Source organism: Phocoena sinus, chromosome 10 (assembly GCF_008692025.1).
Source record: "Phocoena sinus isolate mPhoSin1 chromosome 10, mPhoSin1.pri, whole genome shotgun sequence".
Classification (NCBI taxonomy): Eukaryota; Metazoa; Chordata; class Mammalia; order Artiodactyla; family Phocoenidae; genus Phocoena; species Phocoena sinus.
The window spans coordinates 64590791-64659066 of NC_045772.1; the positions used below are offsets into that span (position 1 = coordinate 64590791).

Sequence of the window (68276 nt, forward strand, 5' to 3'; positions counted from 1 at the left end):
GTTTCATTCTCTGCTCAGAATTTTCCAGTGATTGCCTATCTCACTCAAAGGAAAAGGCAAAATCTTTATTTTGCCTACAAGGCTCTATATAATCTGACCTTGCTCCTTCCTTGTCCTCTAACTTCATTGCCTACCACTCTCTCCCCTGGGGGTTCCTCCCTCCAGCCACACCGGCCTCCTTGCTAATTCCTTGAACGTACCAAGTAAGTTTCTGTCCCAAGATCTTTGCACCTGCTTTTCTGTCTTCTGGAATGCCCTTCCTCAGCTATCTCCATTAATTTGTTGCTTCCCTTTTCCTCCCCCTTTATAAAATGTTAATTCCACTACCTATCTCCTTTACCCTGCTTTATTTTTCTTTGTATCACTTTTGACCATGGATAACTTTAAAGGCTTAAAGTAGAAAATTAGTAGCAAGCCACCGCCCCCCTTGAAATAGAAATGAGAGAGATATGTCAGAGGGGAGAGAGGCTTTACCTAGATGGGGTCTGGGGAGGAAGCAGGGGGCCAGGGCTGAGAGTTATTGGCAGAGGAGCCTACCTTCCTTTGAAGCACCAGCAGGTGGCACTATCTCCTTGGGCTGGGAAGGCATCAGTCTCTGGTAGAGAAGGGGGCAAAGTTCTGTCGAGGGTAATCTCACAGATATGTTGGGTGTGGGGGGGGGGGTGGTTCTCGGGAGTCCAGCGTAGTCGGGCTGCGGAACCTCTGGTGCCTCCGGGTGGTGGCCTACGGTGCTACAGCAGAAGGCGTGAGAGGCGGAGGGTGGGCAGCGCAGCTGAGCTCACCGCCGCCGCGGGCGCATCCATCCCTCCAGGGCCTATAATTTGGGTTCCCCGGGCCTGGCCGCCCCTATCAGCGGCTCAGCAATAGATGAGTCACCCGGGACCCTGGGCCAAGGCAAACACGGGGTGGGGGGAGGAGGGGGAGGAAGAGGAGGAGGCTTTCGAGACTGTACTCAGCTTTAGCCGACGCCTCAGTCGCTCGATCCCCCAATCTCTCTTTTCTTTGACCCCCGCCCTATAGGGCCCCAGTGTTCTTCTCAGATTGCTCTCGATGCGTCCATCCCCATGATGGGAAGGCAGCCCCCTACCCTTCCCATTGAGGGGAAGGGGGACCAACTTGCTCCCATTTCCCTCCCTGAAGCAATGACAGTCCCTCACTTTCCCCCTGCTGTCATGGCCCCAACCCTTGTCAAGGTCCCTCTGGTTCCCGCCCCTCTCCTTTCCTGGAGCTGGCCGCGTGCTTGGGGTATTAGGCAATGGGTGTGTACCCGCAGCCCTCTCCAGGCCCCGCCTGCCACACCACCCTCCAGCCGCCTGCGGGTCAGTGCTCAGGCCAGCCGGTCGGGCCAAGGGCACTGGGGGCCAGCTCAGGCCACCCAGTCTGCCTGCCTGTGGCCTCATGTCCCAGAGCTGCGCTTCTGCAGGGAGAGGGAACAGGAGTATGGGTCCTTGGACTTGGGATAGGCCAGCTTGGGGAGCCCTGGGGTCACTAAGAAGTTGGAATCTGTGGCAGTAGTTCTGACCCTGGCCCTTCCTTGGCACCTGGCTATACTGCAGCCCAACAAGGGTAGAATAAGAAGGAACAGTCTGAAACCTGAGGGAGATCTGGAGACACATGGAGAAATACGAGTGTCCAAGAGGTCCCCCTGTGGGAGAAGAGGGGCATAGGAAACCTCGTCCCCTGCTCCAGGGCCCTAGGTAAACTTCCAGGCTGACATCCAGGGAGAAGGACAAGGACACTGGTGAGGATCACCGAATCCAGGTGTAAGGACAAAAGCTACTGAGTCAGGGTGCAGATTCTGGTGGCCTCAAAAGCCACACACGGTTTGGTTCTTGGCCCCTAAACAGGAAGGAGGGGCACGAGCTCTAGGGCTCCTTCTCCTATACTCCCCTCTCCCCCCGAAGGTAGGACAGCAGAGAGAAGCAAGCAACCCTCTGTGGTCACAGCTGTCCAGTGTCAGGACCATGGCGCTTTCACCTCCCTAGCCTGCCTGAGGCCTGGCACATAAAGGTGATTAGTACATTTCCCAACAGATGAAAGTCATTAATCTCCCTCAGACAGCTTCGCCCCCTGCAGCACGGGGCAGGACCTGCAGCCACACAGACTGGAGGCTGGCTGCCCAGCAGAGCTCCATGGCCAGTACCAAGGAAGCGATGACTGGGGCTGTGGGTTTCAGCCCCGTGGCTCTGCTTCCCCGGGGGGCCTGTCTCTGAGTCAACGTGCCAGCCTTGGGCGCGCGGGGCCAGCGGTGCCTTGGGCTGCGGTCTGGCAGGGGCGGGGGGCGGCTGGGAAGCCTGGGGCCCCTCTCTGGCAAAAATAGCCCACAGTGGTTAGAGCTGGGAGGGTGAGTCAGGCAGGAGCGCAGCGGCGCCTAACCCCTTCGCTGCCACTGGGGCTCCCTAAGGTGGTTTGCCTCCGTATGTGCAACCCAGGATCAGGCTCTTTCCCTGGCTGTCCTTGGGCCAGGCTCAGCTTGGGATCCCGAGGCCCTCCTCCTCCCACGTGAAGCAAGTCTGAGAGTCTGGAGCAGGAATATGGGCCACGCGGAGTGCAGACCCGGGATCCTAGGAAGGGCAGGAGACCTCTGCTGGCAAGGATGTCTGTAAGCCAAGGGGAAGCATTGGGGCAGGCTGAAGATCTCTGGAGCTACCCGAGCCGCTGCTAAAGCCAAACTCTGAGGCCAGAGCTGACCCCTCCCAAGGGGCAGGCGTAGGGCTCGGAGGTGGGCGGAAGCCAAGCCACCCAGAAGGGAGCTGCTCCTGCCGGCTCCGATTGCCCTGCACTGTTGCTCTCTCTGAGGGCTCTACCCAAGACTGTCCAGCGACAAAAGCTCGATCTCAGCTCCATCTTCATCTTCTCAAGGGCACCTTGCAGCCATCCAGCTATCAGTGGGAAACTGAGGCAAAGAGAAATGACCACTTGGGACCAGGATCCTGGCTCCCTAGACTGGGTCACTGCACCCTTCTTGCAGCCTGGGCGGTCCCAGAGCAGGTGAGCGGAACTCTGGCCCACCTCCCCCTTCAGCAGGGCCAAGCCTGAACCCAGGCGTCGGGGGAGAGGGTGTGTGTGTGCGCTGGGAGGAGGGGGAGCGGCTGGGCTCCCCGGGTCATGGCGGGAGGTGCGAGGAGTGGGGTGGGGATGCCCCGGGCTCAGGGAGGGGCCGCAGCTCTGTCAGCCGCGGCAGAGCCGCCTGTGAGCTCGGCGCGAGTAGAGCCAGAGCCCCCAGTTCTTTGCTCGCCCGCCTGCTAGCTTTCTCGATCACTCCCTCCCTTCCTCCCTCCCTTCCTCCCGGCGGCCGCGGCGGCGCTGGGGAAGCGGCGAAGAGGAGTGGCCCTGCCCTGGAAGAATGCGGCTCTGCCGAGGGGGCAGAACCCGACGCAGTCTCCCCACGGTTTGAACAGCCCGAGCCCAGGCTACCCAACCGCGCCGGTGGACTCCGCACGAGAGCAGCTGGAGGTAATCGGGACCGGGAGAGCAGGGAGGGCAGGGACTCGCACACGGGGACGAGACGGGTACAGTGGCAGTCAGACAGACGGACACGCATCCGCCCACGGGGGCACAGAGATGCGGAGAGAGCCAGGGATATCGCCAGAAATAAAGACACCGCAAATAAAGGAGTGGCCCCAGATTTGGAGGGCAATGAACGAGAGCAAAGGGGTGGGGACTGAGACTGGGGACCTGGTGGGGACCAGAGGGGCGATGCTAGGAGGAGGGGAACATGTAGTTAGGAAAGGTGGCAGATGAGGAAGAGGTCTCAGCTTGCGCCACGGTCCCTTTCAGGAGGGAACCAAAGTCCCTTCCCTGACTTTGCCGCACCTGGAGCCTCCCCTCGCTCCCTACTGGGGCCGAAGCGGGCAGAGTGGGATGGGGAGCCCATTTCTCCACCCTTTTCAGAGAAGCTGCTGGCCTTAGACGGCGCCTGGAGGCGACAGCCCCCCACCCCCGCCCTGCCAGCTGGGGGTGGTGGGGAACCCCCTCTCGGTCCTGCCCAGCAGCCCAGTGAGAGGGTGAAGCTGTGTTGGGCAGGGGAAGCCAGTCTTGGGGCCCTTGAAAAGGGAGCGGTGGGCAAGGTAGTGGAGAGCTGTTTGTGGGTCTATACCTCTGTTTGCACGTGAGTGTGTCTGTGTGCCAGGCATCGTGTCTGGCTAGATCGGCTCCAGAGCACTAGCATAAGTCCCGGCTTCTAGGCGGGGACTCTTCCTCCAGGGCCCAGGTACTCTGGGAATCAAGGCGTGATCTTTATTGTTTTGTTTGAGGGAGGTGAGAACGGTCGGTGGGGTGGCACTGGTGAGTTAGGTGCCCGAAGCTGAGCATCCTTTGGTTGCCTAGGCGAGCCACCCTATTCCGGAGCCATCCTTAAGTCTCCCTGTCCTGCAGGCCCTGATCGATCTGCCCACCGGGGCCTTCGGGCCCGGGATTCGACATGCGGGAGGAGCCGCGGCCGCGGCCTCCGCCCTCGGGCCTCGCGGGTCTCCTGTTCCTGGCTTTGTGCAGTCGGTGAGCAGTTCCCCTGTCACCCAGCCCACGAGAGAAAGCCCTGGGCTAGAGGCGGGGCGGGAGGAGTCAGAGGGGGCGCGAGGCCTGGACCACTGACCCTCAAATGCCTTCTCGGTTCCCAGGGCCCTAAGCAATGAGATTCTGGGTCTGAAGCTGCCCGGCGAGCCGCCGCTGACCGCCAACACCGTATGCTTGACGCTGTCGGGCCTGAGCAAACGGCAGTTAGGCCTGTGCCTGCGCAGCCCCGACGTGACGGCGTCCGCGCTTCAGGGCCTGCACATCGCGGTCCACGAGTGTCAGCACCAGCTGCGTGACCAGCGCTGGAACTGCTCGGCGCTCGAGGGCGGCGGCCGCCTGCCGCACCACAGCGCCATCCTCAAGCGCGGTGAGCCTGGCGGGGCGGGTCTGTGCCGCCGCCGGGGCTGGGGGGCGGGGGGCAGGCCGAGGCGAGCGGAGGCGGGAAGGGACGAGTTCACGACTCCGGGAGGGGCCTCTCCGGGAATTCCCCCCGGAGCCGCGCGCGGAGTAGGGTCTGGCCACCCGTCTGGGGCCCCGAGCTTCTGACTTCCACCTGCGCACTGCCGGCAAGACAGCTGGGTCCCTGCTCCCCTACCCTAGGCGCCCCCGCCCCTTTCCTGCCTCCGCCCAGCTGATCTGGGCTGCACCTGTGAGCAAGAGATGCCCCCAGCCCTGGAAACTTCAAATGCCCCCCTTCTTCCCCTCCCCCAGTTTTCTGTCCCTCCCTCTCCATGGGACAAGCCCAGGCTGGTGTCCCCGGAGCCTCAGTGGGGGTGGGGTGACGCCCCCAACCGTTTAAGGGTTAAACTTACTCCCCTAATTACTGGGGTTCCCAGGAGCAGAAGGTGGGAACAAAGACCCTGATGGCTTTGAAGCCGGGGAGCATCCCCCTCCTCTGTGCTGTGAGGGCCCCAGGTGGCTCTCACCTGAGCAGGTGAGGAGCGGCTAGAGGGGCGGAGAACGGGTCACTGCGGGGCCTGGTCTGGGGGCCCTGGTCTGAGAGGCAGCCCTGTCTCTTGCCAGGCCATGCCGGAGTTTACTCCCTAGGGGAGTAAACATCTTTCTCAGGCTCAGCCCAAGGGTGGGGGCAATACTTTGGGGACCACAGGGTTAATAGGCAGCTGCCATCTTCAGGGGAATTCCCAAGACTTGTGCAAACAGCTTCCCCCCTGGAGGGCTGGGGTTGGAGGATCAGGAGGCTGGGCCAGGAGCCCTGCGTCCTGGGGTGGGAGAGGCCTGGCCCCTAGAGAGGTGCTGTCTCTCATCCACTCAGGGCTCCAGAGAGCCCCTGCCTAGAAGGAAGTGAGGGACCCCCTCCATTTCCACAGGGCCTGGTGTAGGCGAAGGCTTTGATGCCTAAATGAGAAGCATGTCTATCTAAGCCTGGGAAAGGCTTGTCATCCTGAGCCTCTGTGACCCCCAAAACATAACAAAGAAGCCAACATTTTAAGAGGGCCTTAGGGAGAATCACCCACACCTCTCTCCCCCTCCCAGTGTTTTATAGAGTAATAGCAGGTTAGGATAAACATAAAGGCTAATCTTAATGGGCAAATATAAAACTAGAAGCTGGAAAGAGGAAGGACAGCTCCACAGCTCCCGTACTTTGGGAATGTTGGAGTGATGGAGGGTAGGTTGGTTAAAAGACTGATTAAAATAACCTTGAATTACACACACACACACACACACACACACATACACACACACATACACACACAACCAAAGGACTCTGCTTCCACCCCACCTGCAGGGCTGGGGAATTTCTAAGGCTTTCAGATGAAGAACTGAGTGAACACATCTTCAAAGACCTCAGGGACTCTCTCTTAGTCATCTCTCAACCCCAGGGGTCTTTCCCTTTAGGCTAGCTCTTTCATCCATAACGGAAAATCCCAGACTTACAGAGCAAGAATGGGCCTCAGGGATGATCTCAAACCATCCTCTCCCTTTAAAGATGAGGAAACTGAGGCTCTGTGCTCTCGGTTCCCTTACTTCCCGTGTGACTTGCTCCCAAATTACTCAGCTGGTAAATGGCAGGGTCAGGAGTCAGGAGTTTCTGGAATTGGAGTGTGGCTGTTTATTTCCGTTGGCCTCCTGACTCTCAGCTGCCTGTCAGACTTACCCCTACCATCACAACCTTTTCATCCCCAGGTTTCCGAGAGAGCGCTTTTTCCTTCTCCATGCTGGCTGCTGGGGTCATGCATGCGGTAGCCACGGCCTGCAGCCTGGGCAAGCTGGTGAGCTGCAGCTGCGGCTGGAAGGGCAGTGGCGAGCAGGATCGGCTGAGGGCCAAATTGATGCAGCTGCAGGCACTGTCCCGGGGCAAGAGTTTTCCCCACTCCCTGCCCAGCCCGGGCCCTGGCTCAGGCCCCAGCCCTGGCCCCCAGGACACATGGGAATGGGGTGGCTGTAACCATGACATGGACTTTGGAGAGAAGTTCTCTCGGGATTTCTTGGATTCCAGGGAAGCTCCCCGGGACATCCAGGCACGAATGCGAATCCACAACAACAGGGTGGGGCGTCAGGTATGTGTGTGCAACTTGCCCTCCGTCTCCCTAGCTTTCGAGGCCTGGCTAGATCTTGGGAGGCACAGCATAGTAAGAGGATGTGGTGGGTGATTGTCACTCACCAGCTGGGTGGCCTGGAGCAGAGCAAGTCACTAACCTCAGTTTTGCAACTGTAAAAAGAGTCTAATGATACCTACCTTACAGTGTCATTAAGACTGAGCTAGCAAATAGAGCACCCAGAATAGTGCCTAGGCCTTGGCAGGCGCTCATTACATGGTAGCTATTATTATAGCTGTCTTCCCTACAGAATTTAGGGGTGCTAGACTCCCTGGTTTAGCAGTGCTCACTCTGGAAAGAGCACTGGACTGGAAGTCAGGACAACTGGAGCTGAGTCCTGTTGCCAGCTAGTTATTGAAGATGCGCAAATTACACTCTGCTCCGGCTTCAGTTCTGCAACCAGAAAATGAGGGAGTTGGGCTATTAGCCAGCCTCGAAGTGCCCTTTCTCTTCTGATAGTTCCTTGTCATTCTTGCCTCTATTTGTCCCTCTGTGCCCTCTGTTCCCTCCCCTCTCCTGTGCCTCTGTGCTCTGTCCATTTGCTGCCCTCCCCTTTCACCTCTTCCCTGCTGATGCTCTAGGTGGTAACTGAAAACCTGAAGCAGAAATGCAAGTGCCATGGCACATCAGGCAGCTGCCAGTTCAAGACGTGCTGGAGGTCAGCCCCAGAGTTCCGGGTGGTAGGGGCGGCCTTGAGGGAGCGGCTGGGCCGGGCCATCTTCATTGATACTCACAACCGCAACTCTGGAGCCTTCCAACCCCGCCTTCGTCCCCGTCGCCTCTCAGGAGAACTGGTCTACTTTGAGAAGTCTCCTGACTTCTGTGAGCGAGACCCCACCATGGGCTCCCCAGGCACGCGGGACCGGGCCTGCAACAAGACCAGCCGCCTGCTGGATGGCTGTGGCAGCCTGTGCTGTGGCCGCGGCCACAACGTGCTCCGGCAGACACGAGTTGAGCGCTGTCATTGCCGCTTCCACTGGTGCTGCTACGTGCTATGCGATGAGTGCAAGGTCACAGAATGGGTCAACGTGTGTAAGTGAGGGTCAGCCTCACTGAGGGGCTGGGGAAGGGGAGGGGCACCCTTGCAGCCTTTTGCTCTGATTTCTGTCCAGGGTCAATCTTGGCCCCTGGAAGCTCAAAGTATCTACCTAGAAACAGCTTTGGGGGTGGTAGGGGTCAGGTGGAGTCTGTGATGTGTGGCCTTCTCCCCCACAGTAGGAGGGCCTTGAGGGGGAGCTGTCACCCTCTTCTGCTCCTTGAACATCCGAATGGACTAAGATGAAATGAACTGTATTGCCCCCCTCTACCCAACCTGGGCTCCCTTTAACTCTCATTCACACTCCTTTTGGCTGGGGAGTCCCTATAGTTTGACCACTCTTTTCTTTTGAGGGATAGCCCTAGGCATTGTGTGGAGCCATAAGACCTGTATCCAGGAGACCACTCACTCCTATTTGCTTGTTCCCAAACTCCTTTACTGCAGCCTGGGCCTCCTCTTAGCGAGTAATGGGAGATGGCTGTAGAGAGGTTTTTCTTAGGGAAGGGACAGAGCACAGGGCACTCAAAAACCCTGAAAGTTGTCTGTCTAGGCCCTTAGGGAAGCTGTCTCCCCAGTTCAGATGATAAAGGGAACCCTCCAAAGGAAGAATTTTACCTAAGATTCTCTGAGCCTCTTCTTCTTTCTTCAGCAGTGGGGGTGGGAATGGATAATTTATTGTACCGAGACTTGTTCTTGGTTCTTGTTTGTAACAAAAATAAATTAAGTTACTGGACCAGTGAATACAGATGGTGATATTTCTACCCACACTTGGGATCCCAGTCCTGGATTCTTTGCCGGGTGATTTCTCCTACCCTCCCACACTCAGTGACTTTTTGTATATCATGCCTGGTTCCACAAAGGATTTCAGATGGTCTTCAGGTGACCTGGCGACTTTTAGTGTGGAAAAACCTGGGCGGGGCGGGGGGACTTCTAGGTGTGAGGGACTAGAGATGTAAACATAGGCCCTATTTACGTTCTCTGGGCCTCAACTCCAAATTTTGCCTTGGTCACTGCCCTAAAACAGGGGTTGGCTTTTTTTTTTTTCCCCTGTAAAGGGCTTGATGGTAGATACATTAGGCTTTCGGACTTTGTCGAACCTACTCAACTCTGTCATAATTACTCAAAAGCAGCCATAGACCATACATAAACAAATGGGCATGGCTATGTCCAATAAAACTTAATTCACAGAAATGGACTGCGGGACCAGATTTGGTCCTCTGGCTGTGGTTTGTTTTGACCCCTACCCTACACACCATGAGGTCACCTCGTTTCTGGGGTTTTCAAGTCCTGAAGATGTCCCGACATTGAACCTGGACCCAAAAGGGCAGGTTCTTTTCTCTCTGGCTCCAAATCAAAGAACTTGGAGATAGATGCAAGACTAATGGGAAACATATATAAAGGATTCCTACGCTCAAAATTGGAGTTTTTTACTTTGGAAACCAGAAAAACCAGCATGCTCTCCCACTGAATTATTTGCCTATGTAGTTTGTCTTTCCTTATTCAGAGCTCTTCTGCATTTAATCTCAATAAAACAATGCCTTTATCTTTTAGGAGATAACCATAACTAGAGAAAACAGAATTTCTTTTATTTCAATCCTGATTTCTTTCTATTCCTAGCCCAGTATCATTGAAAATAAACAATTAGGGCTTACCTGGTGGCGCAGTGGTTGAGAATCCGCCTGCCAATGCAGGGGACACGGGTTCGAGCCCTGGTCCGGGAAGATCCCACGTGCCGCGGAGCAACTAAGCCCGTGCGCCACAGCAACTGAGCCTGCGCTATAGAGCCCGCGAGCCACAACGACTGAGCCTGTGTGCCACAACTACTGAAGCCTGCGCGCCTAGAGCCTGTGCTCTGCTCCGCAACAAGAGAAGCCACCACGATGAGAAGCCTGCACACCACAACGAAGACCCAACGCTCACCGCCGCAACTAAAGAAAGCCCGTACACGGCAACGAAGACCCAACGCAGCCAAAAAATTTAAAATATATACACAATAAATAAATTTATTAAAAAAAAGAAAAGAAAAGAAACAATTATTTTCAATTCAGAAAAGGAATCTGCATCACAAATATAGAACTTTACAAATAACTGAATATTTATGGAGTTCCAAGATGCTGACTGTATCAGGTCGTCTCCTTGGCTAGGGGATGTAGAAGTAGTCCTTTTTGCTCCTCTAGGCAATAGCTGTATCTGCTACCCAAATTACCCGCAAAATCAGGTGAAATGACGGTGGCATCAGGATAGCAAGAACCGCAAGGGGTGTTGGTTTAGGGCAGTAGTTTATGGCAAAACTTTATGTCCTGAATTTCTGCTTGTGCACTGAGAATTCTTGATTTGGAAATTTGATGGAGGTAGGCTTTAGGCACTGACTGAGCCTAACGTATATATGGGATAGTTGGGGAGAGAGGGATGCAGCTAGAATACACACGGGATATGAGAGAGAATAATGATAAGGAATATCCAGAATGGGAATTTCTCACACTCAGGAAGAGGGAGGAGAAGGTCCAATGAAATCACAGCAGGAATATTTCAGTTTTCCCCTATTTCCTTCCTCTGTGCTCTCTTTGGCTCCCTTTCTCTTTCTAGCATTCTCTCTTCTTTCGTCAGACACACTCTGTGGCAAACTTAAGCCCCAAACCACAACCTTGAGAAATTCCAAATGGATTTTGTCAGCAAGGCCAACACCCCCCTCCCCACCCCTGCTCCCGGCACACGCTCTGGGCTCAGGCCCAGGCCTGGGGTCAGTGACGAGTGGGGGGGGGGAGTGTGCAACCCACAGAGCGGGTGGCTAAAATTTCAGCTTTAGTTAGCGCCAATGGCAGCCAGAGGGAGGGAGAAAGACTGATGAACTGTAAGTCAGGCCTCTTGGCCTCCTTCAGCTCTGGACAGAGCTCTTCTTCCCTTAGCTTTTCAAGTGGCTGGGGAGCTGGGGAGTGGCACTGGCTGGCTTATTGCCAGCTGAGCAGCACCCCTCCTGTCTGTGCTCCTCTTTGCTCCATGCGAAGTGCCCAGTAATGCTGCAACAGACACTTTCCTCTCCAGACTCCAGACGGTGAAGGATAGAAGGCCTGGGAGATTCTCCAGTTCCATTCAACAGTTCTGACTCAAATATCATGGTACTTGCTGCTAACCATACAAGACTGTCACCATTTCCATCCTTCTGTCACACCTGGGCCCAACCTTGAGAGGATCTGAAGACTTCGGCAGGAACATTGACAGGTGTCACCTCCTGTCAGAGTCCCACAAGGCATGTTGGCATGGTTGAGGCACTAGCAAGGGCAATTGCAAAGCATAATTTTGGTGATCAGTGTGTGGGCATAACCTGGTGGGGTGTGCCTAGAAAATTCTAGGAAAAGAAAAGAGTAATTATGTGGAGGTATCACAGGGCCCACTCTAGGAGTCTGTAATAACACTAGAGGAGTCTTCCGCCATTTAAAACAGAGAGCTTAGGAGGGCAAAGGCCCTTAATGGCAATAGCCCAGGATGGATACAACTCTCTTTGTTATAAACATGATCCTTGTTATCCATCTCACCCTTCACCATCTTTTCTTTTCTTTCATTGGAGTACAGTTGATTTACACTGTTGTGTTAGTTTCAAGTGTACCGCAAAGTGATTCAGTTATACGTATACATATATTCATTCTTTTTCACATTCTTTTCTCATATAGGTTATCACAGAATATTGAGTAGAGTCCCCTGTGCTGTACATTAAGTCCTTGTTGGTTACCTATCTTACATATAGTAATGTGGGGACTTCCCTGGTGGTGCAGTTGTCAAGAATCCGCCTGCCAAGGCGGGGGACACAGGTTCGATCCCTGGTCCAGGAAGATCCCACATGCTGTGGAGCAGCTAAGCCCATGCGCCGCAACTACCGAGCCTGCGCTCTAGAGCCTGCGAGCCACAACTACCGAGCCCGTGTGCCACAACTACTGAAGCCCGCGCACCTACAGCTTGTGCTCTGCAACAAGAGAAGCCACCACAATGAGAAGCACGCGCACCGCAACGAAGAGTAGCCCCTGCTCGCCACAACTAGAGACAGCCCGCTTGCAGCAACGAAGACCCAACGCAGCCAAAAATAAATAAAATAAATAAATTTATTTAAAAAATATATAGTATTGTCTGTATGTTAATCCCAAGCTCCTGATCTATCCCTCCTTCCCCTCTCCCCCGCCCCAGATATTTCCCCTTTGGTAACCATAAGTTTGTTTTCAATCATCCTTCACCATCCTTTTTCTGTTTTTAAATAATATTTTAATTTTATTGGAGTATAGTTGATTTACAATGTTGTATTAGTTTCAGGTGTACAGCAAAGTGATTCAGTTATACATATACATATATGCATTCTTTTTTGGATTCTTTTCTCATGTAAGTTATCACTCATCCTTCACCATCTTAAATTAAGGGCCTCTTGACTTCACATTCCAGAGTTGTGTTATTCTTCAGGTTAAAATAAGAGAGAAAACAAACTGGGGGTACTTCTCTGGCGGTCCAGTGGTTAAGACTTTGTCTTCCAATGCAGGGGGTGTGGGTTCCATCCCTGGTTGGGGAGCTAGGATCCCACATGCCTCCAGCCAAAAAACCAAAACAAAAAACAATGTTGTAACAAACAATATTGTAACAGAGTCAATACAAGACAATATTGTAACAAAGTCAATAAAGACTTTAAAACAAAAAAACCCCAAACTGGAATAAGAGGAAGGGACTGGTGAATTCATACACCAGGGATTGATGGGGATACGGGGTAGACAGAGTGTAGCTATCTACCAGTCTAGTTCTTCTTGGAAGGAGACAAGAAACAAGGTAAAAACAAAAACAAATTAAAAAAGCAACAATTTTGGCTCAAGCTTTAGGGAAGAGCCATGTGTTCCCTTGTACAGATGGTCCCAACTTACAATGGTTTGACTTACGATTTTTTTACTTTATGATGGTGCAAAAGTGATCTGCCTCAAGTAGAAACTGTAAATTAATTTTGAATTTTGATCTTTTCCCAGGCTATTTGGTATGATGTTCTGTTGTGATGCTAGGCAGTGGCAGCGAGTTGCAGCTCCCAGTCAGCCACGCCATCACAAGGGTAAACAACTGATACACTTACAACCATTCTCTGCCCATACAAGCATTCTGGTTTCCACTTTAAATACAGTATAGTATTCAATAGATTACATAAGATATTCAACACTTTATTATAAAATAGGCTTTGTGTTAGGTTATTTTGCCCAACTGTAGGCTAATGTAAGTGTTCTGAACATGTTTAAGGCAGGCTAGGCTAAGCTATTATGTTCGGTAGGTTAGGTGCAAACGCATTTTTGACTTAAGATGTTTTAACTTACGATGGGTTTATTGGGATGTAACCCACTGTAAGCTGAGGAGGATCTGTACTGCTGTAAATGAGGAGAAAGGGCACTTCAAGAACCTTTTTCCATTCTTAGCATTACTAGCGCCCTTCTTGTATCACAGCTGCGACTGTTCCAAGGCAGCTTTGTATGTCTAGACCAGCTGCAGAAATGAGTGTGAGGAAAGTGGTGGTTGGCAGGAATAGAGAAACACGGGTGCAAAATCCCTCACTTTCCTTGTAATCCTAAAATTCATACTCATCTAGGTGTACTTCCTCAAACCATACCTCTGAATACTGATCTTCAACCGTTTGTCTTTCAAGTTCCAACTTCCTAACTGGCCCAGTGTCCAGCTGTTTCCTTGTCTCTTAAATTCATCACTCTCCCTCTTCCCTATGGAAAGGATCTCTTGATTCTCACCTCCAAGCAACCTAGTCTTAGTAGTGAGTAGAAACGCTGGTGCAGTGAGGGCTCTCAGGGAGGTGCACGTAGCCCTGATTAAGAAATGAAGCTGAGGACTTCCCTGGTGGTGCAATGGTTAAGAATCCGCCTGCCAATGCAGGGGACACGGGTTCAAGCCCTGGCGCGGGAAGATCCCACATGCCGCGGAACAACTAAGCCCGTGCGCCACAACTACTGAGCCTGCGCTCTAGGGCTGGCGAGCCACAACTACTGAAGCCCGCGCGCCTAGAGCCCGTGCTCCGCAACAAGAGAAGCCACCGCAATGAGAAGACTGTGCACCGCAACGACTAACAGTAGCTCCCGTTTGCCGCAACTAGAGAAAGCCCGCGCACAGCAACGAAGACCCAACGCAGCCAAAAATAAATAAATAAATGTATATATAAAAAAGGTTAAAAAAAAATGAAGATGAGAGCTAAGGTCCAAAGCAAGGGCTGTTCACTCATACTCTGCTCCTTCCTGACTTTGCCCAAGGAGTCCCAGTCTCCAGTGTGCCCACTATGCGGCCCAGTCCTTAAATAACAGACATGGCTCTGAGGCTTGGGATTCTCACCTCTGTCCCCACTGTCTCACCCCCATTTCCTAGCTCCCGCCTCCGCCGCCCGCAGTTTCCAGCCCCCACATCGGCCTCCGCCAGGTCTTCCACTTAGGCGCCCGCTGCCTCTGCTGCAGCAGCTGCCATGGTGATGGATCTCGCGAGAACTGCCGCTCGCCGCCGCGCAGTTCTCGCGCGATCGGGGAGGTGGGAAGTATCCTGGTCTGGGGTGAGGGTACGCCGTACAGCTCCTGTAGCCTTCGCGGTTTCCGGTGCTAGGTGGAGGGAAGGAAGGAGGGAGCTGGGAGCGGGGCCAGGGGAGCAGCCGCGCTGAAATCGGCGGAGGGAGCCGGAGAGAGTGGAGCGAGAGCCGAGCGGAACCTGCGGGGGCGGAGGCGGCGGCCGCAGCGGCGGAGCTGGGAGCAGGAACAGGTGAGGGGCTGGGGAGGAGGGAAGGCGGGTCCCGGTAGAGGAGAGACTCGGGGTGGGAGCTGAGAAGATAGACCCCCACCCCCACCCCCGCTTGCTCGCTCGCCCGCCCGGTACTGCTTGGCATGGGCCGGTGTGGTCCTTCCCACCAGAGAGCTTGGAGAGGGGGCGCCGGGCCAGCCACACGCCTGCCCCCGCATTTGAAGGACACGGAACTGGGGTGGGGGTGGAGGGCGCACATGAATTTGTCCTCCGCCTCGCACAAGGGGGCGACCTGGGCTGCAGTTAGGTTCCCCTCGCCTGCAGGAGGTGGGCTTTTGAAGGGTTGGGGTTGAGGGGGAGGAAAACAGTCCAAGGTGAGGTGACGCGGGGGCGGTGATGGCTGTTTTGTATCTTTTTCCTATTAAAGGGCTAGGGAATGTCGCTTTTTCCTACTCCTTCTCCCCCTCCACCTTAGTAATAGACCAGAGAGAAGCCTTGCTATGGTGACACCCCCTCCCCACATCGTGGCGCAGGGGTGTTTAGGGGGTTTAGGGATTAACGGGGAACACAGGCTAGTGGGGCACTCCAGGGGCACTATTCTGGTGGATGCTGAGCTTTCGGGTCTTGGGGACCGCACGTCGGGAAGAGGGCAGCAGGTGGGGAGCAAGAGGAGAGGAGGCAGGAGGAGGGGGAGGGGGATCTGATCTTGCTTGGAGAAGAGAGGTGGTGCCTTCCTCCCCCAGGCGAAGCGGGGGCGGTCTCACAGGAGGAGGGAGCATCTTGTCACTGGCTCAGAGTTTCTGTCTTCCAATCCGCTTTCTTTCTTTAGGAAGTACCAGGATTCCCGGAACAGAAAATGGAGCCATTGCTTATACCAATGTCTGCGGGAAGGGGGCGGGGGTGTGTGGAATTCCCTGTTGAAAACGGGCCACTTGATTAGCAAAGTGGTAGCTCCTCTTTTGGGGGAGTTGCCTTCTTTCTGGGTTGTATTACTGCTGGTCTCTCTCTGGCCAGGCCAGGAGGAGTGTGGTATGTGGTCAGGAGTGAGAAGAAGTAGTGAGGTCATCGGGTGAGGGAGAAATGTAACTTAAAACCTGTCTCTGCCGCGGTTGGATTGGGTCACCCCTGGTCTATGGCATGAAAGTTTTATTTGGTAGGAGATCTGCTGCAAGGAGTCTGATTGCTTGGGTCGGTGCAACAGGGCAGAATCTAGTCTCTGCATACTTCCTTCCGTGTCCCTAATCAGGTGTTGACAAGTCTTTGCTGCCATTTTGTCTTGAGCTTGTTGTTGGGGGGTCTCCACTTGCTATGACTGGAATGGGTCAGTGAATTGGTCATTGTACCTTAGACTCGAGTTTGAATAACACGTCTAGAAAAGCTCATTCTAAGAAAGAAGCTGACTCACCTTTTCACAGAATGGATCATTGACCGTGGAATTCAGCTGGGAAGGGTCCTCCTGTATCCCATATACACATGCCTCCTGCCTCCCAGCATAGTTATTACCTTGCGTAGTCAAAATTTTTATGTGTATGTCTTGCTTTTCCAAAGAGAAGAAGCTTTTTGAGTTCAGGAATTGGATCTCATCTTGTATCTCCCACACTATCTGTGCACACAGTAGGCACTCATGATGAATACAGGATGTGAATGAGCTCAGGTTTTCTGACCACAGTTTAAGGAAAGAGGAGGAGAGGGCTTGGCTGTCAAGGAGAGTGCCTGAAGATAGCTGAGTGAGAGTGTAAAGGTCCTTAGCCTTTGTAATTAAGAAGTCTTGTCTTGGTCTCTCCACCTCCCTAAGAGGCAAAAAACAGTCATGGATAATGAAAGTAAGACCCCCAAAAGAAAAATATTAGAACACAGAGTCATTATTTATCAGAAATACCAGATCTCCTGCTTCCCCATTGTGGGCAAAGGGGTCTCTCCATTAGACCTAAGTCCTTCAGAGTGTTGTCTGCAGATTGGGATCCTGGTAATTACGGAGAAGGGAGCCAGTGTATGTATGTGGTGTCTGGCATAGAATTGGTGCCAGTGAATGGTAGCTGCTATTATTAAACCGAATGCAAGTGTAAAGGAGAGCAGACAGCAGGCTAAAAGAGTGGAAGTGAAGTCTTAAGTGCACAAAGGGTCATAAAGTGTGTTTACCTCTGCTAGTCTCTTCCACTGGAGTCATAATAGAGAAAATGGACTCAGAGGACAGTGGGTGGGATTTGTTGGTCAAAAGGAGGAAGTTCTTTAAAACCAGGTTTGTTAAAGTTGAATCAATAACTGAGGGAAATTGTGGAATCTGCTTACAGATGGAATCTGCTTTCTGTGGAATACCTTTAGAAGTGGATGTCAAGAGGCTTGAGACTCAAAACATGTCACTGTATTTGGCTCTCCTCACCATTTTTTTTTTTTAAATTGGGGTATGGTTGATTTACAGTATTGTTTTAGTTTCAGGTGTACGCATAGTTCCCTTTACCTTTTTTTTTTTTTTTTTTTTTGCGGTACGCGGGCCTCTCACTGTTGTGGCCTCTCCCGTTGAGGAGCACAGGCTCCGGATGCGCAGGCTCAGCGGCCATGGCTCACGGGCCCAGCCGCTCTGCGGCATGTGGGATCTTCCCGGACCGGGGCACGAACCCGTGTCCCCTGCATCGGCAGGCTGACTCTCAACCACTGCACCACCAGGGAAGCCCCCCTTCACCATTTTTGTTGCAGGTGAATTTAGAGGCAAAATGGTATGGTAATTAAGAGTGTGGACCTTGGAATCAGACAAAATTGAGTTCAGATCCTGCCTCTGCTAATAACTAGTTGTGTGATTTTGGTGGAATTATTTGTCCTCTTTTAGCTTCATTTTCCTCATCTGTAAAGAGTATGATAATGATAGTACCTATGCATAGTGTCGGCATGAGAATTAAATGAGATAATACATGTAAAGAAAGCACTTAGTATTATACAAAGTACACATAGTAAGCCTCAAGTAAATGTTAGCTGCTATTATTAATCACCATCATCATAGAAATAATAACATGAGCACTCAGGGCTGCCTTAAAGAGGAGGTTTACAAAAGAACAGCTTGCCACCTGAAGCGCCTGTGTAGAGGGATGATTGTTACCATGACTTTTTGTGCTGGTCGTAGGCTTACGAGCAATGAAATCTTTTTTTCAGCATCAGCCTCACAGAGGCAGCTCCTGTTGCCTGAGTGGGAGGTGAAGCTGGAGCAAGGCAGGGGCCCTGAAATATCAACTTGGATGTAGGGTGAGGATATGGGGGCTCAAAAATAGTGTTCAGTGTGACTCTGAGGTAATGGCTGACTCTTCCATAAAAGAGCACCCTGATTGTCCTAGGTTGGGCATTTAGTTTCCTGGCTCCCATTATTTTAGATTTCAGGTAGCATTTCAGCATCCTCCATTTCCTGGGCCACTCTTTTCACTTAGTCATATCTCCTTTAAATGTCTGCCTTTGTTTCAGAATGTACTGTATTAAGATCCAGAGTTGCGATATCTGTAATTCTGTGTACTGTACCTTTTCCAACATCTATTGCAAATATAGGTAGAATGCTAATAAAGCTTTTTGATAATGAAAGGACATGGGGAGCCTTTGGAGAAAGTTCTACAAATGTTTGAAGGCTTTGTATTGTAGTCTAGGAAAGAACTGACTGAGGTAGGGAGTCTATGAAGGTGTTAGAGATTTGTCATGGACTTCTGCAAAGGATCTGCTGCACCATATGGACCAGAAGGGAAATGGCTCAAGATTTCAGGGATCCACCATTAGCACCATATTCCTGAAGAAAGGTGAAATGCCTGGGTGTAGCAGATCTTAGTTCCCTGACAACCAGGGATTGAACCCAGGCCCTCGGCTGTGAAAGCACGGAGTCCCAACCACTGGACCTCCAGGGTATTCCCATAACCTGTCCTTTATGAGCTTAAACACAAGAGTGTCAAGTATAAATGTTTAAATTTCAACATGATTTAGGATGCAGAAGAACATTTGCTCTGTATTGGAGTGGTTCTGTCCCCTATCCTCCACTTTTTTTAAAAAAAGCAATTGAACTTTACCTTATATAAAATCTTATTTGAAGTCTGATACGTAAAATGCATAACAGTGGTGCTGCTGTGGTAGTGGTGGAAAGTGGCGGGGCATAATTAGAGCCTCTCATATAGTTCTCCCTTTCCCCCAGGCAGGCTCTGAATCCCATCCAGGGAACCCTAGGGTTCTGAGAACATGGAAGCCACTTCTCCAGTTTGTCAGATACAGGAAAAAGGATTGGAGATGTCTTCCTCAACCTCACAGACGTTTGCCATCATCAGTAGAACCGTGTTCAGCAACAAGCATATCAGTCACTAGCTACAGATCAGTCATGGAGCTGGGTGCTGGGAACATGAGTAAGGCATGGTCCCTGCTGGCAAGGGACTGAGAGTCTAGTGAAATACTTCCCAAACGTTTTCCCACCATGGCATACAGAGAAAATGGTAATAGTGAAATAGGCATAGCTGCTTGCAACCTGAGATGACTGGCCCATGGGCTCTAGCCACCCTAAGCCCTGCCTAGCTGTCCAGTATTGACGGGACCAGTATCTCCAGCTGACCTGTATTGCATTAAAGGCACATTATTTGGGAAGTTCCGGCTCTGGGAAGCAAAACACGCAAAGGTGAATAAGAGTAGAAGTGTGTTTGAGGTACTAGGGGATCACAGATGGCTCTTATCGCTCAAGGCAGGTGATTCCCTGTCTTCTGTATCCTTAGGCTGCTCTATGATGGGTGGCTTTGTCCAAATCATTGCCTCCTGTTTTCATCTGTGCACTGGCAATTCCGTCTTTTTATTTAAATTTTAATTTTATTTATTTTTTTATACAGCAGGTTCTTATTAGTCATCCATTTTATACCCATCAGTGTATACATGTCAGTCCCAATCGCCCAATTCATCACACCACCACCACCCCTGCCCCCCCCGCCGCTTTCCCCCCTTGGTGTCCATACATTTGTTCTCTACATCTGTGTCTCAGTTTCTGCCCTGCACACCGATTCATCTGTACCATTTTTCTAGGTTCCACATATATGCGTTAATATACGATATTTGTTTTTCTCTTTCTGACTTACTTCACTCTGTATGACAGTCTCTAGATCCATCCACGTCTCAACAAATGACCCAATTTAAGTCCTTTTTATGGCTGAGTAATATTCCATCTTCTTTATCCATTCGTCTGTTGATGGGCATTTAGGTTGCTTCCATGACCTGGCTATTGTAAATAGTGCTGCAGTGAACATTGGCGTGCATGTGTCTTTTTGAATTATGGTTTTCTCTGGGTATATGCCCAGTAGTGGGATTGCTGGGTCATATGGTAATTCCAGTTTTAGTTTTTTTTTTTTTTTTTTTTTTGCGGTACGTGGGCCTCTCACTGTTGTGGCCTCTCCCGTTGCGGAGCATAGGCTCCGGACGCGCAGGCTCAGCGGCCATGGCTCACGGGCCCAGCCGCTCCGCGGCATGTGGGATCCTCCCAGACCGGGGCACGAACCCGTGTCCCCTGCATTGGCAGGCGGACTCTCAACCACTGCGCCACCAGGGAAGCCCCCAGTTTTAGTTTTTTAAGGAACCTCCATACTGTTCTCCATAGTGGCTGTATCAATGTACATCCCCACCAGCAGTGCAAGAGGGTTCCCTTTTCTCCGCACCCTCTCCAGCATTTGTTGTTTGTAGATTTTCTGATGATGCCCATTCTAACTGGTGTGAGGTGATACCTCATTGTAGTTTTGATTGGCATTTCTCTAATACTTAGTGATGTTGAGTAGCTTTTCATGTGCTTCTTGGCCATCTGTATGTCTTCTTTGGAGAAATGTCTATTTAGGCCTTCTGCCCATTTTTGAATTGGGTTATTTGTTTTTTTAATATTGAGCTGCATGAGCTGTTTATATATTTTGGAGATTAACCCTTTGTCTATTTATTCTTTTGCAAATATTTTCTCCCATTCTGAGGGTTGTCTTTTCATCTTGTTTATGGTTTCCTTTGGTGTGCAAAAGCTTTGAAGTTTCATTAGGTCCCACTTGTTTATTTTTGTTTTTATTTCCATTACTCTAGGAGGTGGATCAAAAAAGATCTTGCTGTGGTTTATGTCAAAGAATGTTCTTCCTATGTTTTTCTCTAAGAGTTTTATAGTGTCTGGTCTTACATTTAGGTCTCTAATCCATTTTGAGTTTAATTTTGTGTATGGTGTTAGAGAATGTTCTAATTTCATTCTTTTACATGTAGCTGTCCAGTTTTCCCAGCACCACTTATTGAAGAGACTGTCTTTTCTCCATTGTATATCCTTGCCTCCTTTGTCATAGATTAGCTGACCATAGGTGTGTGGGTTTATCTCTGGGCTTTCTATCTTGTTCTATTGATCTATATTTCTGTTTTTGTGCCAGTATCATATTGTCTTGATTACTGTAGCTTTGTAGCATAGTCTGAAGTCAGGGAGTCTGATTCCTCCAGCTCTGTTTTTTTTCCTCAAGACTGCTTTGGCTATTCGGGGTCTTTTGTGTCTCCATACAAATTTTAAGATTGGCAATTCCATCTTGACCTGCATAGTGGGACCAGATTGGGGCAAAGATTTACTAGGGCTTTAGGCTGATTACTCATGGAATTTAAGTGATTTTTGTAATTAGGAAAGTACAGTGTTCTGGATATCCAAAGCTATCGATGTGGGCATTGGAGCAGCCATCAAATATCAGGAGATGGTGCAGTTGTAAACTGGTCAGATTCTAAGAATAGGGCAAGCTGAAAGCTTTGGTGAGAGGGTAGTGCCACAGAATGTTCCAAGGAAACAAATGAGTCTAGTTTTTATCCGCTCACTGTTTTATCTAGCGAAGTCATGTATTCTGAAACAGACTTAATGCTCTGCTCTGACTCATTTGCTGAGGGTTGTCCGTAGGAAAAGCCATACCCTTTCTCGGTGTTTGGGTCTTTATCAGGGCAATTTAGAATCCTTCTTCACTTGGTGTTGTGGCCTCCTTCAGGTCGTCCTGTACTGGAGTCTTCCACTCAGACTGGAAGGGAAACTGGCGTAGGATTCTGGCTTGAGCCTAAATGCTGCTAGTTGAGTTAAATGGAGGCTAATTTTAGTTAGATATGTTCTAATTTATAACAGGGTCATCACTGATTGCCTAGTAGTTAAGTTCAGTAGGTATTTTTCAGGCCTTATCTTAATTTGACCTTTCTACAGCCTTTGACACTCCTTTTTTTTTTTTTTTTTAAAATGTTCTTTCCTCATTGGTGACTCTGATGTCTCACTCTCTTGATTTCCTTTCTACCGTTTTGGTTGCTTCCTACTCTCTTTCCTGGCCTTCTTTTTTGCCCACTGCTTTAAATGTTGATGTGCCCTAGGTTTCTGACTTTGGCCTTTTCTCCTGTCTCACTGTACACACTCTCCCTAGATATATCAGTTAAGATGTATCAGTTGCAAAAGATAGAAAACACACCTGTGGCTCAGACAATCAAAGGATTTATTAAACATGTAGCAACAAGTCTAGGTGACATAAGCCAGACACAAAAGGACAAATATTGTTTGATTCCACATTTATGAGATACCTAGAATAGTCAAATTCAGAAACAGAAAGTAGAGTGGTTGTTTCCAGGGGCTGGAGAGGGGGGTTATTGTCTAATAGGTACAGAGTTTCAGTTTGGGAAGATGAAAAAGTTCTGGAGATGCATGGTGGTGATGGTTGTACAATACTGTGAGTGTGCTTAATGCCACTGAACTGTACACTTAAAAATGGTTAAAATGGTAAATTTTATGTTATGTATATTCTGCCACACACAGAAGTAGTCCAGGGGTAGAACACTTTTTTTTTTAACTTTTTATTTTATATCGGAGTATAGCCAATTAACAATGTTAATCACTGCAGGTTAATCGTTCATTTCAGTGTTAATCGTTGCTGTGTTTCGGGTGCACAGCAAAGTGACTCAGCCATGCATATACATGTATCCATTCTCCGAACTCCCCTCCCTTCCAGGCTGCCACATAACTTTTAATTTATTTTTTTAATCCAGCAACTTGACAGTGTTATTAAGGACCCAAGTTTTCTCAGTTTTTCTGCTCTGATATCCTAGTGTTCTTATGTCTGTCCCTTCATGTACCCAAGATACTCCAGCATCTCACACTTCTACATTAACATCCAAAGGCTGGACGAGAGAGCTTTGCAATATGTTCTTTTTTAAGATTGAGGAAAACTTTCCCAGATACTCCCAGCAGACTTTCCTTACATCTTTATTGCCCAGAAGTAGTGCCTAAACATTCGTGACTCAGTCACTGGCAAGAGAAATGGAATGCCCACGTCCCTTCAGCTGATCAGTTTTCATACGCTAGGGCTGGCGAGGGGTAGTTCATACCCACTCCCTGCCAACATCTGAACAAAGTAGGGGTTCTGTTAGAAGAAAGAAGGGGAAGGTGGCTGTTGGTAGGCAGCCAGTAACTGTTGCCCTACTGGATCGTCTTGGTTCCTCTTGGGGCTTCAGTTACTATCTATGCAGATGATTCCATATACCCAGACCAGACTTTTCTCCTGAGCTTCATACCTTAGCACCTCAAAATTCACATTAATCTAAGAACAAACATCTTCGCTCTCAGATCTGTTCCTCTTACGTTTTCTGCCTAAAGAATTGCTACTGAATCACACAGGCCAGAAACCTGGGAATCATCTTTGAGTCTTCTTCTCTTCCTTCCTACATTTAATTAGTCATTAAATCCTGTGGATTTTACTATTTTGTTGTTTCAAATCTGTCCTGTCCTCTCTATTGCCACCCCTCTGTTTCAGAACTTTTCTTATCTGTATTACTGTACCTCCCAAGTGGTCTCTATGCTTCCAGTCTTTCCCCCTTTTAACTTATTCCCTAAACTGCTGTCAGAATGGTCTTTTATTTATTTATTTATTTATGGCTGAGTTGGGTCTTTGTTGCTGCGCGCGGGCTTTCTCTAGTTGCGGCGAAGGGGGGCTCCTCTTCGTTGCAGTGTGCCGGCTTCTTATTACAGTGGCTTCTCTTGTTGCGGAGCACGGGCTCTAGCCGTGTGGGCTTCAGTAGTTTTGGCTCGCGGGCTCAGTAGTTGTGGCTCGCAGGCTCTATAACTCAGGCTCGGTAGTTGTGGCGCACGGGGTTAGTTGCTCCGTGGCATGTGGGATCTTCCTGGACCAGGGCTCTTGTCCCCTGCATTGGCAGGCAGATTCTTAACCACTGAGCCACCAGGGAAGCCCCAGAATGATCTTTATTTATTTATTTATTTTTAAATTTTGGCTGCATTGGGTCTTCGTTGCTGTGCGCGGGCTTTCTCTGGTTGTGGCGAGTGGGGGCTACTCTTCATTGTGGTGCGTGGGCTTCTCGTTGCAGTGGCTTCTCTTGTTGTGGAGCACGGGCTCTAGGTGCGCGGGCTTCAGTAGTTGTGGCTCACGGGCTCTAGAGCACAGGCTCAGTAGTTGTGGCACACGGGCTTAGTTGCTCCGTGGCATGTGGGATATTCCCAGGCCAGGGCTTGAACCCGTGCCCCCCGCATTGGCAGGCAGATTCTTAACCACTGCGCCACCAGGGAAGCCCAGGATGGTCTCTAAAGCACGTATCTGATCATGTTACCCAGTATGACCTTTAAGGCCCTTCATGATTTAGCTCCTGCTTCTCTCTCCAGCCTCATCCTTCCTTTTACTCACCATGCTGCATCCACGTAAACGACCTCCCAGTTGCACCTGGATTTGGCTAATAAACGCCCTCTCTAACTCAGGTCTTTGTGCCTGTGCACACTCTGTTCCCTCTCCCACCTTCCCTATTCCTTAGTGTCTGATTATTTCCTATTCTTCCTTTAAGAGTCAGCTCAGGTGTGACCTGAGAATCATGTCTGGGAATCGTCCTTTATCCTCCAGTCTTGAGTGACTGCTCCAGCTTTCTGTCCCGGTAGAACTATGTGCTTATCCCACTCTTATCTTCCCACAGTAATCCTCTGTTTCCTAGTCCTTCTCTCCCATTGACTGAGTTTCATGAAGGCAGAAACTGTCTTCCTCTGTTAATCCCTGGTTCATTATTCTCAATAAACGTTTAATGAATGGATGGAAGCTGGCATCAGAAGCTGTTTCCTGGCTTTGGGAAGTCTTGGAGCCTAATAGGATTCACTGAGGTACTAATCTGGGAGTTCTTGAGGCAAAAATTTGGAAAGTTTACTGAGGTCACAAGCCAGCTGCACTAAGGAAACTAAATACAGGCAGACCCTGCTTTGGTTTTCTTAAATTTTTTGGTCTGCTCCATTGGCTGTGCCAAAAATAGCATCTAATAGAGATTGTATTCGTGATATCTCAATTGGAAGATTGTTTGGGAATCAAGCTGCGCCCTGCAGTTTAGTGTGCCCTGCCTGGACAGCACAGGATTTGGGAGGCTCTGGTCGTCCTTTCCCTGGGCCCATGCAGCCTGAAGAGGAGGTGCTGGATCAGGAGTCCCCTCGGGGTGTCTCAGGACACGTGCCTGCATCAGGAGTGGGCAGTGTGTGTGGCAGACTGAGCTGGGACTCTCAGAATCCCCTGGAGGGTGGAGCAGGCATGCCTCGAGTCCAGATAACTGAACAGTGACAGCAATGGCCTGCCCCTCCTGGAGGGTGGGAGAGAGGGATTGGGGGCAGTGAGTGATTGTCAGTGAGGACGTCCTCAGGTGAGGCTTAAATCGGCCAATGTGCTTGGTTGAACTCCTGCAGTGTCGCACACACGGAGGAGATAACAAAGTTTGTAACTGTAAAATAGAATGTGGAGACATACTCTTTGTTAATAGAGATATTACTATATTCCATTTTTCATCTTGAGCCACTCACCTTTAGTTTTAACTGCTTCCTGTTTCTACCAGCCCATAGAACTCTGGTATTTTGCCCTCTTGACACAGGAGTGCCATCTGTGGCAAAAGAGAATGACTATAGGCAGTACAGTACATAGGGATACAATCCAGGTTTTGTTTGTTTGCCATCTGCTTCCCAGAGCTTTCTGTAGGAATGCATTATGGTGAAAGTGAGAATTGGCTAGATAGCTGTAGATTTGTATTCATGGCACAAAGCTGAAAGTGGCCACCATCCTGATGGTAGGGGCAGTATGCTATCTGGAAACAGGCAGGGACAGGGAAAGACAAGACAAGAAAGCCAGCACCCCCTTTGGAATGTTCATCTGAGTCAAGCTCCTGATTATATTAAAGAAGAGTTGTAATGTCCATTAATTTCAAGGCTTTGGGCTGTCATGGGGGACACATGGTAACTACTTGAATATTTTGTTAGTTATCTATCAGCCCCACTGAGTATTAAATGACAAGAGAAAATTTTACCAATTTTAGTCTTCTGATCCTTTCATGGCTTTCCCAAACCAGTCTTGCGGTCAGTATATGTGGAAAATGGCCAAGAATTGACAGGAAAGCTAAGCAACCATCTGTGCATTACACGGAGATAACTGTTAGGACAGAAGAAATGATATAAGGACCTCCTCAGATGAGGCTAAAATTAGCCAGTGTGCTTGATTGAACTCCTACGGTGGGCTTGGCACTGGGAGCAAGGAAAGATCCCAAATAAATAAAAGGCATAGTCCTTGCCCATGGTGAGTACACAGTTAACTTGGGGAGACGGTAAATATACAGACTTATAAAAGAAGAAAAAACTGCATAACGTAGTGCCACTTGAGTGGTTCAGATAATTCAGGGTGCTTTATGAAGCATGCCAGAAAATAGAAATAAGTGTAACACTGGGATCAGATTTTGAACCAAGACTTTAGCATGAGAGCTTAGCAAAGGAGCAAACCAAAGGACAGTGTATGCATGTTCTGGGGCAAGGGATATCTTTCAGCCACTGCTTGACTCACAGTTGGTAATCATTTAGCCAGCAACAGTTCCAGTCATGAAGGAAAGCAAGATAAATGTATGGTATAAATTCAGTTCAGAATCTGGGCCAAAGCCTGTTACTTAAGCTTTAAAGCAGAGTATCATCTGGAGCTGAAGGAAATGACACCTGAACTGGAGACAAGATAAAAACTAGGAAGACTTGGGGAAGGTCTAAATTTCTGGAAGTGATGGCAGCAGAACCAGAAGTCTGTCTACCACAGATTACCAAGGTTGGCGGGATCTGATCTTATTAGCTGGGCACGTGTCCCCTCCTGCCTCAGGAATCCTCGGGAATCTGTCTGCCTGGGTGGTTGAGGCAGGATGAGCAGGGAGGATGGCTAGTGGGTGACTTGACTGAAGTTGAGTCCAGAGTTGAGCCAGGCCCTCCGCCTGGGGTGTGAGCGCTCTGGGTCAGGGGCGGGGCTCATCTGCTGAACCTACCCGGAGCACCACACCTGGCTCATTAGTGGATGTCTGGGGAGGTCTTTGAAGATGAAACACTCCATAAGCACTCATTGTTTCTGTTTTTTGGACAAAGCAGTACTTTGGTCTCCAGGAGCTGTTGATCTGGCTCCTTTGTACTGGTCTGGAATTCGCTGCAAACTGAGGAGAGTAGGAAACAAACAAAAAAACCTGAAATTGTTTTTGAAAAAACAACTAAACTCCCACCAAACCCCGCCATGCTTTAGCTTGTAAATAGGATTCCTCCCCATCCACCTTTCACATTCTTGGGTTTGGGTGCACTCTGTCTTAACCTGTTCTTTCGCCTACTGGGTTTGGGGTGTGCGTGTGTTTATCTCTGGTTCCTAGACTCTGTAGAGAATGCCGGCCACTGGTTTATGGTGGTTGCCGAATAAGCTGCCCGCTGATGCATGTCTCCCGCGGGCCCAGAGAACTGGCTGGCACGGGTGACTCTGAACCCCCGTTTCATTGTTGTTTCAAAGATTCATTTCTGTGGCTGTCCTGAGCCATAGAGAAGGGAGGGAGGAAGAGAGGGAATGAATGACCCTGATTCTGTCTGTCGGGGGCAGTGGATGGGGTGGGCAGATAGGCATTTTGTATTTTTGTAGTGTTCCAACTGCTCCCTTCATCTTTCCCTATTATGTAGCAGGCAGAAATGTCTAACCTGAGTGAACTGCTAGTCAGGTCAGTAGAGACCTGGGAGTTAGTTCAGTTATTCAGCTACTGTGTGCCAAGGTACTAGTCAAGGTAGGTTCGGAACACAGCAGGGAACAAAATAGATAAGGAGCTGACATTACAGTAGGAGGAGAAAAACAGTACAGCAGGAAACAAATACGTAACGTGTCAGATGGTGACAAATGCTGTGAAGAGAAATAAAGTGGGATAAATGGTGTAGAGAGTGGTGTGTGTGTGTTATAGGCGGTTATGGAAGGCCTCTTTGATAAAGTGACGGTCGAACAGATGCCCGAAGGAAGTGAGGGAGTGCTCCCTGAAGGCTGTCTGGGAGAGGAGCGTTCCAGGCAGAGTGAACAGCAAGGACAGAAGCTTTGAGGCAGGAAAGTACTGGGGAACTGAAGTGGAGTGTACACAGGGGAGAGTAGGAGATCTGATGAGAGAAACGGGAATGCAGATCGTGCCGGACTTTATAGGCCATGGTATGGCTTTGGGTTTTACTGAAGAGGAGCTATGAAGCCGAGAGAGGGTTTTGAATAGAGGATCCACATGACCTGGTTTTGGCTTTAAAATCAGTCTGGCTGCTCTGTGGAGAATAGACTGAAGGGGGTTAGAGCAGAGGCAGAGGATGAGCTGACTGCCTCATTGCAGGTGGCCATGTGGAGCAGCTGTCCTGGGACGGGCCACGGCGAGCCTAGGACCTGTGTGGCTGAGGAATGAGGGGCAGCCTCTCGCTACCCCATCTCCCGGCTCTCAGTGCACTGTTGTATGAACAGGGCATGACGTTAGCAGCTGGCATTTCACAGAGTGGAAAAGATCAGCCTCTCTTAGGAGTGCTGCTTTCTTATTTCTTCCTCATTAATTTTGGTGTGTAGAAGGAAGGTGTAGAAATATAGGAAGGGAAGAAGCAGAGTGTCTTGATTAGAGCTGAGAGCATAAACCTTGGGAACCTGGCAAGCCTGAACCTCCTTAGGAGTCACAAGGAGCCACTCCTCATTCCACTCCCTCCTCTCCCACCCTTTCCAGAAGTCTCAGGGTAAGGTTGGGGGAGGCAGAGGCATTAATGGTCTCCCAATGCCTTGGGGTATAGAGTAGAGTAGAATTTCAGGACTGAAGGGACTTTAGAAATCATCTAGTTCAACCCCCTCCATTTACAGGTGCAGATAAGGACAGGTGAAATAACTCATCCAAAGTCACACGGGTAGATTACTGGCAGAAACAGGGGTCCTGAATGTTCACTGCTTTATCTCTGCTCCCAAAGGCTCAGGATGTGTCTGAGTGGGCCTTGATTTTCTGTAGTACCCTCAGGCTCTCAGTCTGTCATGAAAGAACTCCAGCCATGACTTTAGCCAGTGCCATTAATGTGAAATCCTGACAAGCAGATGGTGGTAATAAGTTTGCTTGCATTTCTTGGCCTAGGATCAAGTCCTCCATACCAAGGACCAAGCCAAAACCAGACTGCCACTGCCCTCACTGCGCCCTGCTGTCCTCAGAAAGCGGCTGCTGTGATCATGGGTAATATCTTTGGAAACCTTCTCAAGAGCCTGATTGGGAAGAAGGAGATGCGCATCCTGATGGTGGGCCTGGATGCCGCAGGAAAGACCACCATCCTGTACAAGCTGAAACTGGGCGAGATCGTCACCACCATCCCCACCATTGGTAAGGGCACGGCTTGGATGTAGGCTTTCGTGCCAACCGCTGAGCCAGACAGGGGCCCTATTCCTAGATCCCCCATCTGGCCACCAGGCAAGTCCTTGCAGTTTGTGGGGTTCAGGGAAGAATGGTTATTTAGCTTACTAGCAGGCGCTGGGGCTGCTGTTTGCCTATCTACCCTGACCCTCTCTAATGCGGGAACTTCAGCCTGACACCTGACAGTGGCCCTCAGGCACTGAGCTGGTTTGTTCTCTGTTGTTTGAAAAGCAGGTGAAGGGCTTTGATGTTCCTGCCAGAGGCCTGGAATTGCTTCAGTTTAGATCCTTGGTGGCCCTGATCCCGGTTAAGACCTGTCTGCAGGAGAGAGAACATTTGCCTTGTAAAGGCGGCTCCAGATCAGCAGCAGCAGCTGGTTCTGTATTTGGGGCTCCAGGACTATAGCTCACTTCTTGTTCTTCACTCTGCCTCACAGGCCCCACTTCTTAGCTGAGGCAGACTCTGGTGGCCAAGGTACAGGAGTGGGGCTGAGTCATTTCTTTTGCAGGAGGGAGAGTCAAAAACTGAGAGAATGAATGGGGAAGGTCGTCTCACCCAGGTGATTGTGAACTTCCTGACTGGCCCTCTTCGTCCTCTTCCACTTCTTGTAGGCTCTCTTTTTGGCCTTTACACTACTAAGTCAAGGAACACCAGGTCTGAGGAAGCCTTAGCTTTCTTTCCCTTGCTAGGACATGGCCACGGCCGGGGGAAACAAACAACCCACTGGGGCATCGTTTGCAGGCCTGGTGTTTCAGGCCAAGTGACCATTGTCTGTTTTTGCCAAAGGGTTCAACGTGGAGACAGTGGAGTACAAGAACATCAGCTTCACAGTTTGGGATGTGGGTGGCCAGGACAAGATTCGGCCTCTCTGGAGACACTACTTCCAGAACACCCAAGGTAGGGCATGTGAATTGCCCATGGACTGGCATGGGTTGGTTGGGTGGGAGCAGAGAGTATGGGTATTGTTCTTGGTTATCAGTAACCAACTTTTGCCCTGCTGCAGTTCCTAGGGGTGAGAGACGAGGAGAAAAGGGAGCAGATATTTGGAGGGTATAAGGAGGGTGTTATCTTTTGGCGGTGGGGGAGGGGAGTTGATCTGTCGTCTCTGTGCAGCCCATGTTCTGCCTCCCTAGGGTTGATATTTGTGGTCGACAGCAATGATCGGGAGCGAGTAAATGAGGCCCGGGAGGAGCTGATGAGGATGCTGGCAGAGGATGAGCTCCGGGATGCTGTGCTCCTTGTCTTTGCAAACAAGCAGGTGTGACATCTCCCTACCCCTGGGTTTGAGAGAGGGCAGCCTGGCCGTGGAAATCATGGGGTCTTGGGGCCCATTGTGTGGGAAGCCCCATGACTGTGCTCTCAATTTTGAAAGTGTGGGAAATATGATTAGTTGGCTTCTTTATGCTCTTCATCTTGTCCCCACCCCATCCCATCCCAGCTTTAATTAGCAACATTTCTGTCCAGAGGGACTGGTGTGGTAGATCCTTCACCTCCTGTCCCTCTTTTATCTTCCCTATTGTCTACCTGGGTGGAACTGCCCTCACTCTTACGGTCAGACAGACCTGATTGTGCGCCCAGTCTGAATCACATCTCCACTTCCCTGCCAACCCGTATTCGGCTTCCACCTCCTCAGTGGAATGATCTTTAGTACCTTGGATCCGGAGTTCTAGGATGATTAAACCCAAAGTAGTTCTTCAGGATCTTGCTCTGGGTTCCTACACTGAAGGAGGAGGAGAGGGTGCTAGTCTACAAGTCTGTGGTAGATGGTCGCTCTAGAAGCCTTTGAAAGATCCTGAAGCTCCTTTTTGTGTGTCTCCCTTGTGCTCCAGGATTTGCCTAATGCTATGAACGCTGCTGAGATCACAGACAAGTTGGGCCTGCATTCCCTGCGTCACCGCAACTGGTACATTCAGGCCACCTGTGCCACCAGCGGGGACGGGCTGTACGAAGGCCTGGACTGGCTGGCCAATCAGCTCAAAAACAAGAAGTGAGAGCCAGACACCAGCCCTGTCCGACTGCCCCACCCGCCCCTGCTGTCTCCCTGCCCCAGCCCTGCCCTTCCTTCCTGTTGCCAGTGTGGCCAGGGCCCTGGGTATCATGTCCGCATGCCCAACAGGAGCCCTGCCTCCCCTTCCCTCCCCTCCCCCCTCCATGACCAGTCCCCAGTTGCTGTCGTAATGATGAATCATTCCAATTTACCGGATTTAAAACAAAAACAAGGTTGTTATGGTTTCATGGGGTGCCCCCCTCCCCAGGCTCTGGGGTTGGGAGGTGGGATGGGGTATTCTCTCCAGCTGGCTTCGTTTGGCTCCGGTTGGTGTGCTCTTGGCATCTGAGTCCCTTCTCTCTCCCCATAGGCCCTTCTCCTGCTCCCCGTCTTCCTTTCCTTTGCCGCTCTCCCCCTGTTCTACGTGGAAACTGCACAGGCCTCTCTGTGTGCGTGCATGTGTGCGCGTGTATATACCTGTATAGAGAGATATATAATGGGGGCCAAGGAGCGGGTGGAGGGTGGAGTGCAGCTCAGGGCTTGGAGCCAGGACACTGCCCACTCTCGCCTATCATCTTCCCCTCCCATGTTGGTGAGATAAAGGGAAGGAGGGGGAGGGAAGGCTGCCCCAGCCCTGCACTGGTTCCTCTCCTCTGCAGGTAGGTGTTTTCCTGGATGGTAGGACAGATGATGGACTTTCTGCCACCATCTTCCATTATCCCTCTCCACCCCGCTTAGGGCAGGGGGGTGGCATTTATCTCTAGATGACTGTTCCCAAGGAGATGCCATTCTGCCCTGCCTTTTAGTGGGAAGGAGAGAGGAACCCACTCACTCTTACCAGCTCAGAGTGTTCAGCTGATCCTCCCCCTCATCCTTAAATCTGTTCCTCAGGAGCTTTAGGTGGGAGGTGGGGATAGGTAGCAAGACCATGGGGTGTATTTGGGACCCAGGGCACTGGGGAGAGGGGCTCAGGTTTTCCATCTTCATCCTCTTTTATTAGGAGAAGGTGATACACAGATCAGTCCTATTCCTGCCTTCCTATCCCCCCATCTTCTGATCTTGGGGCTGGGTGGTTCATCTGTCCTTTGTCAGAAGCTTCCTCACCCTGGTAGTTGTGCTGGTCTGACCAGAGCTGGCTGGCTGGTTTAATGAGGAGCGGGGAGTGGGGGTGACATAGCAGACCTCAGTATCAGTCCCCCTGTTCTCCAGTTCTCTCTAGTCCAGGATGTGCTGAAGGGTGAAAACTTTGTTTCCAGACCCTCAGACCATCCTGCTGTCCCCCCTCTCCATCCCAACAGCTTTTTCCTGCCCTCTTCACCCACCTCCCATAAATGGGTCTGGGCGTTGGAATGGAGGGAATAGGACTCTGAAGTGGTTGTTGGTGCTGGTGGGATGCGGCGGTCTTCAGAGTCCTTCCTTCATTATTATGTAGTTGTTCAGAAGCTGCTGCTACTATGTCTCTGTCTACAGGAGGCGCTTGTCCCTGAGATCCTGGCCTGGGTCCTGACTTCTGCGGTTTCTGTGAAGCCGTGGCTTTTCTGTGGGCTCGTGTGTGTGCTGGCTGCGCCCTGAGCTCCAAGACAGCCGCCCGTAACCTTTCTGCTAACGTCAGGGCCCAGGGCCTCCACAGCGTGGCTGGGGGACCCCTTCCCAGAAGGGCTGTCCCAAGCCCCACCCCATGGGACTAGGCTTCCTGTCCCCTTTGTCTACAGCAGGAGGATCAATACCCCCCACCCCACCCCAGACTGAACTGTGAAAGAGAGGTTCCAGGGGTGTCTCCCTCAGTGCCGGCTCCTTAGTGATGTGTTACTTACCCAAGGTGCAGTGGGTGTATGCAGGTCTCTTGCTCTCTAGGCCTTGTATGTGTGTATGCGTGTGTATGTGTGTTTGGTGGGGGGGAGGGGGGTGCTGGAGCTCCTGTCTCATTTTAACATGTGCTCATTCCCCTGACCCCACAGATGCTTCCCTCCACACTTTTTCTTTGCCTCTGTCTCTATTTTGTCAGATTTTTTTTGCTCCTGCCCCTGTTGCCTCTCCCTCCCTGAACGCTTTCCTTTGCCTTCTCAACTTAGTCACTGCTGTTGCCTATTTGTCTCCCCTTTCCTTGGTTCTTTCCTACTTAGGATTCTTCACTCTGTACCTTTGTGGTTGGTGAGGACTTTGCCTCTTCTCCTGCCTCACGCCCTCTCTGACCCTGCCTAGGTAGATGCCAGTCCCAAATGGGTTTTTCTCATTTTAGACCCACCTCCACCTTGGTTTGGGGGGCTTCAGGGACTAGTGGGGCTGAGGGTGTTAGGAAGCAGCCTTAGAGGTTATGTAAGTGCTGCTTGGGAATCTGTCCAGCAGAGGGCAGTAAGTGATCTTGGTAGTATCCCAGGCTGCTAGGCCTTTGGCAGGGGTGGCCCTTTCTGCATTCCCATTCACCTAAAAGCTCTTTGGGGATTGGGTGTTTCATTCCATTTCTGCCCACTCCCTCCCCCACTCTCCTCCGGTAGGTTTAATTTTTTGCTTTCCTTTGTTCCAGCCTTTCTTCTCCCTGGGGATTTCCCCTAAATTTCCCCCCTAAAAGTTTGTGGTGTTACAGTGGTAACTGCAGTTCTGAACTGGTTTTTCTCTTCTTTTTTCCTCGTCTGGAATGTAGACTGTATATGTTTAATAACTCACCTTCTCTCTCCTTGCTCAAAATGTGGGATACGCGATGACTGTGACCCTGGTTGGAAATTAAACTTGTTTTATGCAGCTCTGGAGCAGACCTTCATCCTTGATGTGCAGCAGCCATGGGACAGTGTTTAATGGTGAGGGTACTTCTGCTTCTGGTCCCGCTCTCCAGACCGCTCTTTCTCTCAGCAGCGGGGTAAAGCGTACCCTTGACTGGGGAGAGTGAGGTTATAGAGGGACTTAGGTTCATCTCCACACTGCTTACTATTTCCCGTCATACCCCAAAAGGGAACTTAAAATGAATTGGGCCCCAGAGTATGAGGGCTTCGTGACTTTGCCTTTCTGGTTGTAAAGGGTTTAACCCTGAGTCTAGCCATACTTATCACCTTTTAGTAGACATTAGGGACTTCATTAGCTAGAGGGCCCTGAATTTGGAGTGCCCCACACTGCCTTCACTCTCAGATCTCCCCAGGCCTGCACATCAGGTGCTTCTAGTTGGAACAGGGTCCCCTCATCCATAGACTGGAGTCTGTTCACCCATCTAGTTCTGGATTTTGGCAGTCAGTAAGCGTGAAGGGTAGAGGTCTGGGTAGTGTAATGAACTTGATCCTCCTTACAGCGGATGGCCCTGCGTCACCTCTGCTTTAGGTGTGTGGTTCCGCGTTGTCAGGAAGCCAAGCCTCATCCAGAGATAATGTTTCGAGGCAAAAGACAAGCCTCTATCCTCCCATCCCACTCCCACCACTACTGTGTTCCTCTCCTGCTATTACTCAGGCAAAGAAAGGGGTGGTGCTACCCTTTCTTGGGGTGGGGGTGGGGTGAGGTCTGGATGAGCCCGGCAGGCCTTCCCGAGTCTTACCACTTTCTTAAGCTTTGAGGACGGAGGTCTTCCCAACCTGAAGATATGGGAAAGGGACAGGCATAGAATAGGTCTGAGAACCCCAAGTACCAGTGTGAAGTATATCATTTGTATTCAGTTACCTCCCTGCTGCCTCCCCTGGTAATTCTCCTTTTCAGCCCCTCTCTTGCTATTAAAATAAGTCATCACCCTCAAGGACCAGTGCTTCTGCCCTTATGAAACCCTTAAACTGCTCCAACCAGACATCACTTTATTAACCTCTTCAGCTTTGAACACTGCCCACTTACCGCTCAAAACCAGATGGTGCTTTTCTGCTTCTAGGCTCCTCAGAAGTCCTGCTTGGTGACTGAGGTGACCGATAAGTCAGGAGCACTTTCCCAAGCACGTTATTTGTATACTAATAAATAGATAACTTCCAGAGCTACAACCTCGCATAAGATCATGATAATGGAGAGGACTTTAGCTGGATGGCAGGCCAGTGGGGGTCTTTTGACCCCTGACAACTTGGGGAAGAGGATGACCTAGTCCCTCTGTCCCTCAGTAGGCGGTCTAGGATGCCAGGAAGGAGGTGGAGGGAGCTCTCTTGTGGCTTTTGCTTAAACCTTCCATCTTTTGGGGTTGGGGGGGACATGGGGAGATGAAAGGGAGACTTAACCTGGAAGGTAAATGTTTAGCATCCAGCTCTTAGGACAAACAGCGACCTTGTCTTCCCAGAAACACGAATAGCTCTTCATTCATGGCTTGGCGGCGGATCTGGGCCTAGGATCCACTTCAGGATAATCTGGGCAAGGGAGCTTCTAAAATGAGTCTGGAGAAAGCCATTGGAAGTACTTGGATTGGTCCAGGTGGGATGGAGGCAGTGACAGGGAGAATGAGTGTGAGTATGTATGACTTTTTCAGACTAGAGGTATAAGGTCTGAAGGCTTCGGGGAGTCACTGCATCATTTCCAGTTTCAAAGCAGAAAACCGACAGGTATTTATTTTGTACCTCCTGTGTTTCCAGACATGTGCTAAGAATGGAGTCAAACCACAGTACTGAGGGAGAGACCAGGGAATCTATTTCTGAGATACTCTGGAATCCTTGGGATAAGCGTAGAGTACCACGTGGGGTAGTGAGAGTCGGGGAGTAAGTGTGTAGGGGGTATATCCCCTTGCTGCTTGCAGCAGGGAGTGGCGTCTTTGTAGGCAGTTATACTACCGAGAATAGTCTCTTTCCCAGTTCAGAAGGGTGTGGAGGTAGAAGGGTCAAAGTCCAGTTTTCTACTTTCTAGCCTGGTAACCGGAGGTTAGAGTATCAGGCTGGTCACTGGGGAGTCATAGGATCCAGGTGCCTTTTTTCCTCTGCAGGTTTTTCATTCAAATTAGGTTTCCTGGCCCTGATTACTGGGATGGGTAAGGATGACCCTGAGTTCCTGAGCAAAGGGAAGAAAGAGTTAGGCCTGAGGAAATCTGAGCCTTGAGTGTGGTAAAGGGCACAACGCTGCTGAAGGCAGTGGTTGGAGGTCTGGAAGTGAGGAACCTGGGCCAGGACTCTTCACCATCAAGCCTTGAAGGTAAGTGTCTCCTTGTTTGTGTCACTATGGCCATGAGCTGCAGAAGACAGTATCTGGGCGCTCTCGAGCTTCGGAGCAAAGCTGGCTTCTGAGCTGGATGCGGTGGAGTAGAGAGGGTGCCTCGCAAGCCAGAACTCTGGCTCTCTGTTCCCAGAGCTGACCAGTTCTGCCCATGCACCCTTCCTGCCCCGACCCTCCAAACCAGGTGCATTGAGAGCTGTCTCTGAGGAGGTCTGGACAGTGAGTCTGGGCCAGGCGGGAGGTTTGAGAATGAACTTGGCCACCTGGCGCTTCCTCCCGCAAGCGTTGAGAGCTGTCCTAAGACAGAGTACAAGGCCTTGTAAGGGTTGGAGGGCTTAGCTTGGGGCAGCGAATCACAGGGATTTGGATGCTGGCTTTTTTCTGAATTCTGAATATAGGAATACTGCCTTTAGGTAATAAATAGGAGATGGAGAATCTGTTCTGGCCTATGCCAGATCTTGCATTGATGGGATGAGACATCCCTGGCTAGAACAGCCAAAGGGCAGGGTGGGCGAGGGAGGTCATGCTTCATTCCTGGTTACGAGTGCTTATTAACCATACCTGAAAAGAAAACATCTAGTCAGCCAGGGTATAGGCACGCTCCTGAAAACATGCCATTCGATTTCGAACCCAGATTTGTATATGCTGACTCACACGCTTTTTCTTTATTAACAATCCGTCAAACATATTAAACCATTTAAAAAGCAGCGCCTTGCCTACTATCCGGTGCGTGACAGTCACTCAGCCTTGATGAATGAACCGACCTCATTGCCCTTGACCAGACTGGACATGATGGGTGCCCCATGAGTCTTGGAAGCCAGGGGTCTGTGGTAGTTTCTCCTACTTGCTGACAGACACCTTTGAAGGTGGAAACCTCTCCAGGAGTGGCCCTCTGATTAACTTGTGCCTTGAGTCCGGTTTGGGCCTGCTCCCCTGCCTTTCCCAGGACCATCTCACTTTTCTCTGTCCTTCAGGTTCCTCCTAACTTGATCCAAGGAGAAAGCTCCTTCCTCCATGGTCCCTTCCGGGTCCAAGAGGGCTTTGCTGCCCTCTGTGGGTGACGTTGTCTTAGTTTTGCCCTTTTCTGCTACCATCCTCTCTCACCCCTTCCCATTCAGATTACCTACCAAACAAAGCCTCAGAGCTGGACAAGACAGTAGCCGTCCGCCTCGGTGGCACCATTCCAGTCAGCCGATGCCTCAGTGCAGTGTGCGTGGTCACCCTTTGCTCAGAAACTTTCAGTGGGTTCCCACTGCCATTCAAGGCTCTCCACAACCAGCTCTCCCTTCTCTCTCCAATTACCTCTGTCTGGTCTTCTGGCTAAATCCCTTACTTCAGCCAAACTGGTCGGTTCATTTTCCCCAAATATCTGGCCCTCTGCCTTTATACCCTTTTTAGAAACATACTTTCCTTTAAGGTATGCAAAGCTGCCATGGCCTCTAGTCACAAGGACGTTTTTCTCCTGGCCTGGCTCCTTTAGCTCCGCTAGCACAACTCCCTGAACACCTCCCACACATCGCCTTGGATTGCTGTGTCTCATGTTCATTCATGCAGTATTTTAATTTCTGAATTTATCTTTGTAACCAAAATAATTTTTATTGCAAAAGATCCAAACAATACCGAAGTGTTCAGAGCAGCATGTAGGACTTGTTCCCCTCTGCTCACTGTCCGCAAAGGTTACCACCCTCGGCTGTTTGGTGTGCATCCTCTAGTTCCTTTTCTAAATATATGTGTCTATACACACATTTGGGGAGGGCTTAAAATATAAAGGGGCTCATCACATCTATTATTCTACCTTTTTTTTTTTTAAACTTTAAGGTATATATGTTTGTCTTAGAGGTTTTCTATATTAGTATAGTTAGGTTTTCCTTTTTAATGGTTTCTCAGTACTGCATAGTATATAATATTTACTCAAAATAAAACATATTTGTCTGGAATCTGTTATATGGAGGGTATTGTGCAGCTAGCACCTAAGGGACTCCAGATATCTTGTCCTCGCCATCAGTGAGCTCGCTGTTTAGAGGAGAGGGGGAGGGAGGAGCGGGAATACACAAATAACCACAACACAAGGGAAAATACATTAAAGTCCCCAAGTGTGCCTGAAGTTCCGAAATAAGAGAAGTCGCTTCTAGCTAAGGGGATCAGGACTTAACAGCGGAGGTGATCTCTTCAAGCTTGGCCTGGAAGGAGCTTGACAGGTGAAGGAAGAGCATGAACTGCACGCAGAGATGAAAACACACAACGCAGGTTCATCTGATGCCATGAGCATGAAGGGGATTTGATTCAATCTATAAACATTTATCAAGCATCAAATGTGTCAGACATCATACTAGGCAATGAGAATATAGAAACGAGACATACGAGGTTCCTGTCTTTAAAAGGCTTTCATTTTAATGGAATCAAAGCCAGGTTTGGAAAGGCAGGTTAAGACCAGATGATGAAAGCTTTCAATTGGCATATCGGGTAGTCTGAATTTAATTCCCTGGGCAGTGTGGAGCCATGCAAGCTTTTTAGTGGGTAGGTAGGTAACGTGACTGAAGCTGAACAGATAGCAACAGTGAACCGAATGGGCTAGAGTAGGGAGAGGCTGAGGCTGAGGGGCTTATTACTCTTTTGTTGTTTTTTGTTTTAACAAGATAGAAGTTCATTTCTTTTTAATTTTTTTGCCACACTGCGCGGCCTGTGGGATCTTAGTTCCCCAACCAGGGGTCGAACCCATGCCCCCTGCAGTGGAAGCACAGAGTCTTAACCACTAGACTGCCAGGGAAATCCCTAGAAGTTCATTTCTACCTCAGTTAAAAGGTGTCTGGTGGTAGGCAATCGGGACTGGTATGGTGGCTCTACAGTTATCAGTCTCTGATGACTGCTTTTTGTTCACTATCCTACTTACATCCTCATGGTCGCCTCATGGTCTAATATGGCTGCTAGAGTGTAATTCATCTCATCTGTATTCCAGGCAGCAGAAAGAAGGAAGGGAAGGAGACGGGGGTGGGGGGGGGGAGGAGGTGGGGCACTGAGACACACTGCTTAGTTAAATTAACTTCCTTTAAGCAGCCTCCCTGGAAGTCCAGGACAATATTTCAAACACTTTGGTTTATGTCTTATAGGCCAGAACTTAGTCACGTGGCCTTATACAAATTTAAGGGAGACCTGGAAATATAGTTCTGTTTGTGTTTGATTTTTTTTTCCTTTTTAAAGAATTTGAGGAATAATTTGCATAAAGCGCAATGCACAGATCTTATACAGTTTGATAAGTTTTGACAGGCATACACCCATGTAACCCACATCCCTATCAAGATATGGAGCATTCCATCACCCCCAGAAATTTCCTGCTGAGGGGGCTTTTTAAAAAAAAGAAAAGAAAAAGCCCAAAAGAGAAATAATGAAGGTTTAATTAGGGTGGTAGCTGTGGGGATGGAAAGAAAGAGCTGGAGAGGCTGTGGAGGGAAAATCCAAAGCAGACTGGTTGGATGTGGGGGTGAGAGGAGAATCAAAGAGAGTGCTGGTAGCAGAACCAGGAACAGAAACAGGAGGTTGGAAGTGAAGTCTAGATTGTTGCAGGTGGGATGGAAGGAGAAAGAGGAATGAGTACAGTATTGTGTGTGTTGATTTGAGGTGCTGGTCAAACATCCAGGTGGAGATCCCCAGTACACAGTGGTGCCTAGAGCTTAGGAGGGCAGTCAGAGCTCAATGGCATCATGGACCAGAGAGATGCTTAAGAGGACAAAACCTAAGAAGTGGTCCAAAATATGGTGACTGTGAGCTCACTGATGACTTTTGAGGGAGCAGAATCCAGATACCCAAGGCCTGAGTGGGCAGTGAGGGCTTAAATCATGCAGAAGGGGATTGGTAGGGTCACCCGAAATAACTTAAAAAGTCTTTTAAAAACTGAAGTCCTGGGACTTCCCTGGTGGCGCAGTGGTTAAGAATCCACCTGTCAGGGCGCTTCCCTGGTGGCGCAGTGGTTGAGAGTCCGCCTGCCGATGCAGGGGACGCGGGTTCGTGCCCCGGTCCGGGAGGATTCCACATGCCGCGGAGCGGCTGGGCCCGTGGGCCGTGGCCGCTGGGCCTGCGCGTCCGGAGCCTGTGTTCCGCAACGGGAAAGGCCACAGCGGTGAGAGGCCCGCGTACCGCAAAAAAACAAACAAAAAAAACACCTGTCAATGCAGGGGACACGGGTTTGAGCCCTGGTCCGAGAAGATCCCGCATGCTGCGGAGCAACTAAGCCCATGCGCTACAACTTACTGAGCCTGTGCTCTACAGCCTGCAAGCCACAACTACTGAGCCCATGTGCCACAACTACTGAAGCCTACAAGAGAAGCCACCTCAACGAAGAGCAGCCCCCGCTGGCCGCAACTAGAGAAAGTCCACGCGCAGCAACGAAGACCCAATGCAGCCAAAATAAATAAGAATTTCTAAAAACAAACAAAAAAACCGGAGTCCTTGCACAAACATAAAATGGGTGTATGTAGCTGGTTTTTTGACAATTTTGTTGATGAAAGGAGAAAGGAAATGGTAATGTCAGAGGAAAAGATCAGGGATTCATCCCACCCTTACAGTGAAATAGCCTGTGCTCTTTTCAGTTACCTTAAGGACAGGGTGATGGGGCAACACCCTCCCTCCTTTTGGGTATATGACCTCCAGAAAATCAAGCTGAAGGGCTGGATATGGGAGAGGGATACGACCTTTGGCAGCTGCTGGGTTGCGGTGGGCCAGCCAGACACTGCCAGGATAGGTGTGAGGACACATGTATCTTTAAGAGGAAAGACCAGAGCGCAAACTGGCTGGACTCAGGTAGTCCTGGGTTTGAATCCTGTCTCTGTCACCACCTAGCTAGATGACCTTGAGCAACTTACTTAACCTGAACACCCAGTTCCTCATCTGTAAAATGGAAACAATTATGCCTACCTTTCAAGGTGGTTTTGAGGATTACAGACAAGTGTCTGGAACACAGTAGGTAAACGTAAATGGGTGTCATTATGTGACCCAGCCCCTCGCTATGGGACTGAACGGCTAACGGACAGGTCAGAATCTCAGAGGGCAGGGAGAGCTCCCGCGGCCTCCTCCCTCCGGGAGGTGGGGACAAGGTGGAGGAAGGGCTGCGGGAGGAGGAGCTGGCGCGCGTCGCGACCCGCCCCGTCCAGTCTGGCCTGGGCGCTGAAGGAACTGCGGTCCTAGCCGCTGCCACCCAACAGCCTGTCCTGGGTGTCCCGTGCCCTGCCCCCATCCAGTCATGACCCTGCGCCCCTCACTTCTCCCGCTCCGTCTGCTGCTGCTGCTGCCGCTGCTGCTCAGTGGGGCGGTGTGCCGGGCTGAGGCTGGGTTCGAAACCGAAAGTCCCGTCCGGACCCTCCAAGTAGAGACTCTGGTGAGGAGGAGATAGTCCCGGGCGGGCTCTTTGGAGGTCGGGCCTCGTGAGGAGAATGCCGGGGTCTCAAGGAACCTGGGAGCGGGGAGGAGAGGCAGTGCGGGCACTGAATTGGGGGTGCTGAGTCTAAGGGCAAGAACGGGATCTTTGGAGGAGCCTCCGTGACTCCTGTAGTGCGATCATAGGTGGAGCCCCCGGAACCGTGTGCTGAGCCTGCTGCCTTTGGAGACACGCTTCACATACACTACTCGGTGAGGGGTCTGGGGGGCCGGGGCGGGGCCGGGGGGGGGGCGGCGCCCTGCAGCAACACGTCAGCTTTAGCTTGGACACGTGGCAAGCGGTTCGCGAGTCACTCCGGCTCTGGGGGTCCTCCAGCACGTGGCCGGGGGAGGGGCGCTTCTCTTCCCTACCCTTTTTACCTCCCTGCTTTTCCGCCAGTTCCTCCCTGGCCCTGAGAAGTGAAGGGTGGAGGGATCTCTGAGAAGCGCCAGCCCTTTCTGCCCCGAGGGGAATGCTAGGCTGCAGTCGCTAGGGGGTTGCCGACCGAGGCCCAGGTGTGTGCGCGCCCTGCTGGGAGGGAGAGGTACTAGGTGTGTGCTCTAGAAGCTCTTCCCCCCACCCCCACCCCCCAGGGCAGCTTGGTAGATGGACGCATCTTTGACACTTCTCTGACCAGAGATCCTCTGGTTATAGAACTTGGCCAAAAGCAGGTGATACCAGGTATGTGAGCCGTACCTCCCATTCCACTTCTTCCCAACCTAAGCCCTTGCTTAGCTTCTTCAACACCTAAGCTGCAGTGGAAATGTCCCCTGGAATAAGACCCCAGGGCTCTACCAGCCACCTCCTGAGGTTCAAACCCCGCTTCTAGTACTCCTCTTGCCCCATACCGCATTGGAAGCCAGAGATTCCAGCAGTGGGGAGCTCAACTGAGGGTCCATGGGGAGCCTTTGAGCCTCCTCTCCTGGGATTTGGGGAATGTAGGTAGTTTCCTATTCAGTTGTGTCTTCTTCCTCAAGGTCTGGAGCAGAGCCTTCTAGACATGTGTGTGGGGTGAGTATCTGGGCAGGTGGGCTTGGGTACCCCCCCTGCATGGCTCTGCTATCCCTGCTCCTAGAGGAGGCAGGAGAATGGGCTTTGGCTTCACACTGGGCAGGTCAAGGTCACTGGGCACTGAGGCTTTGGATGAAGCCTCAGGCTTCCTGGCTGTGGATTTTGTTGGTGGAGCTGAGACATGTGGGGGGATGGACGCCTTGGCTGATCAACCTATTTGGTGCTCAGGTGGGAAGTTCACGTTTTGAGTGTGAATATCCAGAGGGTTTTGTTGGTGGGGCTTCAGAGGGACCGAGGTGGCTGGCCCACCTGTTCCCACCTCTGGCTATGACTCACATTCCTTCCCTCAGAGAGAAGCGAAGGGTAATCGTTCCTTCTCACTTGGCCTATGGAAAACGGGGATTTCCGCCGTCTATCCCAGGTAATCTGACTAGGCCTCTCTCTGTGGCTATCAGAATACCCAGTCCCGGGGACTTCCCTGGCAGTCCAGTGGTTAAGACCCTATGCTTCCAATGCACGGGGCGCAGGTTGGGTCCATGATTTGGGAACTAAGATCCCACATGCTGCACTGTGCAGCAAAAACAAACAAAAAAACCCCCCCGTCTTGAAGAGCCACAAACAAGGAGCTATGCACGTTGTCTGGAGCTTGAGAAGGTCTAAACCCAGTTTCCCGAAAGGTACAGGAGTGGCTGAGGCTTCCTTCTGCAGGGCCGCCTTCTTCCTCCCCAGATCACCAGCAGGGACTAGGAATATATAACCTGTTAAAGCCACTGGCTTGTCCTCTGGCAGACAGCAACTTTTTAGGGAGGAGACACCTGCTTGAGCCACACGAGTCTGCTGCCTGTGCCACCTCTCCGAGAACTCTGGACTTCTTTCCTGCCCTTTTCCTACAACTCCAAACTGTTGGTTGTGCAGTTGGCATGGCTTCTCACCACATCTCCACCGTTCCTTTCAGCCTCCGCCAGGATGATCACAGTCAAGTAATTCAAAACAAAATAAAACAAAAAACAACTTTTAAAATCCAAGCCTGGGACTTCCCTGGTGGTGCAGTGGTTAAGAATCTTCCCTCCAATGCAGGGAACTCGGGTTTGATCCCTGGTCAGGGAACTAGATCCCACATACATGCTGCAACTAAGACCTGGTGCAACCAAGATAAATTAAATAAATAAAAATTAAAAATAAGTTAAAAAAAAAAAGCCAAGCCTACCCCCTAACTTTAAAAGCCCTCACAGGTCACTGCTGATACCTATTTTTGAAGGCCTGAGACTGGACAGATTTCCCAAGATGCATATCTCTTGCTTTTGGTTATAAGAAATGTTCTACTAGCGAAAATGACTTGTACTTCAGAGTATTGGGATAAAAGTTCTTATCCGAGTTCCAGCTTAGACAGAGACCCATAGAGAGGGTCAGGGGACTAAAGAGAAATTCTTTTACCCAAAGTTCTGTTACCTCCTCATTTCCAGTGCTTCTTGTTTGCATTTCTCCCCCCACTCATTCCTGTCCATTCCTCCACTCCTTTTTTTTTTTTTTTTTTTTTTTTTTTTTTTTGCAGTACGCAGGCCTCTCACTGTTGTGGCCTCTCCCGTTGCGGAGCACAGGCTCCGGATGCGCAGGCTCAGCGGCCATGGCTCACGGGCCTAGCCGCTCCGCTAGGCATGTGGGATCTTCCTGGACCGGGGCACGAACCCGTGTCCCCTGCATCGGCAGGCGGACTCTCAACCACTGCGCCACCAGGGAAGCCCCACTCCTTACTTCTTAAACCACATCCTTCTTCCTCTCTAGCCCTTATGTTGAAACACCTATTTTTTTTTTTTTAACAATCACATTGAGGTGTGCTTATTGGTTGGTGAAATTTTAAAAAGTCTAGTTTAAATCCAATTAATTTCAGCCCTGCAAAGATTCTCTCCATGTGGCTGTTCAGAAATGGAATACAGTTAGTACAGAGGTCTCTAACTTACAAATGGACTTTACAAGTACTTTTCACAGAAGGTTTTTCTGTCCTGGCAAAGACCTGTCAGTGAATACAAGCCACACTTGTATATTTGAGGTAAACGTGACTATAACTAGATAGCTCATAACCCTCCTCTGCTTCTGCCTTTGTAAGAGAACTCAGCCCCACATTTAAATCTTGCCAGCTTTACAGTTGGTGCTGTGGTTGTGGTCTGCCCTCCCCGCTTTCATTCAGATCTGAGTCCTGGGTAACATGCACAGGGATTCTAACCTTCACCTCCTCTCTGCCTCCAGCGGATGCAGAGCTGCATTTTGACGTGGAGCTCATTGCACTGATCCGAGCCAACTACTGGCAAAAGCTGGTGAAGGGCATTTTGCCTCTGGTAGGCATGGCCATGGTGCCAACCCTCCTGGGCCTCATTGGGTATCACCTATACAAAAAGGCCAGCAGACCTAAAGTCTCCAAAAAGAAGCTCAAGGAAGAGAAAAGAAACAAGAGCAAAAAGAAATAAAAAATAATTTTTAAAAATCTTTGCATTTTTCATCCGATACTTTCTGCTGCTACCTTTGTAAGTGGGAATAAGGTAAAGGACTGGGGAGAAAGGGCATTCTTCGTTGGGTCTTGCCTGGCATGGGGGTGGTTGGAGGCTTTGGATCTCTTCTCCTGGCCCTCCTCTTCCTGTCTTAACTTACCCCAAGGACCATGGGATCTCTGGGTCCCGAAGGTATGTGTTTTGGCTCCCATGGCGTCCTGACTGAGGAGCAATCCATCACTGAGAAGTAAGCCTCTGGGTAGTTGCCTAGCTATTCTCTTTACCCCCTAGGGCCGCTGTATTCCTAGTGTCCTCCAAGTAGACTGTTCTATCCAACATGGCAAAGATACAAGGAGCTCATAAACTCCATGGAGATTTTTAATAGCAAAGTCCTCAGGTCTCTCAAAACATTCTCTGGGGGTTGAAAAGAGATTTTTATCCTTGTATCACAGGATGTGGGCGATCACATGGGCTGCTTCAATGATGTTGTAAGTGGCTGGAGGTTTTTGGTCACCTGGCTGGGCTGTAGGCATGGACGGGGGCTGGGGTAAGTTGCTGCTTTGATTGACGATGAAGCGTGGGCTGAGCTGGCTCAGCACTTCATCACTCACTGAGATGCCATCCAAGTACTGCTTGAGCATCTCCCGCAGCTTCTCATTGATTTCTAACAACTGGGCACGTCTGTGTTGAAGGCTCAGTTGCTCCAGTTTCACTTTGTTGTACCTTTTCCAGAAATTCTCCATCCCTATGTGGTCCATTATCACCTGGGAATTGAATTAAAGGGAGAAGGGGTGTGGTAGCACCCGTTAGCAAGTGTAGCCCCAGCCCTGGGCGGTGGCCTCTGGGCCGTAGGAAGCTTACCTTTCCAAGCTCCTCATTAAACTCCTCTGGGTCAATCTTCTCTATGTCCTCCTGCTCCTCGGGAGTCAATACCGATGAATAAAAAGGCAGCACTTTTTCTTCCTCTGTTTCAAATTTCCTACATATCTCAGCAAGTTTAAGGACCTTTTCACCCTATTGGAAGCAAGAAGAGACCTTTCATTAGGAAAGGGAGTGGGGAGGGGAAATAGTGGATTTGGTTCCCCTGCTTCAATCCAGGGGAGCTACTTATCCAAATGGGAGACAAAAGTAATAAATACATCCAACAGAGAGAGCTATGTGCCAAGCACTATTCCAAGTATTTTATACTCTTCTAAAAGTCATTCATCATGAAGTAACTTCACTTAAAATGTGAGAGGAGAGGGAACATGGAATAGAATAGGCTTTCCAAGTATGCATTCAGGCAGGAAGCAGGGGGAAGCCCTCTATGTCTCCCCAGCCCCTTTCGCTTCGCAGGGAGCTGTGTTCCTTGGTTCTGTTCTGGCTGCCTTCTCCCCTTTGTTACCTTGTCGACAATCTTCCTCAGGGCCTTGAGGGTGGCATTACTTTCCAGGGTGAGTTTGACTAAGTTCTCCTGTGATATTCCCCGGGCCTGAGTCCTTTGGGCCTTAAGTTTTCGCAGTTGTACAAGGACCAACTCCTTGTCCTCACGAATGTCCCGGTTCTGTTCTTCACTCTCACGGCCGTGCACCATGATCTTGCCTTTTAAAATAATTATGGAATCCTAGAGGAACAGGGTAGGTTAGAGGAAACACTTGACTAGGTGAGGGTCTTCAGGGAGCAGGTAAAAGGACTGTCTGGGGACTGATACCAGAGCATACCATCTTTCCCCAACCAGTGATGAGGCCCAGTAGAAACTGGGGAAAGGAGAACAGGGGATAATGGAACAGTTAAAGCAGTGAGTCTTTCAGGTGGGCTGCACTAACCTGTAGTCTCTGTATTTTTTTCATCTGTGCTTCAATCTCTTTGGAGCTCTTCTCGTCCTTTACCTTTAGAGTCTCGAAGGCGATCTTTCGATCCTCTGTGGCATCAGTGTAATTCTTGAGTGCATCCTGGAACCTTCTCCACAGATCTTCTACTGTATGCTCCAGTTGCAGTCTTAGAAAGTGCTTCTCTTCTAAATTCTGGGAAGTGGCCCCAAAATAGCCAGTGCTTGGAATTACCCTATTAGCACCCTTTCACTTCCACCAGCAACCTCCCCCTCTTGAACTGTTTGTAGCACAGCGTGGTGCAGAGGTTGCCAGTGAAAATGCCTACAAACCAGGCAGATGATATAAATAAGCGCTGTGGGCTAGCTGGGGCCTGTGGCAAACCAGAGAGGAAATGCTCCATTGGTGTGTGTTTGGGGGGGGTGGGAGCACAGCTGCTCAGCTTCACATGAATGTCTCCATTTGGAATGTGGCCCAGTGTTACCAGATCTTTACATTTTTCAAGGGAAGCTGAAAATTTGGATTTTTATGTGAAATCTTCCAATTTTTAAATGTAGAAAGCTTATAAAAAATTTTTAATGAAACATTATGAGGCAAAATAAAAACAAAGCGGGGGCTTCCCTGGTGGCGCAGTGGTTAAGACTCCACCTGCCAATGCAGGGGACACGGGTTCGAGCCCTGGTCCGGGAGGATCGCACATGCCGTGGAGCAACTATGCCCGTGCGCCACAACTACTGAGCCTGTGCTCTAGAGCCCGCGAGCCACAACTACTGAGCCTGCGTGCCACAACTACTGAAGCCCCCATGCCTAGAGCCCATGCTCTGCAACAAGAGAAGCCAACGTGATGAGAAGCCCGCACACCACAACGAAGAGTAGCCCCCACTCACCGCAACTAGAGAAAGCCTGCGCACAGCCACGAAGACCCAATGCAGCCAAAAAGAAGCAAAGGGCCCCACCCCCCAAATCCAGGTCTGCAGGCTGGCTAAGTCTGCAACCTCCAGGGTGGTGGAAGCTCTTGGGGCCAAGGGACAGGAGAACTGGACTCTCCCCCTGGTTCTACCACAGACCAGCAGCATGACTTTGGCAGGTCATTTCACTTCTTTGGGCCTTAATTTCTTCATCTACAAATCACAGAGGTGAAGCCAGACGATCTCCTTGGTGTGCGTTAGCTCTAAAATGCACTTCCTTGACATTTCAGAATGGTTCCCCCTCCCCACCAATTTTCACAAAATTACAAAAAGCAGTAGGGGTACCTACGGCAGCAACAGGCATTTTATTGGCTATGTTGGTTAAAGGGATCTCTTCTAGCTCTACTAGCCTTGAGCGATTTTCTCTCACTTTCTCCCAGTTCCTGCCCTTCTGCTCTCCCTCTGTACCTTGTTTTTGAGATCTTCCCACATGCTCTGGAACTCCAGCTTGCTTTCGTACTCAGAATCTATGCAGTTCTGCTCCATGGCCATGAAGACATCTTGTAGGTAGTGAATCTCTTTTTCATGTTGGTCAATAATTGTCTTCCTGTAGGAGATAAGATACTGTCTCTGCTCTGAGGCATAAAGCATAGGGATCAATAATGACAATGCAAAGCAATATGTAATAAAACTATATGAACGGTACAAACTCTTAGGTACTGAAGAAGGACAGAGGGAAGGCGGGTTCTATTCTTTTCAGGGCCAGAAAGAATGAATAAGATTATTTTGATTTTTGAATAGGTAATACATTCATATGATACAAAAATCAAAAAGTACAAAAGGTTGCAGTGAAAAGTCTCCTTCCCATCCCTGTCCCCCAGAGAGGTAGATGTGTAGGATTTTGATAGTTGAAAGTGGGTGGCTGCTTACAGCCAGCATCTTGACATAGGCTCTAGATAGTCCCCTGGGCTCAACACCCCCATATCTCCCCTTAGGTCCCCATACCTTTCTGTCTCAAACTCCTTGGTCAGGGCCTCCAGCTCCACGTTGTAACTTTCCTCTAGGAGGCTGAGCCGGCGTCTCTGCAGGGCCAAGAGCCGGTCGATGTTATGCAAGTGGCTGCGCAGTGCGTGGGCGTACTGCTCCTCAGCTTCTGACAGGTCCTTCACTAACGACTGGGTAGGAAACACAGAGTTACCATTTTGGCTGAATGGCATCTCTGTGAGAAAATAAAAATGTATTCGGCTAGCTAGTTCCTATTTTCCCTAGTCTCTAAAGCCAATTCTTTGGCTCTGGGAGCTCTGGCTCTGCCACTTGTGAATGTGAGAAGCCAGTGCTGGTGAAGGGGCCATGTGGAAGCATTCATTCCAGTCAACGGCCCAGCTGAGCTCCCAGCGGATAGTCAGAATCAACTGTCAGTCATCTTACACATCCAGCTCAGTCAAGCCTTCAGGTGACTGCAGCCCCAAATGACATCTGACTGAAAACCGTACGAGAGATGTCAGGCAAGAACCTCCCTGGTAAGCTAAGTCAACCTGCAGAACCACGAGACAGAGTGAAATAAATTGTTGTAAGTCGCTAATTTAGGGTGGTTTGTGATGTAGCAATAAAAAATGAGAACATGTCCCCTAGAAAAAAAAGGGACCGTGTGAGCATCAATGTGGATAAGAACTGCAATGGATCAAAACATATCAAATATGTTTGATTATGAGTTTATCAGGATACTTTTTAAAAAAATCAGTTACCATTAGAGGATGCCAGACAACCGATTCTTTTTTTTTTAAACTGGTTTGTAAAGGGAAGAGAAAGAGCATTTCTTATATAACCTATAGTGTATATAAGCATTTCTTATATAAAGTATACCTCTGGGTAGCTGAATGGTAAATGATAGTATCTCTTTACAGAAGTATTCAAACTAATAAATGAAAAAAGAATACTATTAGAAAATCAGCATTTTGCAACCCCCAATGAATTAACGGATAATCAACAGCTGCTAACATCACAAATGTGCCTCCTAATAGAAGAACACAACACCTGCAAGCTTCTAGATCAAATTACCAAGACACAGGAAATACTGAGGACAAAGTAACATGTTAAACTACAATACAGTATACTATGCAGTTGTTAAAAAAAAAATGAGAAGCTCTTTATGGGCTAATGTTGAATAATCCCCAGGATATATTATTAAGTGAAAAAGGCAAGGGGCAGAACACTATGTAATACTACCATTTGTGTAAAAAAAAAAGGTTTACTCATGAAACTAAAATTATTGGGAGGGGCACTGGGTGGCTGAAAGGCACCAGTGGGAGGGAACTTTTCTATATATAACTTTTTTATCTTTTGAATTTTGAATATTGTGAGTGAACTACCTATTCAAAAAAGTAAAACAAATTAAAGCGAATAAAGCAAAAAAGCATTTACCAAATGCCCACATGATCCACTCACTGTAAACTACCACATTGCTAGCTTTTACCTTACATGTTTAGTATGAAAAAGATCTGAAATAGGTGCTGATAATGGAAGACTATTCACTCACTCAAGAAATGTTTACTAAACCTGCTATGTACCAGCACTGTGCTGGATGCTGAGGATTCAGAGATCTAAAGACATTCTCAGTGCCCCCAAAGGAGCTTGAAGTCTTGCAGTAGGAAAAGTTATATAAGTAGAAAATTACAATAAATTCTGAAAAGAAACCCCCAAAAAACCCCAGGTATAAAGTTCAGATTAAATTCTGATTTTGTAAATTCTGAAAAGAAATTACAGCATGAAAAATGCTATGAGGTTGATGATTTCCCAGTGACAATGGGATATAAAGGACTTAGTGCCTACATCTGACTAAGAGCACTGAGGAGGGCTTCATAGAAGAGATGTCATTTGTATCACTCTTGAAGCAGGAGTGAGAGTTTCCCAGGAAAACTGGGGAGATAGGGAATGGCACGTGCAAAGGCACAGGAAAGAAGGCTGGCTATGTGAAAGGTACAGGTAGAGGCCAGATCACGAAGGGCTTTGATGTTTGATGTTCCTTCCAAGGAGTTTCGATTTTTTCTGTAGAAGAGGGGAGCCACTAAGGAGATTTACGCAGTGGAGTAACAGGATCAGATATTTGCTTTAGAAAGATAATCCTGGTGAGGACTTCCCTGGTGGCGCAGTGGTTAGGAATACACCTGCCAGTGCACGGGACATGGGTTTGAGCCCTGGTCTGGGAAGATCCCACATGCCGTGGAGCAACTAAGCCTGTGCGCCACACCTACTGAGCCTGCGCGCTAGAGCCTGTGAGCCACAACTACTGAGCCCGTGTGCTACAACTACCAAAGCCCTCGTGCTACAACTACTGAAGCCCTCGCGCCCAGAGTCCGTGCTCCGCAACAAGAGAAGCCACGCAGTGAGAAGCCCGCGCACCGCAACAAAGAGTAGCCCCCGCTCGCCACAACTAGAGAAAGCCCGCACACACAGCAATGAAGACCCAATACAGCCCAAAATAAATAAATTAAATTAAAACATAAAAAAAGAGACTATTGCAATAGATAATGCCCGTCTCAACTACAGCAGGACAGTGAGGAAGAAGAGCAGGGTGTGACTCTGAAAAATATTTAAGCAGAAGATTTATACAAGACTTAGTAACAGAAGTTAGGAATGGAAGCAAAAGCTGGGATGATTCCCAGATTCCTGGGTTGGGTGATCTGGTGAATGGTCCTACCCAAATAGAGAGTATGAGGAAGATCAGATGGTGGAGGATGGGAAATGGGGCTGGCTAGAGAAGGAGGAGCTCATGAGCTCAGTTTTGAGGACAGTGACACAGCCAGGAACAGATATCGAGGGATCCTGAATAAGGGATTTGGAACTCAAGAGAAGAAACCCCTTAGAAGAAAAGATGGTATATACTCAACTCAAGAACCTCCCCAAAACATAAGGTTGGCTGATTGAATTGCTTAGAGATACAGAACTGCTCTTACCGATGGAGATCTTCTCAACCTCATCCAGGGCCACTGGAGTTGAATCAAAGAGGCCAAATAGAATTTGGTTGAATAAAGCACTGGAGTGGGGATCAAGAAATCCGTGTGTAGCCACAGCTCTCTCACTGACTAGCTGTGTGACCTTGAGCAAACTGGTTCCTGCCTCTGGAACTGAGTCTTCTCACATTGAAATGAAGGTATAGAACTAAGTTCAAGTCATTAGGTGATGTCTACTGTGCCTTACAACTCTAATATAGTACTGGTTTGAGGCAGTAGATGACCAAGGAGAATGGCTCCTCTAACAGAAGGAGAAGGATGACGGCTCAGTATTCTAGTTTTCATTTCATGTGTCTTGGGAGGGCTTTAAGATCAATTACTTCACTAGGCCCATTCTATTAAGAGATCAAGACAGTCATATTCAAGTGTTTCTTTGGGAAGAGAGCTTGCCTTGATGACACTGTCCTTGCAGTCCACCACTCGTTCAAATGTTTGGCTGAGGATCTCAATGTCCTTATGAAGCTCTCTGGTCTTGACTTCCCGAAGGACCGTCCTCCACTGTGTGTTAATCTTATTAAGGTTCAGAGCAGAGTTGTGCTCCTCCTTGGCCAGCTTATCCTGTGTGAAGGAATAAATAACCACCCCCTCCCAGAGGTCAGGGTTAAAAGCCCTGATATAGTACAACAAACAAGATCACCCTTTTTCTTTTCTGAGGGACCAAAGCTCCTCATGGCTAACACTCAGGAGTTCCTGTTCTTGTTTTGGGAGGGTCTGAAGTAAGACAGGAGCAGCCCAATGGCATTGTAGGGAGAGCTAGCGTGAATTTCCTTCTGGGTGGAAGCATCAGAGCAGGATGTTATTTGCAATGACCCATCTCGAGGGAGAATATCACGATTTCAGACAGCTCAGACAGCTGATAGCACCTACTGTCCCGGTTCTGGGGCTCAGGAGTGATTGTCAAGCTCTACACCACCTTCCTCCCTCCATGCTTCACAGAGAACTGCCCCTTCCCCCAGACAATATTGCCTGAAATCTAAGTATATCTGGGTCTTAAGATTTCCAGAGGAGCGGAGGCTAGCATGAAAATGAGGCTACCACAATGACAGAAGCAAGGCAACAGGACCAGTGCAGGGGGCGTGTGGGGTTGGGCAGAGAGTTAATGCAAAAATCCATCACCTTCAAGAACTGGTTCACGAGCCTCTCTTTCTTCTTGGCCATCTCCTCCTCTGCCAGCAACTTCTGCTGAAACAGAAGCAGCTGCTCTTCATCGGACAGGGGCATCTTGGCCTTTTTCCCTTTCTTAGACATAGCTGGATCTGGGCGAGGATCCTCCGCCTGCCAGGGCCAGCGCTAGAGGGGGTAGGAGGAAAATGTCCCCAGAAAGGTGACTTCTGGAACTGCCCCTGGAGGGTAGTTGGACCTTAGATCTCAGACCTCAGGCAAAAGATAGCCTGGGATAGCGGTGAGGCAAGGCTCCCAAACCAAAAGACGCATCTCCGTCTCTTAGCAACGGGGATCTCGCTAAGATGGCGCTGTAACGGCTAGGAGAAGAGGTCTTGGCTCGGAGCGCCCTCTGCCGGCTGGAGGACCGCAGTCAGTTTTTGAGAGAGGGTCTTTTACTTCTCAAAATCCCTAGCTTCCCCAATGACCATTTAAAAATCTTTTTTGGATTGTTTTTCACATAATGGCCATATTTTAAAATACAAGTAATAACAAGTTTTGGAGATATATGGAGAAACAGGAACCCTCATACACTGGTGGTGGGAATGCAAAATGGTACAGCCACTTTGGAAAACACTTTGGCAGTGTTTTAAATGTTAAACATAAATTTACAGTGTGAACCAGCAATTTCACTTTCAGACATCAATCTAAGAGCAATGAGAGTGTATCCACATAAAGACTTACACAGGAATGTTCTTAGCAGCATTACTCATAATAGCCCAATTGGAAACAGCCAAAATGTCCCAAAACAAGTGAATGGGAGACAAAATATGCTCTTTCCACACAGTGGAATACTATTCAACAATAAAAAAGGAACAGACTATGCATGCATGCTGCAATGTGGATAAACCGCAGAAGCCAAGAGGCCACATATTGTAAGTTTCCACTTACGTGAACTACCCAGAAAAGGCAAAGCTATAAAGATGCAAAGTAAACTACAAATTGCTTGGAGGGAGGGGGGGAGATTAACATTAAATGCACATGAGAGATCATATTGGGTTGATGAAAATGTTCTGAAACTGATTTATTTTGGACAACTTGATGAATTTGGGTTAAAAAAATCATTGCGGGCTTCCCTGGTGGCGCAGTGGTTGGGAGTCTGCCTGCTGATGCAGGGGACATGGGTTCGTGCCCCGGTCCGGGAGGATCCCACATGCCGCGGAGCGGCTAGGCCTGTGAGCCATGGCCGCTGAGCCTGTGCGTCCAGAGCCTGTGCTCCGCAACGGGAGAGGCCACAACAGTGAGAGAGAGGCCCGCGTACCGCAGGAAAAAAAAAAAAAAAAAAAAAAAAAATCATTGCATTATATACTTGAAAAGGGCAAATTATGATATGCAAAATGTGCCTCAACAAAGTTGTTTTAAATGTGAGATATAAGCCTGTATCAGAGTCCTCCAGAGAAACAGAACCAATATTTTAAATATATAATATTTAAAATATAAACATAAATATTTACAACATAAAATATATATTTCCATCCATCTGATGTTTCAGTCTGAGTCCAAAGGCCAGAAAAGACCAAAGTCCCAACTCAAGCAGTCAGGCAGGAGGAGTTCCATCTTACTCAGCCCTTTTATTCTGTCCAGGCCTTCAGCTGATTGGATGAGACCCACCCACATAAGGGAGAGCAATCTGCTTTACTCAGTCTACTGATTAAAATGCTAATCGCATCAAGAGATACCCTCACAGGGGCTTCCCTGGTGGCCCAGTGATTGAGAGTCCGCCTGCCGAGGCAGGGGACACGGGTTCGTGCCCTGGTCCGGGAAGATCCCACATGCCATGGAGCGGCTGGGCCCGTGAGCCATGGCCGCTGAGCCTGTGCATCCGGAGCCTGTGCTCCGCAATGGGAGAGGCCACAACAGTGAGAGGCCCGCATACTGCAAAAAAAAAAAAAAAAAAAAAAAATGAAATACCCTCACAGACATACCCAGAATGATGTTTGACCAAATATCTGGACACGCTGTGGCTCAGTCAAGCTGGCACATAAAATTTACCATCACAAGTCCACCGCTCGTCAATACACATGTTCTTAAACCATACCTAATCTCCAAATAAAGACAATAACCAGGTCATAGTACTGAAATATTATAAAATAAAGTCAATATATTTTATATTACATGATAAGGAATAAGAGAGGGGAAAAACAAAGATATTTTATTTTTATACACACACAAACATATTCATAACAAGATAAGAAGGAAATATAACTATTACAGTCCTGTAATTACAGAAATTACATTTCTGTAACTGGTCATCTTGCTGTACTGGAAATTTATAACTACCTTCTTCTACTATTCATTCTGCATTCTTTTTGCCTTCAGCAAGCACCTCAGCTGGTCATGGTTCTTTACCTGGTGTGGTGACCCAAACTCTCATTCCTGAAAGGTCTGGGCCATTAGTAGTCCTGCCTGGATTGCCACTATTTCTGGTACTGTAACCAAGTCTTCGAAAGGCCATTCCACCATTCTATCAAACCAGCTGCTTTAGAATGGCAGAAAACATGGTAAGACCAGTGAATTCCATGAGCATGGGCCCATTGCCACACTTCATTTGCTGAGAACTAATTTCCATGATCAGAAGCCATGCTCTGTGGAATAGCACGATGGTGGATAAGGCATTCGTAAATCCACAGATGGTAATTTGGGCAGAAGACTTGCATGCAGAGAAGGCAGATGTGTATCCAGAGTAAATATATATTCCATTAAGAAAGAAACACTGCCCTTTCCAGGATGGAAGTGGTCCAGTATAATCAACTTGTTCACCCAGGGGAATGATACAAGGCAGGGGGCCCAGTGTCGGTCTCTGCTGCTGCCAGATTGGGCCCTCAGTGATTGCCTTAGCCAGGTTGGCCTTGGTGAGTGAACGCTCGTGTTGCTGAGTCCGTGCATAACCTCTGTCCTGGCCAAAATGGCTGCTTTGTTCATGGGCCCATTGTGCAATGACAGGGGTGGCTGGGAAAAAAGATTGGCGGTATTCCCATAACAGGTCATCCTATCCACTTGATTATTAAGATCCTCCTCTGCTGAGGTCACTCTTTGTGAGCTTTTTCTTGGAACACAAATATCTTCATGTTTTTTGCCCATTCAGAGAGTTTTATCACATAGCTCTTCCCCAAATTTCCGTGTCACAAATTTTCCAATCATGTTCCTTCCAAGTCCCTGACAATTCAGCCAAGCCATTGGCCACAGCCCAGGAGCTAACATAACAATATAATCACATGTCTGGTCATTTCTACTTTCAAACAAAGTGAACAACCAGGTGCACTTCTCTATGTTCTGCCCCCTGGGACCATTCCCCTTCACAATGTCCTTCAGGATGTCCCCAGAAGGGTCAGTAGTATTACAGCTGTTCTCTTGTGGGTGGTGCCTGTGTATTGTGCAGAACCAACTGCAAACCAGGCCTGAGTCTTCTCTTCTTCCATTAGCTGATCATAGGGAACTTCCCCTGAGGCCATGGGTGCAGGCTGGAAGAGAAGTGTGTGGGAGGCCATGAGAATCTGAACCATTTCTTCATGTAACTTACTTGTGCCTGCAGGGCCTAGTCAGGCCTGATCTCTTATATACCACTTAAATTTGATGATGGAGTGCAGCTTTGCACACCCAACTTTATGGCTTGTCGGGCAGCTCAGGTCACACAGTAATTTGGTGGTCCATTCGGAGCATTCAGTCTCTTCTAAGACCCAGTAGCAGGCCAAGAGCTGTTTCTCAAAAGAGGATTAGCTATCTGTGGAGGACTGCAGGACTTTGCTCCAAGGTCCTTAGGGCCTGTGCAGCGATTCACCTACAGGCGCTCCCCAAGGCTCCAAACGGCATGCCTGTACGCCACTGCCACTTCAAGCACCGTTGGATCTACTGGATTGTGTGGCCCCCGCGGCAGAGCAGCTTGCACAGCAGCTTGACCTGTCGCAGAGCCTTCTTTAGTTCTGGCCCGGCTCAAAGTTGGCAGCTTTTCAGGTCACTTGGTGAATCGGCCTGAATAACACACCCAAATGAGGAATATGCTGCCTCCAAAATCCAAAGAGGCCCGATAAGGTGTCGTGCCTCTCTTTTGGTTGTGGAAGGGGCCAGATGCCACAACTGATCCTTCGCTTTATTTTATTTTTATTTTACATCTTTATTGGAGTATAATTGCTTTACGATGGTGTGTTAGTTTCTGCTTTATAACAAAGTGAATCAGTGATACATATACATAGGTCCCCATATCTCTTCCCTCTTGCGTCTCCCTCCCTCCCTGATCCTTCACTTTAGAAGGGATATCTTGATGTGCCCCACACCATTGGACCCTTGAAATTTCCCTGAGCTGGAAAGGCCTCGAACTTTAGCCAGATTTATTTCCCATCCTCTGACACACATATGTTTCACCAATAAAAACCAATGTCTGCAGTAGTTGCTACTTCTTCTGTTTATTTATTTATTCTTGGCGCCTGGACAGGGACATGAACCCTGGGCCCTCAGATTAAAAGTCTGATGCTCTCCCAGCTGAGCTACCCAGACAGTAGTTGCTACTTCTTGCTCACTAGGTCCAATCTACATAGTGTCATCAATGTAATGGGCAAGTTTGATATCTTGTGGATCAGAAAGGTGTCAAGCAGAACATCATATATTGATGACCAGTGTCAGGGGAGGACTCCCACTACATGCAGGAAGAGCTGAGGTCATCACAGTGCTGTTTGGCCACCAGGAATAGAAGTCTAAACACTTCTGCCCACTGCATCTTGGTAACAGAGTTGCCAAGGAAAACAATGTAGTCAAGCACTGGTTGGAACAGTGCTTTACTCACATAGAGAAGAGACAGAGCAGGATCAACTTCAATTGTGGGTGTTGGTCCCTTAAGGCCAGTGGGTCCCTCCTGGAAGCAGATGCTGGGCAATTGGCCTACATGCACCCCCTCTGGTGCCAAGTAAAAGGATCCCTCCCTCTCCCCCATGGAATATGAAATAGCTGGGGGCATGCCTGAGGACCACTGATGCATTTGCTTAAGTAGAACAAAGGAGTACACACTGAGCATGAAAGAGAGAGAGAGAGATTCCCACACAATGTGCACAGGCTGTGTGGGCACTTTACCTCTTGGTAAGAAAGTGTTCCAACCCCAAGGTCCATTCTTATGTTGCTGAGTGGGGGATGAAATATTGTGAGCATGAGACTGGCTTTTTCAACAGAAGGTGATCGAGATCCCTGTGAACTAAATGATGACATAGGGCTGCAGAGGTGATATACCCCTGAGGTAGAACCGTGAAGGTGTATTGCTGGCCTTGCCAGCTAAAAGCAAACTGCTTCCGGTGGTCCTTATTGGCAAGGATGGAGAAAAAGGCACTTGTCAGATCAATCGCTGCATACCAGGTACCAAGGGGTGTGTTAATTTGGTCAAGCAATGAAACCACATCTGGCAATTGGAGTCACCACCTGGTTAAGCTTACAATAATCCACTCTCATCCTCCAAGATCCATCTGTCTTCTGCACAGGCCAAATAGGTGAGTTGAATGGTGATGTGGTGGAAATCACCACTGCTGCATCTTTCAAGAACTTAAGGATGGTAGTAATCTGTGTAATCCCTTCAGGAATGTGGCATTGCTTTTGCTTTACTATCTTCCTAGGTAGAGGCAGTTCTAGTGGCTTCCATTTGGCCTGTCCCACCATAATAGCCCTCAGTCCACAAGTCAGGGAACTAATGTCGGTATTCTGGCAGCTGCTGAGTATATTTCAATAATGCATTGCAGAACTGAGAAAATACCCCTAGGATGGGTTCAGGGACTCACTAGCCCACTGTGAGATAGACCTGATTGATCATCTTATGATCTCCGGAAGCCCCTACTCTGATTGGTGGACCACAGTGACATTTTGGGTCTCCTGGAATTAGTGTCAGTTCCGAGACAGTATTCCTGAAAAGTCTGATTATTTCCTTTTCCCCAATGCACAGTAACCCTGGTAAAAGGCCTTTTGGGGAAGGCTAGGATAAAGATTAACAGTGTCCTGGCAGTGTACTGGGGTTCTTCCTCAAGAAGACCCAATCTCTTCTTCATTCAAAGGGCTCTGGGTATGTAAAGTGACTCAAGTCTGGGAATTGACTGAGGGGTTAAGACTCTGTTTTTATGATTCTGGTTAGAATTTTGTTCCCTTGACCTAGAACTTTTCTGCTTATACGGATCAAGTAAGAATTTAGTAGGCTTCCTGTTTAGGTCACTTCTAGGAACACCATGACCAACGTCAATCACTGTCTTTGTGAGTCAGATATTCTGATTTCTTATTTTATTTTATTTTATTTTATTTATTCATTTATTTATTTATGGCTGCATTGGGTCTTCGTTGCTATGCACGGGCTTTCTCTACTTGAGGCAAGCGGGGGCAACTCTTCATTGCGGTGCGCAGGCTTCTCATTGTGGTGGCTTCTCTTGTTGTGGAGCGTGGGCTCTAGGTGCACGGGCTTCAGTAGTTGTGGCATGTGGGCTCAGTAGTTGTGGCGCACAGGCTTAGTTGCTCCGCAGCATATGGGATCTTCCCAGACCAGGGCTCGAACCCGTGTCCCCTGCATTGGCAGGCGGATTCCTAACCACTGTGCCACCAGAGAAGTCCTGATATTCTGATTTCTGCTTTGAATCTGCTCTCCATTGAGGTAGCCACTCTCACCTGACCTTTGATGGTTGAGTGCTTCTACTTGGTCCTTGCAACCCTGGGATCTTATTACTCCCTTGCATTTATACTTTCCAGTTCAGTGGTTTACCTTTCCACTTTCTTTACTTTTTAAAAAAATTTAATTTATATACCATAATATTCTTCCTTTTCCTTTTCATCTCTTTAATGTTTTGCTTGTTTTTAACCAACACAATATTTTAAAAATTTAACATAGTCAGGGGCTTCCCTGGTGGTGCAGTGGTTAAGAATCCGCCTGCCAATGCAGGGGACACTGGTTCGAGCCCTGGTCCGGGAGGATCCTACATGCCGCGGAGCAACTAAGCCTGCACGCCACAACTACTGAGCCTGTGCTCTAGAGCCCACGAGCCACAACTACTGAGCCCACGAGCCACAACTACTGAAGCCCTCACGCCTAGAGCCCGTGCTCTGCAACAAGAGAAGCCACCACAGTAAGAAGCCCGTGCATCGCGACGAAGAGTAGCCCCTGCTCGCTGCAACTAGAGAAAGCCCGCGTGCAGCAGCGAAGACCCAACACAGCCAAAAATAAAGAAATTAAAATAAATAAATTAAGAAAAAAATTTAGAACACTTTCAACACTCCAAAAAGAAACCCCAAACCATTAGCAGTCACTCCCTTTCTGTGGCAATGTTTTTAATTATAGATTCAATTAAGAGTTTTATGCTTCCTTCATGGTCAAACCCAAGGCCCACACTTCAGGACTAGCTTTTCCCAGAGACTCCTGCTCCAGGATCAGTGTCAGCAAACAATGAGGCACTGACCATCTGTGTCACTGTGCTGGGATGCAGAAAGGATATGAGTGAACAGGGCAACGAACCCAGGCTCTATAGAATCCTGAGTTTTAGCACCAGGTTAGAGCTGAGCTTTTGAACAAGCTTAAATTCTGAATCTGCATCTTTGCCTACCAAGTGGGGAGAGTAATCTCCTCTCTATTTTTCTGGATTGGGGTGGGACAAATGAGAGAAATGTGTGCAAAAGTACTTTAAAAATTGTGAAGTATTCAAGTATTATTGAAGGGCTGGCAATTTAGCTAAGGAGACACAAATAATAACTATAGGGGGACTTCCCTGGTGTCGCAGTGGATAAGACTCCACGCTCCCAATGAAAGGGGCCCGGGTTCGATCCCTGGTCAGGGAACTAGATCCCACATGCATGCCGCAGCTAAGAGTTCACGTGCCACAACTAAGGAGCCCACCTGCCGCAACTAAGGAGACCACGGACTGCAACTAAGACCCGGTGCAACCAAATAATAAATAAATAAGTAAATATTTTTAAAAATATAGAATAGGGAGGGTGGAAGGGACATGCAAGAGGGAGGCGATATGGGGATATACGTATATGTATAGCTGATTCACTTTGTTATAAAGCAGAAACTAACACAGCATTGTCGAGCAGTTATACTCCAATAAAGATGTTAAAAAATATATAAATATATAGAAACATAAGCGTGTGCAACAATACATTTTTGAGCACTCACTGTGTGCTAGGCACTATATTAAGTGCTGTGTATGCATTACCTCATTGGATTCTTACAATAACCCTGTGAAGTAAGCGCTGCTATTATTTTTATTTTACAGCTGAGAAAAGTGATGCTTAGAGGGATTAAGGAACTCACTCAAGATTATACAGCTATGAAGGACAGCCCGTGGAGGGATTGGCTAGTTTGAGCTGACCAGTAGCCCATGAGAGGACTGCCTTTATGGTCTGTCAAGGAAGCTGCTTCTCTTCACAGGGTACAAGTTATTCCAGTAACCCTTATAAAGCAATCCTTCCACCACCCTGATGTCTCTCTCCCTCTCCCCACAATTTCTGTGAACGTTTTCTCTTTGCCCTTCCTATGCACCCCACCCTGAAATTCAGATTCTTCTCTTAGCTTCACAAATCAGTTCTGGGATGGATGCAGAGGCTCCTGTTTCCATGGTGATGTGGGGAGGCTGGTACACCACACGCCAAGTGTAGGCGATGCAGAGAATTGGCTCCGGATCCCAAGGTGTCGGCAGTAGCCAGGCTCCAGGAAAAGAGATCGATGGGAAAGCCAAGTCTGAGTGACTGGACCTCCCTTTGAGCTCCAGAAGGACTTCCACCCCCATGGCAGCCCCTGCCCTCCCCAAGCTCCTAATTTGGGAGTAGACTGTAGGAGCCCTGAGAGGGGAAGCGGTGGGCGTTTCAAAGCAGAAGCTACCGCCCCTGACTTGTTTGAAGACAGAGCCTAATCTTGATGGGAGAGACTGCCCGGTTGGGGGGCCGCCCCCTCCCCTGGCCCCTCTGCCTCACCTCGCTCCCCTCTTCCCTGCTCTGACCTCATTCTTTGGAGGCGCGGCCGGGCGGCTGAAGGGGAGCAGGGCAGCCAGCAGGGGGCAGAGTCTCCCTCCGTCAAACCTTCTGTAGGACTCTGCTCCTGCCACCCCTGTTCTCACCAGGATTATTTTCAGCTGACAGGCTGCAAAGGCGCAGTAGGTGGATTTCAGGACAGGAGATGAGTTCTGGCAGGGGCTGTGAGCCTCTGAAGCTTTAGTCTTAGGCTGTGCGCCCGGGGAAGGGAGAGGGGGTATTTAGGGCCACCGAGTCAGGGGCTGAGGCAAGGGCACTTTAACTTTTACTGGCAAAGGTTTCTTCTGAGGTTTTTCTTGATCCGTTGAAAACATTAAAAGCACCCTAACCCTGAAGAGGAGGCTTAATCATCCATTCAATAACTGTTTATTGAGTATCAACGATTATATTCACAGATGATGCATCCAATCAAAAACAAGCCTTTACGGAATGCCTACACAGTGGTTCTTAACCTTTTGCAGGGTGAGGGGATGGCGTTATATATCCTTTGAGGTTATGATAAAGAATACAGACTCTCTCCCAGAAAGAATCCACTACAAATCTACAAAAACTGTTATATGATTTGGGGAGCCTCATAAACTCCTGGGAGCTCATCCATGGGCCCCAGGACTTAAACTCCTGGCTTATTATGAGCCCTGCACTGGGCACTAAGGGTACACAATACAAATTAGGTAAACATGATCCCCACCCTGCCTGAATTTGACGGGCTAGTGGGAGACACAGATGACAAAGGAAATTTTCACATGTTGAGGTATGGGGAAGTCATTCTGGCTTATACATGAGTTAACTTGAATCTGATGCTAACCAGAACAGTGTGTTTATGGCCTATCAAACATACATTGTACATCTGCTTTAATTATTAAGGAAAAGGGCACATTGACCAGAAGTAAAGAACATCTATGTTAAAAATAAAGATGAGGGAGGGTGGGAGGGAGGGAGACGCAAGTTATATATATATATAACTGATTCACTTTGTTATAAAGCAGAAACTAACGCACCATTGTAAAGCAATTATACCCCAATAAAGATGTTAAAAAAAAAACTAAATGGGAAATCAAAAAAATAAAATAAAATAAAATAAAAAATAAAGATGAAATACCTCCCTTCCCAGAAAGCCAATGCTGGTACTCTATCGATGATAAAGACTCCCTTCCCACGTGCCAAGGCCATACTGACTCACTGTGTATGTGCTGGTCTGGGTTTTTGTTTTGAAACCTTCAAGGAATGTATCCCTGACTTGTTTGATGTTCTTTGTTCTGTGCTGTAAACTATCCTTTTCTAGAACAGTTCCTCAGAGTTACCTGAGAGGCTGTCTTCCTGGCTCTAGTCCTCAGTTTGGCTCAAGTAAAACTTTATTCCTATTATAGATTGTTTATTGATTATTTTCGTTGACACAGATAAGTAAGGAAATGCTTAAAATACAATGGGGAAATGCAGGGGCTGGGAGACCGGGGCCCTGACGGAAAGCTTCCTGGAGAAAGTGACAGGTAAGCTGAGACCTGAAGAAGGAACAGGGGCTGGTCAAGCAAAGGCCTGAGGAAGAACACGTTAGGCAGGGCGAAAAGCACACGGAAAGGCCCTGAGGAGAGAGAACAGGAAACCTGAGAAGCCGACAGCAGGGCTGTGTGGCTGGCTCAGAGATGCCAGGCGGAGAACTCATGAGAAATGGGGTTAGAGGATAAGTGCCATATGTAGCCCCTGGGATGCAACAGAAAACAGGGAGACAGCTGCCGCCCTCAAGGACACCGGCAGGAAAGCCGGTGGTTATGCTGTAGAAGTGTAAGTTCAACCCTGAGAGTGAGCCTAGGGCAGTGTGGGAGCACTTGGGAGTAGTTTAATGCTCAGTCTTGGGGATCAGGCCTAGGGCCCAGGACATGAGGCTCAGGGATACATTCGGTGTATCCAGAATACCCTCAGCCTCTGAAAACAGCTGGAGGATGAATGCTGAGGGAGCAATCACGAGTGCACCTGGGTTTGACTGCAGCTTACCGTTAGGAACGTCTTTTATTCTGGGGGTTAGGACGGCTGGGCTGGAGTGAGCTGAGCTCTGCCTAGTTTTTTAAGTACCGGAGTTGTGGCCAGAAGCAGCCCTGGCTAGAAAAGCAGGTGAGGAGAGCAGTAGACTTGGCCCCCGGATCCCTGCTGTAGACTTAGGGGTGCAAGTGGAAGAGCACGGGATGAGACAGGGAAGCAGATGTTGCAATGATTTATTGCCAGTGATTTATTTTATTTAACAAACACTCATCTAGTACTTACTACAGGCCAGGCACTGTTCTAAACGCTTAACAAATTTTAATTCCTAGCGCTCCTAGGAAATCGGCATGATCATCAGTGTCATTTTACACATGGGGAAAATGAGGGACAGAGCAGTTAAGTGCCTTGGCAAGATCAAACAGCAAGTGACAGAGCCACCATCAGAGCCCAGGCAGGCTGCCTGCAGTCCGTGCTCTTCACCACTGAGCTATGCTACCTTCTTGAAAGGAAGGCAGTGGCAAGAGCTAAGAATTGAACCTGGGCCTCCCACATAAGACAGGTGAGAATTCTACCATTCCACCTCCTAGGACACTGATAAAGTGCTAGGAGGCCTGCTCTGTGGGGGTCCCAGGGCAGTGGGAGGAGCCACGGGAAATGGTGGGCACTTGCAGCTTTGGGGAGCTGCTAGACTAAGGCCAAGGCTCCAGGACCAGGGAAGGGCAACTAGGTAAGCGAGAAGGTCAGGGGACCAGGTAAGGTGTGCCAGCCCCTTCCTCCCTTACCAATGTCATCCCTTGCCATTGTCTCCTCACTCACGATGTTTTAGTCACACTGTTCTTTCCTGCCCCAGGCCACTTGCTGTGGCCTCTGCCAGAATGACCCCACCCCCTGCACACAGATACACACCCCTCCCCTTTTCCCAGGCTGACCCCCACTCATCCTTCAGATCTCAGCCTCACTGTGGGTTCTTCAGAGAGGCCCTCTTGGATCCCACCTCTGAATTAGATCCCTTCTGTTATTCTCTCATAGTCGTAGCCGATTATTTCCCCTTATAACCTATATTATAGGTTATAGATCCAGTTGTGCTTAATGCTTGACTCTCCCATTAGACCGCAAGCTCCCTGAGGGCAAGGGCGCCACCCTATTCTCACTATAAATCTTGCTCCTAGCATAGTGCTAGGCACATATAGACACTCCATAACATTTTGCTAAACGAGTATACGAATTTAGAGGCCTTTCAGAGATCTACTGGTCCAACGCTTCCTTCCCTCTACCATGTGCCGAGTAGGCAGGCATCTACTTTCTCCTTGAATATTCCTAGTGTCAGAGAACACACCACTTCACCAAGACGCCCATTCCATTTTTGAAGAGATTTAATAGTTAGAAACTTCTTCCTTTTTTAAAAAAAAAATCTGACTCCCTGTTACAACTTGGTCCTAGTTTGGCCCTCTGGAGCTAGATGCAATCAGGACAGTCCTTTAAGCAGTTGTAGAAACCATCCTGCTCGCCCCTCCACCCTCAAGCCTTCTCTGTGCCACTCAAACAGTTCTTTCAGCTTTGCAAGGCTTGGTTTCTTAACCCTCTCCACCCTGGGCCGTTTTCTCAAGAAACACCCACTTCGGTCAGCACTCAGAATGTAGCCTGATTTATGAATTGTCACCCGCCAGCCTCAGCCACTCCATCAACTGGGATACAGGTACAGCAGGATGATGGAGAGGGTGGACAAAGTGAGAACAGAAAGCTGTTTCTTTCTCTCCAGTGAACTGGGGATGTGTTTCTCCAGGAAACAATAATATTTAACTATGGTTGGGGCCCCGGGCTAGTCCTGAACCAGATGTACTTGTCAGCTGCATTCTAGGTCAAGTGGCCTTTCTGGACCCATTTAATACCTTTTCTCTGGGAAAAAATATGTTTGGGTTCCAAACAACCAAGTTATATATAGACCCTTTAGATAACCAGCTTACAAATTGGGAATTGCTTCTGGAGAAGTATTTAGGTAACACCGAGTGGGAGAGCGAAGGGACGAGAACAGAGTGGGCTTGTTCAGAAAAGTTTCCAAGAGGTTTTTGAAGCAAAGGGGGGGGGGGCAAGTGGGAAGGCACATGGGCTTTAGAACCAGACAAACCTGGGTTCAAGTCCCAGCTTTGCCGCTTCCTGACTGCTGTGAGGCCTGCTTTACTTAACTTCCCCTCAGGTTCCTTTCTCTAGGAAAGGAAGACAGTCATTGCAGAGTTGCCTGACACGTAAGTGCCGATTAATGGTAGGTGTTGTACTGTTTTCAAACTGGGGATCTTTTCCCTCCACGTGTGGTAACAAGATCCACGACCCACTGAAGACCCTGACCCCAATATGCTGCTGCCCCACGTGCAGGAGGCCGGGCTGATTACAGAGGGCTGTCCTCTGCCTTCCCTATGGAGACGCTCCAAAGGCCGGGGGTGAAGAAAGGGCTCCAGAGGGGAGCTGGGGGGACAAAGGCATTGGGGGTCTGAGTGTCCCCAAAGGCAGGTGCTTCAGTGCACACTGTTCCTGTAGAGGTGTGTGTCTGCGCAGGTCCCGTGTGGCTCTAGTGACTGTGTATGTCCAGATGACAATATATGCCAACGTTCTGCCTGTCAGTGGGACTCGGGAACTTCCGCTCTGTCTCTCAGGCTCCCTTACTCAGCTGTTCCCAGTCCCCAGCCTTATCGCTTAGCTGTCTGCCCTCTGGCCTCTTCCCTTTGTTTACCAACTTGGCTGGCCTTCTCCTCTGGGAACAAAGGAGTGTTCAGTTCTGGGCAGTGCCTGGCTCCAGCTAGCTGCCCCCATTCCCTTCCTCTCTCCCGGAGCCATGCCCCCACCCCCCACTTCCTCCATCTCAGGCAGACCCCTCGGTTCAGAGAGGCCCCCTCCCACAGTTCCACGGAGAGGGGAGGCTGAACTCCTTGGCTGGCACCCCCTTTTTCTCACCCTCTGGCCCCCATTCCTTTCCCCGACAAGGTCCCTGAAGCTTCACTTGTCTAGGCTGGAGGCAGCTCCTCTCCCCATTGTCTGACCGGGATTTGGAAGCTCTGGTTTCCATAGCAACCCCTGGGCATTTAATTAAGGGAGGAGGCCTTCATCTCCTCTAGTCTGGGCAGTTCCAAATCTCTACCCGAAAAGGATACCCTGAGGGGGTGAGGTCAGAGCATTGTCCTCCAATATAGCACAATTCTGGCTTCTCCACAGAGCCCATTATAGCATTCCCAACCCCCTGGCCCTACCAGACCTCTCCCCACTCACACCAGAGCAGGCTGGGGAGACCTCTCAAAACAGCCAGGGCAAACCCCACGTCCCAGAAGAGCAGGGGTTGGGGCGGGCAGGCAGTAGCTATAAGCCACCCCCTCCCCTGGCTTTGTTTACTGGACTAGTGGATTGGAGATGGGATGGGGTAGAGTGGGAGCTAATTCAACACTGGCCCTACGACCCAACTGCTCTTCGAAGCCCCTGAAATTGAATATAAAATGTTGTATATAAGTTCATTATAAGCTTTTTTCCTGGGTACTTAGCTTTCCTCAGATCCACAAAAGGGATCTGTGATTTCAAACTCCCTAGATCTGCCATTTGCTAGCTGTGAGAGCTTAGGCAAATTACTTAACCTCTCTGAGTTCTCACCTGTAAAGTAGGGATCATAATTCTTACTTCCTCCGCAAGATTGTTGATATCTGGTGAGCACTTGGTAAGGGGTTATTCTTGTCATAGTTATTATTACTATGAGAGGGGGCTAAATGGAGGACCCCACCCCCTTATTCATTCCACACCCACAGCCCCTCAAAGTGACAGGTCTGCCCTCTCAGTAGGAGGCACTCACCTCCTCCTTCCTCCTTCTTTCTCTGCCCAGCCCCAGGCTGGGAAAGTGCTCCAGACTCTGATGGGAAGCTGGCAGCTTTCAAGAGCTTCGTCATGAGGTGGAATTTCCAAGCTCAGGTCACCAAGTTATGCC

The 68276-nt window shown here is 49.1% G+C and overlaps 4 protein-coding genes and 1 non-coding gene across 12 annotated transcripts; 3 read left to right on the forward strand and 2 right to left on the reverse strand.

The window, feature by feature from the left end:
• The first annotated feature begins 2388 nt into the window (after window positions 1–2388).
• On the forward strand, window positions 2389–10117 carry WNT10B (Wnt family member 10B). 5 transcript variants are annotated; one of them, XM_032644132.1, is made up of 8 exons: window positions 2389–2602; window positions 2863–2991; window positions 3316–3456; window positions 4378–4493; window positions 4620–4882; window positions 6661–7034; window positions 7655–8105; window positions 9727–9830. In XM_032644132.1, exons 1-8 carry the CDS (start codon window positions 2597–2599, stop codon window positions 9738–9740), a joined length of 1494 nt encoding a protein of 497 aa, XP_032500023.1. In that variant the 5' UTR covers window positions 2389–2596; the 3' UTR covers window positions 9741–9830. The 5 variants fall into 5 exon arrangements, with proteins under 5 accessions (XP_032500023.1, XP_032500024.1, XP_032500027.1 ...); XM_032644133.1 differs by lacking the exon at window positions 9727–9830 and having other exon boundaries at window positions 7655–8842; XM_032644136.1 differs by lacking the exon at window positions 9727–9830 and having other exon boundaries at window positions 2863–3456; window positions 4378–4497; window positions 7655–8844.
• Window positions 10118–14644: 4527 nt separating this feature from the next.
• ARF3 (ADP ribosylation factor 3) lies at window positions 14645–34236 on the forward strand. The gene is made up of 5 exons (XM_032646078.1): window positions 14645–14865; window positions 29233–29472; window positions 30289–30399; window positions 30636–30760; window positions 31332–34236. Exons 2-5 carry the CDS (start codon window positions 29325–29327, stop codon window positions 31491–31493), a joined length of 546 nt encoding a protein of 181 aa, XP_032501969.1. The 5' UTR covers window positions 14645–14865; window positions 29233–29324; the 3' UTR covers window positions 31494–34236.
• Window positions 34237–41703: 7467 nt separating this feature from the next.
• On the forward strand, window positions 41704–45479 carry FKBP11 (FKBP prolyl isomerase 11). Of its 2 annotated transcripts, none has more exons than XM_032647265.1 (6): window positions 41704–41948; window positions 42134–42199; window positions 42581–42668; window positions 42965–42998; window positions 43349–43419; window positions 43788–44542. In XM_032647265.1, the coding sequence occupies exons 1-6, from the start codon at window positions 41814–41816 to the stop codon at window positions 44165–44167; spliced, it is 774 nt and encodes a 257-aa protein (XP_032503156.1). In that variant the 5' UTR covers window positions 41704–41813; the 3' UTR covers window positions 44168–44542. The 2 variants fall into 2 exon arrangements, with proteins under 2 accessions (XP_032503156.1, XP_032503157.1); XM_032647266.1 differs by lacking the exon at window positions 43788–44542 and adding an exon at window positions 45243–45479 and having other exon boundaries at window positions 41708–41948.
• Window positions 45480–45838: 359 nt separating this feature from the next.
• Window positions 45839–53667, reverse strand: CCDC65 (coiled-coil domain containing 65). Of its 3 annotated transcripts, XM_032645746.1 has the most exons (8): window positions 53324–53667; window positions 52598–52765; window positions 49203–49372; window positions 48666–48804; window positions 47287–47484; window positions 46866–47084; window positions 46343–46495; window positions 45839–46245 (listed from the first exon to the last, which is right to left on the reverse strand). In XM_032645746.1, exons 1-8 carry the CDS (start codon window positions 53453–53455, stop codon window positions 45928–45930), a joined length of 1497 nt encoding a protein of 498 aa, XP_032501637.1. In that variant the 5' UTR covers window positions 53456–53667; the 3' UTR covers window positions 45839–45927. The 3 variants fall into 3 exon arrangements, with proteins under 3 accessions (XP_032501637.1, XP_032501638.1, XP_032501639.1); XM_032645747.1 differs by lacking the exon at window positions 52598–52765 and having other exon boundaries at window positions 53324–53626; XM_032645748.1 differs by lacking the exons at window positions 52598–52765; window positions 53324–53667 and adding an exon at window positions 50061–50075.
• Window positions 53668–57786: 4119 nt separating this feature from the next.
• TRNAK-UUU lies at window positions 57787–57859 on the reverse strand. The gene has a single exon. It is a non-coding gene; the product is annotated as a tRNA-Lys (tRNA).
• Between the last annotated feature and the right edge of the window lie 10417 nt (window positions 57860–68276).

Bases quoted from the DNA above. Each gene is read 5' to 3' on its own strand.
- WNT10B (XM_032644132.1), top strand. The intron at 4,883-6,660 runs GTGAGCCTGGCG...TTTCATCCCCAG, and splicing joins CAGCGCCATCCTCAAGCGCG to GTTTCCGAGAGAGCGCTTTT. The intron at 7,035-7,654 runs GTATGTGTGTGC...CTGATGCTCTAG, and splicing joins ACAACAGGGTGGGGCGTCAG to GTGGTAACTGAAAACCTGAA.
- ARF3 (XM_032646078.1), top strand. From the start codon at position 29,325: ATGGGTAATATCTTTGGAAACCTTCTCAAGAGCCTGATTGGGAAGAAG. The intron at 30,400-30,635 runs GTAGGGCATGTG...CTGCCTCCCTAG, and splicing joins CTACTTCCAGAACACCCAAG to GGTTGATATTTGTGGTCGAC. The intron at 30,761-31,331 runs GTGTGACATCTC...CTTGTGCTCCAG, and splicing joins TTGTCTTTGCAAACAAGCAG to GATTTGCCTAATGCTATGAA.
- FKBP11 (XM_032647265.1), top strand. From the start codon at position 41,814: ATGACCCTGCGCCCCTCACTTCTCCCGCTCCGTCTGCTGCTGCTGCTG. The intron at 41,949-42,133 runs GTGAGGAGGAGA...GTGCGATCATAG, and splicing joins CCCTCCAAGTAGAGACTCTG to GTGGAGCCCCCGGAACCGTG. The intron at 42,200-42,580 runs GTGAGGGGTCTG...CCCACCCCCCAG, and splicing joins CGCTTCACATACACTACTCG to GGCAGCTTGGTAGATGGACG.
- CCDC65 (XM_032645746.1), bottom strand. From the start codon at position 53,455: ATGTCTAAGAAAGGGAAAAAGGCCAAGATGCCCCTGTCCGATGAAGAG. The intron at 47,485-48,665 runs GTACAGAGGGAG...GCCACTTCCCAG, and splicing joins GGGAAGATCTCAAAAACAAG to AATTTAGAAGAGAAGCACTT. The intron at 46,246-46,342 runs GTAAGCTTCCTA...TTCAATTCCCAG, and splicing joins TTAATGAGGAGCTTGGAAAG to GTGATAATGGACCACATAGG.